General features: G+C 42.6%; 1 protein-coding gene across 3 annotated transcripts; it reads left to right on the top strand.

The window, feature by feature from the left end:
- The first annotated feature begins 6,776 nt into the window (after window positions 1–6,776).
- ufl1 (UFM1-specific ligase 1) lies at window positions 6,777–54,420 on the top strand. 3 transcript variants are annotated; one of them, XM_078542280.1, is made up of 19 exons: window positions 6,778–6,996; window positions 12,036–12,181; window positions 13,065–13,093; window positions 13,850–13,947; window positions 16,372–16,486; window positions 19,816–19,946; window positions 21,002–21,060; window positions 24,382–24,528; window positions 26,225–26,400; window positions 27,382–27,561; window positions 34,584–34,707; window positions 36,932–37,048; window positions 39,117–39,237; window positions 43,279–43,445; window positions 48,037–48,167; window positions 48,689–48,769; window positions 51,326–51,411; window positions 52,883–53,063; window positions 53,997–54,420. In XM_078542280.1, the coding sequence occupies exons 1-19, from the start codon at window positions 6,920–6,922 to the stop codon at window positions 54,219–54,221; spliced, it is 2,391 nt and encodes a 796-aa protein (XP_078398406.1). In that variant the 5' UTR covers window positions 6,778–6,919; the 3' UTR covers window positions 54,222–54,420. The 3 variants fall into 3 exon arrangements, 2 of the variants coding, with proteins under 2 accessions (XP_078398407.1, XP_078398406.1); XR_013576632.1 differs by lacking the exon at window positions 51,326–51,411 and having other exon boundaries at window positions 6,777–6,996; XM_078542281.1 differs by lacking the exons at window positions 51,326–51,411; window positions 52,883–53,063 and having other exon boundaries at window positions 6,777–6,996.
- Window positions 54,421–72,089: the final 17,669 nt, after the last annotated feature.

Below are 72,089 nucleotides of genomic sequence, written 5' to 3' on the forward strand. Positions count from 1 at the left end.
CCCCTCACCTTGAACTTATGCCCCCTTGTGAGTGACCTTTCAACTAAGGGGAACAGCTGCTCCCTATACACCCTGTCCATGCCCCTCATAATCTTGTACACCTCGATCAGGTCGCCCCTCAGTCTTCTCTGCTCCAACGAAAACAACCCAAGTCTATCCAACCTCTCTTCATAACTTAAATGTTGCATCCCAGGCAACATCCTGGGGAATCTCCTCTGCACCCCCTCCAGTGCAATCACATCCTTCCTATAATGTAGCAACCAGAAATGCACACAGTACTCCAGCTGTGGCCTCACTAAGGTTCTATGCAACTCCAACATGACCTCCCTACTTTTGTAATCTATGCCTCGATTGAGAAAGGCAAGTGTCCCATATGCCTTTTTCATCACCCCACTAACATGCCCCTCTGCCTTCAGAGATCTATGAACAGACACGCCAAGGTCCCTTTGTTCCTCATAACTTCCTAGTGTCATGCTGTTCATTGAATACTTCCTTGTCAAATTACTCCTTCCAAAGTGTATCCCCTCACACTTTTCAGGGTTAAATTCCATCTGCCACTTATCTGCCCATTTGATCATCCCATCTATATCTTCCTGTAGCCCAAGACACTCAACCTCACTGTTCACAACCCAGCCAATCTTTGTGTCATCCGCAAACTTACTAAACCTACCCTCCACATAGTCATCTATGTCGTTTATATAGATGATAAATAATAGGGAACTGAGCACAGATCCCTGTAGTACGCCACTGGACACTGGCTTCCAGTCACTAAAGCATCCTTCTGTCATCACCCTATGCCTCCTACAACTAAGCCAATTTTGAATCCACCTTATCAAATTACCCTTTATCCCATGCGCATTTGCCTTTATAAGTCTCCCATGTGGGACCTTGTCAAAGGCTTTGCTGAAATCCATATAAACTACATCAACTGCACTACCCTCATCTACACACCTGGTCACCACCTCAAAAAATTCAATCAAATTTGTTAGGCATAACCTCCCTCTGACAAAGCCATGCTGACTATCCCTGATCAAACCTTGCCTCTCCAAGTGGAGATAGATACTCTCCTGCAGAACTTTCTCCAATAGTTTACCTACCACTGACGTGAGACTCACTGGCCTGTAGTTCCCTGGCTTATCTCTAACCCTTCTTAAATAGCGGAACCACATTAGCTGTTCTCCAGTCCTCTGGCACGTCCCAGTGTGGTGCGAATGTTACTTGCCAATGTCAGCCCAAGCCTCGATATTGTCCAAGTCTTGCTGCATTTGGACATGGACTGCTTCAGTATCTGAGGAGTTGCGAATGGTGCTGAACATTGTGCAATTGTCAGCGAACATCTCCACTTCTGACCTTATGATGGAAGGAAGGTCATTGAATAAGCAGCTGAAGATAGTTGGGCTGAGGATACTACCTTAGGGAACTCCTGCAGTGATGTCCTGGAGCTGACGTGACTGACCTCCAGCAATCACAACCATCTTCCTTTGTGCTAGGTGTGACTCCAACCAGTGGAGAGTTTTCCCCCTGATTTCCATTGACTCCAGTTTTGTTAGGGTTCCTTGATGCCACACTCATTAAAATGCTGCCTTGATGTCAAGGGCAGTCACTCTCACCTTACCTCAGGTACTCAGCTGTTTTGTCTATGTTTGAACCAAGGCTGTAATGAGATCAGGAGCTGAATACCCTGGCGGAACCCAAACTAGGCACCAGTGAGCAGGTTATTGCTAAGCAAGTGCCTCTTGATAGCACTGTTGATGATCCCTTCCATTACTTTACTGATGATCGAGAATAGACTGATGGGGCGGTAATTGGCTGGGTTGGATTTGTCCTGCTTTTTGTGTTCCGGACATACCTGGACAATTTTTCACATAGCCAGGTAGATGCCAGTGTTGTAGCTGTACTGGAACAGCTTGGCTAGGGGTGCGGCAAGTTCTGGAGCACAAATATTCAGTACTATTGCCGGAATATTGTCAGGGTTAATAGACTTTGCAGTATCCAGTGCCTTCAGCCGCTTCTTGATATCACATGGAGTGATTCGAATTGGCTGAAAACTAGCATATTTGATGCTGCGGACCTGTGTAGGAGGCTGAGATGGATCATCCACTCGGCACTTCTGGCTGAAGATGATAGCAAATGCTTCAGCCTTATCTTTTGCATTGATGTGCTGGGCTCCTCTATCATTGAGGATATGGATATTTGTGGAGCCTCCTTCTCCAGTGAGTTGTTTAATTGCCCACCACCGTTCACGACTGGATGTGGCAGGACTGCAGAGCTTAGACCTGTCCCGTTGGTTGTGGGGTCGCTTAGCTCTGCCTATCACTTGTTGCTTATGCTGTTTGGCACGCAAGTAGTGCTGTGTTATTGCTTCACCAGGTTGACGCCTTTTTAGGTATGCCTGGTGCTGCTCCTGGCATGCCCTCCTGCACTCTTCATTGAACCAGGGTTGATCCCCTGGTTTGATGATAATGATAGAGTGGGGGATATGCCAGGCCATGAGGTTACAGATGGTGTTCGAGTACAATTCTGCTGCTGCTGATGGCCCATAGCGCCTCATGGATGCCCAGTCTTGAGTTGTTAGATCTGTCCTGAACAGTGTGAACACAAAAGGAACAAAACTGCTATTAAAACATTTAAATGCAGCTGATGCAGAACAGTGAATTTACCATGTAGTTGTCCAGCCTACTGAAAACATTGTAAGAGCTGTGATAAACTAAATCACTCGCTAAGATGTGTAAATCGAAGAAAGTGCACACTATTGCAGATGATGACACCAACACTGAAACTGAACTTTCTGTTGGTGCAGAAGCAGCAAATTCCAAAGAAGTCGAATGGAAGGTTCATTTAAAAATTGCCAACATGATGGTGAATTTCAAGCTTGACACAGATGCACAAGCGATTGTCATTCCCATAAGCCTGTATCATAAGATAAGTAAAGAAAAACAGCTAACGAAAACAAAAGTGAAGCTGTCTACTTATACAGGTGAAAAATTCGCTGTAGAGGGCAAATGCATGATTAAAGTGAACAACAGAAAACAGTCTCAAGCACTTCCATTCATAGTGGTGAAAACTGATGCAAAACCCATTCTTGGAATTAAAGCTTGTGAAAATCTGCAGCTAATCAAGAGAATAATGACTGTCACCACTGATGACATCCTGAGCAAGTATAAAGATGTGCTTCAGGGGATAGGCTGCCTAAAAGGAGAACACACCATCAAGATTGACAAAACTGTGACACCCAAAATACACCCACCCAGGAAAATGCCAGTAATGCTGAGAGACCGACTGAAAACAGAGTTGGACAGAATGGAGAAACTTCACATCATCAAGAAAATTGAAGAACTGACAAAGTGGGTTAATCCAATTGTAATTGTAGAAGAATCAGATGGGAATCTGTGAGTTTGTCTGTATTCCAGAGACCTGAACCAGGCAGTGCAAAGAGAGCATTACCTGCTGCCCACAGTAGAAGAGATCACATGTAAGCTAGCTGATGCTAAATACTATTCAGTCTTGGATGTGAGTTTAGGTTTCTGGAAGGTCAAGCTGGATGAACACAGCTCCTATCTCTGTACCTTCAACACACCTTACGGGCGATACAGGTTTTTACGTTTTTACAGGCTTACCTTTTGGTATTAATTCAGCTCTGGAGGTGTTCCACAGAACAGTGAAGCAGCTGTTTGAAGGGTTAGAGGGTGTGAAAACCTATATTGACAATGTGCTGGTCTGGGGAGCCTCATAAGAGGAAAAAAACTACAGACTGAGGCAGGCACTGGCCAGAGCTAGAGAAAGGAACCTCAAGTTGAAGAAGCAAAAGTGCAAAATAGGTCTTCATGAAATCAAATACTTGGGACATGTGCTATCAAGTGAGGGACTGAAACCGGATCCGAGTAAAATTGAAGCAGTCGTGAACATGCCACCCCCAGAATGTAAGAAAGACTTGGAGAGGTTTTTGGGAATGGTGACCTATCTTGGGAAATTCATTCCGAACATGTCAGACCTGACAGCACCTCTCAGAGAACTTCTACAAAATGATGTGGAATGGCTTTGGGAACAAAGTCACCAGGAAGCATTGACCAGTCTGAAGAGAACACTGAGCCAGGCACCAGTGTTAAAGTATTACGATGTCAGTCAGCCAGTCAAGATCTCAGTGGACGCTTCAGAGACTGACCTGGGAGCTGTCCTCTTGCAAAATGAGGCACCAGCAGCAAATGCTTCAAAGGCAATGACTGAAACACAGCAGCAGTATGCCCAAATTGAGAAAGAAATGCTAGCAGTTGTGTTTGGCCTAGAATGCTTCCACAAGTTTGTCTATGGCAAAAACGTGGAGGTAGAGTCTGATCATAAGCCTTTGGAAGCTATACTTGAAAACCCCCTGAACTGTGCACCACCAAGAATCCAAAGATTACTAATGCGTCTGCGGAAGTACCAGGTCGGAGTTAAATACAAACTGGGCAAAGAAATATACATCACATTTGTCTGTCACGTGCATACCTACCCATCATGAAGGAAGAGGATAAAGAAATGGAAGCATAGGTTCACATGCTGATAAAGAACTTACCTGTGGCAATAGCCGAACTGGGTGAGATTAGGGAAGTGACCAAGAATGACGCCACCCGGAGAAAACTGCAGCAGATTGTGAAAACTGGCTGGCTCACACATCGGAGCGGAACCCCTTCTGCTGTACAAGAGCACTGGAACTTTCGTGAGGAACTTCATGTAGCAGAAGGAATACTTTTCAAAGGAGAAAAGGTCATAATTCCTGCAACACTGAGGAAAGAAATGCTGCAGTGCATACATGAAAGTCACCTCAGCATAGAAATATGCAGGAGAAGAGCTTGGGATGTAATGTATTGGCCTGGAATGGGGGCACAAATTGGTGAAATAGTGAATGCTTGCGCAGTGTGCTAAAAGTACAGTAAGTCGCAACAAAAATAACTACTTCAACCACACAGTGTTCCAGAGAGGTGCTGGCAGAAAATTGGAGTGGACTTGTTCACATCTGACAACAGTGAGTTACTCACCATGGCATACCTGAAGTGCTTATCTCAGATAACAGTCCACAATTCTGAGGCACTGAGTTTTGCAAATTTGCACAGTTTTGCCACACTACGTCACGTCCCAAATATCCACAGTCCAACAGAATGGTGGAACTTGCCGTGCAGACCTTAAAACACCTGTTGAAGAAGACAAAGTCGGACCCCTACCGGCTCTGCTGGATTTCAGAAAATAAATTAAACGCAACCATGTTCTGAACTAGAAAGTGTAGCTGAAGATCAAAAACCAGAATGCACCAGTGAAGTAACAAATAACCAGACAAAGCCTGAGAGTCCTGAAAACTATCCAAGGGCTGATAGTGACTCAGAGCTGGAGAAGGTCCCTTGTCATTCAAAATCACCTATGTCACCATTCAGAACATCCAGTGGAAAATTGTGAAAAAACCACAGAGATACAGTGATAAGTAAAAGACAAAGCAGACTGATCAAAACAGAGTGAGAAAGAATAGATAAGAGACTTTGTGTACTTGAGTTGTATAATAGTTTTTTTTAAAAAGGGAAATGTCATGATAATAGTTAATTGTGGTAGTGGACTCCAGCATTAGACACTATACGGTGCTCTGTACTATAAGGGGTCACCTGACCTGAGGGTTGAAGGTCAGATAGCGCATGTTGGAACCTGTCTTGATAGAATTCAGTTACTGCAGAAATGTGTGTTTATGTCAGAAAAATGTGTTATCAATAAAGTTATCTCAGCTACAATGTCGATGGCCTGTGTACATAATTGAAACAAAAAAACAAGACAGTAATAATAGAGGGACAAGTCGGTCCAGAGGTAAGTCAGCATGTTAGTCAAGCTGTCAGACCTGCTGAGTTTTTCCAGGTATTTTTGTTTTTGTTCTAGATTTTCAGCATCCACAGTATTTTGCTTTTATCTTAGTGTTTAATGACACCTCTCTTCAAGGAATGTCTACCTTGAAGAAGTATTGCTCTTCTCTCCGACAGGATTTCCGCCTATCTCTTTTGCCTTGTTCCACCTATCACTGGCCCTCTATCCAGCTCTACCTGTCCCACCCCCGCCCCCGCCCTTAAATCAGCTTATATTTCACCTCTTTTCTATTTTTCCTTAGTTCTGATGAAGAGTCATTCGGACTCGAAACGTTAACTGTGTTCCTCTCCGCAGATGCTGTCAGACCTGCTGAGTTTTTCCAGGTATTTTTGTTTTTGTTCACTGTATCAGTAGATTGGGTTCCAACATTGTAGTGTTGGAAAGTTGGAAATATCCTTGGAGGAAGGGGCCAAAAGTTGAGAAGCTAATAGGGTATGATCATATGGGGCTACATAGGGCTCCAAATAACGATAAAGATTCAGCAGCAAAGCACCTCCTATAAATTACCCCAGTTTCTCCTATATATTATCTCCATAACTTTGCACCAGTACTTCCAAATATTACCTCAATACTTTGACCTCCTTTAAATCACTGATTTTTTTCCCCAAACGCTTCGTGTTGCAAAATCTGAGCATGTTCATTGAATGCCTTGACTAAATCAATCCGAGAACTGAACGGAACGGCCAATCAGAGCACTGAACAGAACAGCCGATCCGAGCACTGAACGGAACGGCCAATCAGAGCACTGAACGGAACGGCCAATCAGAGCACTGAACAGAACAGCCAATCAGAGTACTGAACGGAACGGCCAATCAGAGCACTGGACAGAACGGCCAATCAGAGCACTGAACGGAACGCCAATCAGAGCAGAGCAAAGCTGTCCCCTGACGAGGCTGTGAATTTGTTGACGTGTGGCTTTGTCGGAGCGCGAGTGAGCGGCTGATAGAATGTGACGTGTGAACGTCACAAAGCGCTGATTCCGGAGGCGGCTCTGTGATCGAATACAGCCCGTAGCGCGAGATAACTTAGACACCCCTGAGCCATGGCTGCAGACTGGGACGAAATCAGGCGGCTGGCAGCCGACTTCCAGAGAGCGCAGTTCGCAAGCACCGTGCAGAGGTACCACTACATACCCCCTACAACTGGTAGTACCTGCTTTCCAGGTCAGGCCTACGCCTGGGCAAACTTTTTTCTACCCTTTCGCAGTAACCGTAGACTCCCTGCAGGCTCGGACTGGCGAGAGCTCCCTTTCCAGTCCTTAAACTCTTGTCCGAAGGCCTCTCTCGCGGAAGAGTTTGCGAGAGTTTAGGGGTGAGAGACAGATTGGCTGAACTCCTTATCTTTGTCAAATTTATTTTCTTAGTTATAACGCACGGCCTAGCCGTTTAGGTTTATTGACCAACATGAAAAGTTGAACATTGAAAATTCGCATCAACAATTGCGTTGCTGGAAGACATGGAGCATTCAACTTGTAATTTTGTTTTAGTAAACATTCCAAACCGAGAAAAAATATGAATTTGAAGAAACGTAGTTTCAATTAGCTTGGAGATTGGGGCTGCCACCATATGTTTGGCGAAGTTACAGTAATTTAAAGTTCTTGGGTGCATAACAGCAGTTGGTCTTTACGAAGGAGCTTTAATAATATGTCACAAGGTACTCCAGGAGCATGAGAAAAGGACATATGACACTGAGCCACATTTTAAATTCTTTCACAGCAAGTAGGCATTGCTGACTAGGCCAGCGTTTGTTGTCTATTCCTAATTGCTCTTGAAAAGGTGATGGCGAGCTGCTGCAGTCCATGTGGTGTAGGAAGTGGTGGACGGAGTGAATGTTTGTGGATGTGGTGCCAGTCAAGTGGGCTGCTTTGTCTTGGACATTGTCAAACTTCTTGGGTGTTGTTGGAGCTCCAACCATCCAGGCAAGTGGGGAGTATTCCATCACACTCCTGACTTGTGCCTTGTGGATGATGGACAGGCTTTGGGGAGTCTGAAGGTGGGTTACTCATCACAGAATTCCCTGCCCCTGATTTGCTCTTGTAGCCACAGTGTTTATATGGCTAGTACAGTTCAGTCTCTGGTCAATAGTAACTCCTCAGGATGTTGATAGTTGGGGATTCAGTGATGGCAATGCCATTGAATGTCAGGGGGTGATAGTTAAATTCTCTCTTGTTGGAGATGGTCACTGCCTAGCACTTGTGTGTTACTTGCCACTTAGATATTATCCAGGTCTTGCTGCATTTGGATATACACTGCTTCAGTATCTGAGGAGTCGAGAATGGTACTAAACATGGTGCAATCGTCAGCGAACATCCCCACTTCTAACCTTATGATGGAAGGAAGGTCATTGATGAAACAGCTGAAGATGGTTGGGCCTAGGACACTACCCTGAGGAACTCCTGCAGTGATGTCCTGGAGCTGAGATGACTGACGTCCAACAACCACAACCATTTTCCTTGTGCTAGGTATGTCTCCGACCAGTAGAGAGTTTTTCCCCTGATTCCCATTGATTCCAGTTTTGCCAGGGCTCCTTGATGCTACACTCGGTTAAATTCTGCCTTGATGTCAAGCCCAGGTACTCTCGCCTCTGGAGTTCAGCTCTTTTGTCTGTGTTTTCACTAAAGTTGTAACAAGGTCAGGAGCTAAGTGGCCCTGGCGGAACCCAAACTGAGCGTCAGTGAGCAGGTTCTAGCTGAGTAAGTGCCGCTTGATTATTCTGAGTTCTGAAGAAGAGTCATACTGACTCGAAAAATTAACTCTATTTCTCTCTCAATAGGTGAATGGGATTTGGTGTGGTTAAGGTTACGGACAGCAGAGTTATGAATGTCCTCCAGTTTACAGAGGGTAGACTGTTGAGGCGAGAGTGCCTGGGCTTGACATCAAGGCAGAATTTAACCGAGTGTAGCATCAAGGAGCCCTGGCAAAACTGGAATCAATGGGAATCAGGGGAAAAACTCTCTACTGGTCGGAGACATACCTAGCACAAGGAAAATGACAAGCCGAGAGAGCGTTAGAATAGTCAAGTCTAGGAGTAACAAAGACGTGGATGAGGGTTTCAGCAGCACATGAGTTGTGGCCGGAGCTGAAATGGGTAATGCTACAGAGGTGAAAATAGGCAATCTTACTAATGGTGCAGATATGTGGTTGGAAGCTCATCTTAGGGTCAGATGTGATGCCGAGGTTGCGTACAGACTGGTTCAGCCTCAGAGGGGGTTGAATTTGGTGGCTAGGAACAGAGTTTGTCATGGGGGCGGAAGACAGTGGCTTCAGTCTTTCCAATATTTAATTGGAGGAAATTTCTGTTTGTACAGTACTGGATGGCGAGCAAGCAGTCTGTAGATATAAAAACAGTAGAGGAGTTGAGAAAGTATATATTGAGGTAGAACTGGGTGTCATCACTCTACATGTGGAAAATGTGTTTATAATACATTGATGTCAAGCCTCACTTAAGCTTGCAATTTACAACCTTTGCCTCTGGAATATGTTCAACTGCCTAAGCGGAGCTATAAAGTAAATTAAATTCAGCATGTAAGATTGTAGCCTGGAGTTTCCTCCATGGACACAATTGGGAAGATAGATCCAAAAATTCCCCCATTGTTGGCACTCATTCTCCAATGTCAAATTACTCAAGTATTTTACCATAAGACATAGGAGTAGAAGTAGGGCATTTGGCCCATCAAGTCTGCTCCACCATTCAGTGAGATCATGGTTGATTTGATAATCCTCAACTCCACCTTCCTGCTTTTGCCCCATAATCCTTGATTCCCTTACTGATTAAAAATCTGTCTATCTCAGCCTTGAATATACTTAACGACCCAGCCTCTACAGCCCTCTGCAGTAAAGAATTCCACAGGTTGACTACTCTCTGAGAGAAGAAATTCCTCCTCCATCTCCATTTTAAGTGGGTGCCCCCTTACTCTGAGATTATGCCCTCTGGTCCTAGACTCTCCCACAAGGGGAAACAGCCTGCCTCATTACACATTACCAGATCCAAAATAGCCTGATCCCTGGTTGGATTCACAACATCATGTTCTAAGAAACTGTCCCGAATACACTCTGTGAATTCTTGCTCGTGTCTACCTCTGCCAATTTGATTTTCCCAATCTACATGAAGATTAAAGTCACCCATGATTAATGTACTGCCTTTTTTACAAGCCCTCATTATCTCCTGATTTATTCTCAGTCCTACATTATAGCTACTATCAGGGGGCCTATAGATTACTCCCACTAGTGTCTTTTTCCCCTTGTTATTTCTTACCTCCACCCTTATGGATTCTACATCTTCCGATCCAAGATCATTTCTTGCTATCGTACTTATTCCATCTCGCACTAACAAAGCTACCTCACCACCCTTTCCTTCCTGCCTGCCCTTTCGAAAAGCCACGTGCCCCTGAATACTTAGTTCCCAGCTTTGATCTCCTTGTAACCAGGTCTCCATAATGGCTATAAGATCATACCCATTAACCGCTATTTGTGCCGTTAATTCATTTATTTTGTTCCGAATACTACGTGCATTTAAGTATAGGACCATTAATTTTGGTTTTTTTTACAATTTTTTCCCCTTTTGACCCTATTTGCTGCTTTTTTTAATGTTTGTACACCCTGTCCTTTCCTGTCACACTCAGGGTACCATTACCTAACTAGCTAATCTCATTAGACAAGACCGAATTTTAAAATAAACATAATTCAAGTTAAATAATTGGATCCTAAGGAAAGCATTAAACCCACATCATATAATTCCTCTTTAATTATCAACATTTAAGTTTCAACTCCTTTAACCATCATTCATACACAAGATGGATAGACCGAAATAACAGTAGGCCATTTAGCCTCTTTCTTGATTCAGCGCGATCATGCTCAATCATTTGACTTTGATTCCATGATTTTTTTTAACATTTATTCATGTGTCGCTAGATGGGCCAGCATTTATTGCCCATCCCTAAATGCCCTGCCTGAGTGGTTTGCTAGGCCATTTCAGAGGGCATTTAAAAGTCAACCACATTGCTGTGGATCTGGAGTCACATGTAGGCCAGACCAGGTTAGGACAACAGATTTCCTTCCCTAAAGGGCATTAGTGAACTAGATAGGTTTTTATGACAATCGACACTGCTTTAAAGGTCATCATTAGACTTTTAATTCCAGATTTTTTTATTGAATTCAATTTTTAACATCTGCCGTGGTGGGATTTGAACCCAGAACATTACCCTGTGTATTTGGAGTACTAGTCCGGTGACAATACCACTGCCTTCTCGAGGTTTAACTTTAACTAACAATCTCTTATGGGGGATTTTATCAAATGCCTTCTCTAAGTCCATATAAAATACTTTAGTCACCTCTTTAAAAAAAAATCAGGTTCATCGGTCGTAACCTGCCCTTTACTACTGAAGCTTTCTAATCAGCTGAAAATTTTCAAGTTGTTCAGTCAACCCATCCGGAATCAAAGACTTCAGTAATTTCCTGACAGCAGATGTCAAGCTAACTGGCCTACAGTTCTCTGGTTTCCATCTCTCACCTTTCTTAAATAGCCAAGTGACATGCTCAATTTCCAGTCTGAAGGAACAGTTCTTATATCAAGAAACTTTAGAAGATTGCAGTTAGTGGAGCTGCCAAGCCCTAACCACTTCCTTTGAAACCTTTTGGATGGAAACCACCTGGTCCTGTACTGGCCCATACAAGCACAGTTGGAGCATGCTCATATTTGAGAGTTGAGGGCGTGGCCTGCTTGGTGGGCAGAGACCCATCAAGTGAAGAGTTTGAGGAATAGATGAGAAGGAGCAAGACAAGATGCCAAAACTGTAGTTAAGTTCCACAATCTTTTAAGCCACACAATTGATTTGTGGCCAGGTTACACATCTGAATGACATGTGAATACGGAGGAAGATTCAGGCTGCCTCTTGAAATGGAAACAATAGTAGTTTCGTTTTTTAAAAAAAACATAATTCTAGTCACAAACGATGTCTGTTTTTAAGAATACCTATGCAAAATTATGGAAGTAGTGAGGAATCCTTAACACTCATTTAGGCGTTTACTGATACTCAACATAACCCCATTTATTTTATGGTTGTAATAGCTGACTTTACGTTACATAAACGTATTCTTGAGAACTGAAATACATGGCTTATACTTCATTCTTGTATTTCAAATTTTATTTAATTTGTGCAGGTTGTCTGAACGAAATTGTATTGAAATTGTTGCTAAATTGATAGCGGAGAAACAGCTGGATGTGGTGCACACACTGGATGGTAAGGAGTATATCACTCCTGCTCAAATTGCCAGAGAGATACGGGATGAGCTATATGTTAATGGAGGTGAGTTTTGCGCATTGCATATAAACTAGATTTTAGCTGATACTTAGAGGTTGTGCAAGGCCTAAATAAAGGTAAACATGAAAACCATGGCTGGGTGGTATAACAAGTGCATAATTGCAGTGACAATTTGTTACATTTTCCTTTTTTTGGCCATAAACTCCTGATTATTTTACAACCAGTCTTATGCATGCTGGGCATTGTTAAACAGCATAGGATTTTGACCAAATTTTCTGATTATTAAATGGGCTCTGTTCCATTGAGAACATCTTTGTCAACTTGTACTTAACGGGAAATCCCCCTGAAAAAGCATCCATATTTTTCTGCAATACTCTGTGATAGGAAATTCAATGTTAAAGACCTTGCCTCGTCATAACTCCTCTGTCACATATCATTTACTGTCTTAGTGAATAATCTCCAGTGTAAATAATTCCCAAATCACTGCTTTCTGTAAATTTTTTGTCATTTTTCTTCTCAGTAATTGAAACCTCTCTGATCCAAAGTCAGAATTCAAAAAATGGCATTTTTAATAACACTATTGTATATACCCATCGAATTGTCATTTATGTATTTTAATGCCTTTATTGAAACTTTTATTCAAAGATCTCAGTCCTTTGCTTGAACTTGATGTTTTTGCCCCAAGCTCTGAGTTAAATTTAGGAGATACCAGTACTGCATATGGATTGTTTTCTGTTAGGTTCTAGCAATTTATGCATGGTATTTTCCAAAATTATATGGTTCTAATAAAAGCTATAGAGGACAGATTTAAAAAGCTTTATTCACGTAAAATTTTATTTTTTGAAAATGGGAAGCGAGAGTATTTTAATAGTTATTTTTTATGGCACAGTTGTAAATTCCCCATGTAAATATTTCCTTTACTTTTCAGGCAGGATAAATATTGTGGATCTGCAGAGTGTGAGTATGTTTATTAAGCACATTTTTATGTAGTTTTAGTTAGATAGTGAAAATCTAATTTTAACTCCATGAAGGTTACAAACATTACTATGATAACATCCAAAATACAAGCCTTAGAATATGGCTGTTTAGCAATAATTGAAACATTGCTGCACTAGTAAATGTGTCTGCCTTGCAGTTCAGATGGAACCTGAATGTGATATGAAATCATGAAAAGGTATTAATTACCTTGCGCTGTCTCTAGTAACGTAAAACTGGGAAATTCTTTCCAACCAGGACCTTTATATTAAAACTTCTAGGATTGATTTGAAGAAAAATTTTTTTAACAGTGCTTAAGGAAACTAAAGGTGAGCTCATTGAGCCCCATATAAGAGCACTAGTTTCTAATAGGTTTGTAAATAGTCCCCACACCTCTTGAAATTCAAAATTGGTTCAGTCTCTGCAGTTTTTTTAAAAGGGATTATGTACATAAAGGTTATCAGTGCAAATTTCTATAGCAAATGAATTTTATTTAAAGGGCAAAACTGTACTTTAAATGATTGCATGTTACCTACAGTACTTACTGAGAATTACTTTGGATCGCTTAGCTGAAAATAAATGGAGCTTTTCCGTAGAATAATATTGTATGTGTAAACAACCTACAAACCTTTTGCATTCAAATGATTTTTCCCCATATATTTGTGTTTTGTTCTTCATTGATTTGTACAGTCTAAAACTAAAAATCCTAAAAAGGAACCTTTTTTAACATTTTCTTAGATTCTCAATGTAGATCTAACTCACATTGAGGGCAAAGCAAGTGACATTGCCAAATCAGACAGAAGCATCCAGCTTGTCTTGGGCCAGCTGATTGATGAGTAAGTATTGACAATCTCTTGATTCTAGTAGGAATTTTCTTTATCTTCTTCTCAAAACAACCAGAGGATTTTCATGAAATAAAAGTAAGTGGCAGGATTTCAAAATTATAGTGACCTCTGCTTCTTTCACCTGTCACCTAAACTCTCAAACTCTTCAGCCTTCCATCTACCCATTTCCCATCGAGTTCATATTGCACATTTTACGTTCCCCTCCAGTCTTCTTTACCTTGATTTTCGTCATTAAGCCCGTCATCCTTACCACCATTTCTGGGCTCCTGACTTGCCTCTACTGTGCCATCTCCAGCCTTCTCTTTCTGAAGTCCTAGAACACACTATTCCCAACTATGCTCCCACCTGTTCTTCCTCCTGAAGACGGTCTAGTTGGATACTAACTTCTTCAATATACTGAGAATGTATGAATAACATTCCGTGCACCTGTAACCATTGTTTATTGTTCCTTCTTGCCCTCCCTGTCACACTCAGCACAGTATAACATTCCCTCCTCTATCCTATCTTTCCTTTGCTGTCTATATTCATGACACTGCTCTTATTGTTCCATTTGTTTCAACGAAGGTGCCTCATCGCTTCCAATGATAATCCCTTCAAATCACGCATGGTCAATTACTGCGAACAATTTGTATTTATGTAGGAAGATAGGAAAGATGCTTCCAATAGCTTAAGGGAGAAAAGATGCATGCATGCTGGGCTAATAATGGAAAGATTAGTAGGCATGACTAAATGTTTGGCCAACAATGTGAATTTTAAAGACCCTTAAAGGAGGAAAGTGAAATAAAGTAGGTGAGGGGCTTAAGAAGGGAATTCCAGAAGGTGGGCCCCAGGCACCTAAAACATAACTGCCAGTGAGAGAGGCAAAGATGGGCAGATGCGCAAGAGACAAGAATCAGAGAAAAGAGTCTAAAGAAACAGGATGCATGTTGGGTTGGAGGAGGTTACAGACATGCCAAGGCCATCAAGGGATTTAAACAGAAGGAAGTAAATTTTAAAATTTTTGGCATTTGCAATGGGAGCCAACATCCATCAGTAAAAACAAAGTAATGGACAAGTGGGATTTAATGTGGAGTTGGGGAACAGCAGTAGAATATTGGATTAACTAAAAATGGACAAATGGGAGGTTGTCCCAGAGAACATTGCTGTAATTGAATCTGGAGGGGACAAAGACATGTTTGAGGCTTGGATTAACAGATGGGCAATGAAAAAATGGTGGAGATGGGTGACGTTAAGGAGATAGAAGTTAAAAGTATTTATGATGAAGAGGGTGTGTGGTTGGAAGCTCAGAGTCAAGCAAGAAGTAGAGTTTACAAACATTCTAATTTAACCTGAGATTGTGGCTGGTTATGAGGATTGAGTCCGTGTTGAAGTTATGGAATTTATCCAAGCTGAAGACAATGGCTTCAGCCTTTCCAATGTTTACTTCAGTGGGAGAGAAAATTAGGCAAGGTGTAAAATAGGTAGCGCGTTCACTACAGGTCGAATATCCTTTATCTGTAAATCCGAAAACCAAACTCATCCAAAAGCTCATCAGCCTTTAGCACGGAAAGCCTAGTTATTTGTCTGCACTGTTGACCATGCGATTTTTGTGGTGAACATGTCAAAAAGAAACTTATTATTCAGTGATACTTTTCTAGCCATTTTATTTACTTTACCCTCAGCCTAGGCTATTGTAATGTAAGTTTATATGCGGTATCTGAAAAAAATTATCTGAAATACGAAGCGCAATCCGGTTTCGGAGAAAGGATTCTCTTTTTATTTGTTTGTGGGACGGGGGCATCGCTGGCTAGGCCAGCATTTATTGCCCATCCCTAATTGTCCTTGAGAACTGAGTGGAGTCACATGTGGAGTCAGTCACATGTAGGCCAGACCAGGTAAGGACGGCAGATTTCCTCCACTGAAGGACATTAGCGAACCAGATGGGCTTTTACGGCAAACAGTCACCATTAGACTTTTAATTCCAGATTTTTTAGTGAATTCAAATTTCACCATCTGCCGTGGTGGGATTCGAGTCCAGGTTCCCAGAGTGTTACCCTGGGTGTCTCGATTACTAGTCTGGTGACAATACCATTACACCACTATGCCACCACCTCCCCTGCATCGACCTGTATCACCTATATATAAACGATAAAGCTAAAATACCCCAATAAATGTTTTTTCTCTAACCTTTTACCCCAATAAATTAAACATTATGAACAAACAGAGCCAAGGAAAACTGGCAAGGATTTATTAACAACAATGCAGTTATCACAGTATTTTGAAAATTTTAGTTTCGCGGTATGGCACTGGTGTATATCCTTAGTATTTCTACAAATCTGTGCATGTTTTAAGAACATGTTTATCTGCAGTTAAATGAGTATTTTAAATAAGCTCCAAAAATAAAGACCAGATGTAATATTGCTTTTCCTTAATCAGAACCTACCTGGATCAAATGGCTGAAGAGGTAAATGACCGACTGCAGGAAGCTGGGCAGGTGACTGTAGCAGAGCTTTGTAAGTTGTATGACCTTCCAGCTGACTTTCTAACAGAGGTGAGTAAATACCACCCCATTGCAATTAAAATATTTGAGCTAGCTGATGTACAGGATTAAGGAGCTGAATCAACCAGTAAAAGCTTTACTGATAATTTCTGGTGATTTTTTTAAATACCTCCGATTTCCCAAGTAATAAAACGGGCATTGTGTGTTACTAAGATCACTAGCTTTGAGCAGCCAGTTATAAAAGGAATATTGCAACGAGATCAGCAGCCTTAATAAGTTGGAATTCTTATATGTAGTTGAAAATTAAGAGATGAAGGGCTTTTTAACGAACGATGTTAAGAACTGCTGGTGCTGGATAGCCTGCCTTCTGGCCCTTTCTGGATTCCTTTAAGGTCATATGCTGTGTACCAAGAGTGCTGTACACATAAGAGATGCTCAGTGTATACAAGAGATGCTAAATGACAAAAGATCAAGGTCCAACAAGCTTTTTCTTCTATCATTCGAATAGTAACATGAAATATGCTTAAATGAGCTGACTGTAAATTTTAGTGAAGTGAATTCAACTCAGTCCATTGAAGTATGCACAGCACCTGATAACTAGTGATCCTACAGCTACTGCACGGAGACTGCAATCTTCCCCCAAAACCTCCCCACCCCTGACCTCAGGATCCTGTAAAAGGAAACCCATAAGTTTTGAAAATCTGAAATATAACTCGACAAAAAAATTGGTAGCAAGTTTGTCAGCTTTTGAAAGATAGCTAAGCCATTGTTTCAGGACTAATTTTATTAGTTCTGAGGAAAGGCTGCATCTAAAACGTGAAATACTCTCCACTTTCCTGAGTGAATGCAGCTCCAACAACTTGTGAAACTCAACACCATTCAGGACAAAGCAGTTTGCTTGATTGGCACCCGATCCAACTACTTAAATATTCACTCCCTGCACCCCCGACACAGTAGCAGCAGTGTGTACTACCTGCAAGATGCACAGCAGGAACTCACCGAGGCTCCTTTGACAACAACTTCTAAACACACAATCTGTACCATACAGAACAAGGGCTGCAGACGCAGGTAAACGCCATCACTTGTTAAGTTTTCACCCCCCAAGTTTTTTTCTATTTGTTCATGGGATGTGAGCATCGCTGGCTAGGCCTGTCCCTAATTGCCCTTGGGAAGGTGATGGTGAGCTGCCTTCTTGAACCACTGCAGTCCATGTGGTGTAGGTACACACCCACAGTGCTGTTAGGGAGGGAGTTCCAAGGTTTTGACCCAGTGACAGTGAAGGGACGGTGTTATATTTCCAAGTCAGGATGGTGAGTGGCTTGGACAGGAACTTCCAAGTGGTGGTGTTCCCATGTGTCTGCAGCCCTTGTCTTTCTAGATGGTAGTGGTTCTGTGTTTGGAAAGTACTGTCTAAGGAGCCTTGATGAGTTCCTGCACTGCATCTTGTAGATGGTACACACTGCTGCTACTGTGCATCCGTGGTGGAGGGAGTGAATGTTTGTGGATGGGATGCCAATCAAGCAGGCTGCTTTGTCCTGGATGGTGTCAAGCTTCTGAGTGTTTTTGGAGTTGCACACATCCAAGCAAGTGGAGAGTATTCCATCACACTCCTGACTTGTGCTTTGTAGATGGTGGACAGGCTTTGGAGAGTCAGGAGGTGAGTTACTTGTTGCAGGCTCTTGTAGCCACAATATTTATATGGCTAGTTTAGTTCAGTTTCTGGTCAATGGTAACCCCCAGAATGGGAATTCAGCATTGATAATGCCATTGAATGTCAAGGGACTATGGTTAGATTCTCTCTTGTTGGAGATGGTCAATGCCTGGCACTTGTGTGGCATGAATGTTACTTGCCACTTGTTAGCCCAAGCCTGGATATTTTCCAAGTCTCATTGCATTTGGACATGGACTGCTTCAGTATCTGAGGAGTCGAGAATGGTGCTGAACATTGTGCAATCATCAGCGAACGTCCCCACTTCTGACTTTATGATGGAAGGATGGTTATTAATGAAACAGCTGAAAATGGCTGGGCCTTGGACACTATCCTGAGGAACTCCTGCAGTGATGTCCTGGAACTGAGATGATTGACCTCCACCAACCACAACCATCTTCCTTTGTGCTCAGTATGACTCCAACCAGTGGAGAGTTTTCCCCCTGATTTCCATTGATTCCAGTTTTACTAGGGCTCCTTGATGCCACACTCTGTCAAATGTCAAATGCTGCCTTGATGTCAAGCACAGTCACTCTCTCAGTTACGCAACATCCTGACGTGAAACTATATCACCGTTCCTTCACTGTTGCTGGATCAAAATCTTGAACCCCCCCCCTCCCGGCCTACCCTCGGCCACCTCCTGACCAGCATCTTTGGTGTAACTACGCCATGTGGACTGCAATGGTTCGGAACGATGGGCCCCCACCACCTTTTTCAACAGCAATTATGGACGTTGGCCTAGCCAGTGACACTAGTGGCCCAAAAAGAATTTTTTTTTTTAAAGAAAGAGCTATTGCCTGTCAAACGTCAGCTCATTATGGACTGCCGGTCCTGCCCCTAAGAATATATGCTTGCAGCCTTTTGCCAGCTGCTGTTGGCTATGCTGCTGAAGCTTGATGTCTCAGCAGGCTATTGTGGACCATAATTTATCTTCAACAACTGTATCATTCTGGACAATACGCACCTCTACTCCTGATAACAAATGTTCCTGCCCTAAAGGCGGAGTTTCCTGCCACTTAAAAGCCTCAAAAGAACTTGATAAACCGCTCCCTCTGAGAAGTGCCTGATGGACTATGGGGCAGTGCACCACATCCTTAGGCCTGGTGGAAAGGGCAAATGGGCAGGAGAAACCAGAGAGAGAAAGGAAGGCAACAAGCGAGTTGTGTGTGACAGAGAAATAGAAATTGGGAAAAAAAATAGGGAGATAAATTATTTGAGGAAGATGATGGCAGAGATACAGATGGCAGACGAAAGTGAAATGAGGCCTGAGAGTACTGAGACTAGTGAGAGATGGGAGCTAAGATAGAGATGCATGGAGTGGAGAGGAGAGACAAATCCAGGCAGAGAGATCAGTGACTAGCAGCACTTGGGTATCAAAGAGATTGGAGAAAGTCATGTTGGCTTAAGAGCAATAGAATTTTATAACCTTAACAGGGCATTCAGACACACTTTAGGGAGTTTGCATTATAATATTTCTGTCCTTATGAAATGACACATCCTTTAGCAATAGCAATGAACCAATAGCAGAGCCATGCCAGATAAATGGCTAAATCATAGCTAAATTGGTCGCTTTTCAAAATACATTCAACAAATATTTTGAAAAATCCTGCCTTTTTGCAAAATCTGAATTGTTTCTGTGCATCCTTAGCATTTTTCTATTTAAATTTAAAAGGTATTGTCACAGCGCTTGGGCAGAATTATAAACGGACAGATGGACACCTATGACCGAGGAGTCATCTTTACTGATGCTTTTGTTGCCCAGCATAAGGCACGGATTCGTGGGCTTTTCAGTGCAATAACCAGGTATGGTTCAAGCCATTATACTTTCTTATCCATCCAATTAAGGAGAAAAGTGAATGAACTCGTGTTCAAGTTAATACTTGCAGTTAAGACTGTATAATGAACTAATATAGCTGCAATGTGCCCATTCTAATTACTATTACTAAAACATTTTATATGAATGTGATAAACCCTGCTCTTAATTTGAATACCAGTAATGCCTACTTTATTGTCGTGCTCAAAGTCTCTTTTTAGTAGATGGCTATTCACTTTAGATCTGTCATTTTGTATTATCAGCTGCATTTGTTAACTTGCGTTGCTTATGTACACTTCATTCTGTTTTTTTTCTCCAACACTATTCAGGATGAGTTCTAAGTTATCAGTATAATCAGAGAAATGCACAGTGCTGAGTTTATTTTGTAGCGATTGTGTTAGAGTGAATTCCTGTTGCTACTTTTGTTGGTCTAGTGAACCAGTGGTAAAAGGAATCTACTGTGTGCTAGAAATGAACAGCTCAGTCTTTCAGCCTTTTCAGATTATCAATCAGATTACTCCTAAGGGGAGGTCTCTAACATTTCTACACCAAATACATTGCATCGTTAGTTCTAACAATAATTCAAGTAAGCTTTTAAAGTTGTTTTTGTCCCTATAATTTTTTTAAATATTCATTCATGAGATGTCGCGTCACTGGCTGGGCCAGCATTTATTGCCCATCCCTAATTGCCCTTGAGAATGAATGTTCTGCATTAGTCATTTGGAGGAGACCTATTTTTGCTGATAACGTAATTTCCTTCTTTGAAATTCAAAAGGACATTTATTGGGAGTGTCGCTTCAAGGCCATTTTGGTCTATTTTTCTTCATCCTTTTATAATTATTTATCTAATCAGTTAATTGATATTTCTGTAACTTTGGTATTAACAAGTGTTTTGATTTGGAAAGCCATAGTAGTTTATTAATCAGACAATTTTTCAGGGATGAATATGTTGAGCTTGAAATTAGAGGGAAGTGTGTTTCCATGTGTGTTGCACTTGAAATGTAGTACATTTTAAAATGGGATTTTTAATGTTCTTTTTCAACAGGCCAACACCAATAAGCTCTTTGATAACTCAGTATAAATTTCAGGAACATCTTCTTTACTGTAAGTTGGCAATGGAATTACACTGTTACAAAGAGAGAGAATTAGTATTGACACACAGTTAAGTAGGCAAAACTTATTTATATGCAGAAGTGACATTGTAGCATAAGGCTTGAAGTAACACAATTCAATTAAGAACGTTGCATCTCAAGTTTAATAGCCTTTCTAAAAATGTTCTCAGTGAAATCGTTTTATTTAGTTGCCTGTATACAGGGAAATAAACACAATATGGGAGACACTATAAATAGTATTTTGATAAAATACAGTCACTGCATTGTTTTGGTATTGAGCTTAGGTTCCATGTTTTGACTCTAATAAACTGTAGGCCATTTGAGTTTGAACAATTTTGAACTACCTCCCAGGACAAGTATGTCACACAAACCCGATTTTGGATTTGGCATTGAACACCGTAACAAAAAGAAATTTCACAGTGGTATAATGAAGAGATACTGCTGAAACTAAAGCCTTGAAGCATATTGCTTTGCTAAATAAATGTTTCCCTGTCCTCAAGTATTGTCTCCCTCTCTTTCAAAACTGTCATTACCACCTTCCTGCCTATTTTTCAAAAAATCCCTCAACCTTCTGACCTTTCTGCAGCCTTTAACATGGTCAGCTACACTATCCTCCTCCTCCGATGTCTCTCCTCCAATGTCCGGCTCACTGGAACGAACGAATATGATTCCATTCTTACCTATCTGATCATAGCCAGAGGATCTCTACCAATGACTTCTCTTCCACATTGACACCAATGCCTCATGAATTCCCCAAGGATCCATCTTTGGCTGCCTCCTTTTATTTATTAACATGCTGCCTCCTTCACTACGTGATCCCCCTTTTCATCTCCTGTCTGGACCCTCCCACTACCTCTGTGTTGTCACCATTTGCACAACGTCCTGTTTTGGATGAGCTGCAGTTTCCTCCATTTAGATGTTGGGAAGATCAAGTCATCATAAACCTCTTACCCTTGCCCCTGATTCCTCCTCCTCTTCTCAACAATTATTTCAGGCTGGAACAGACTTTTCACAGCCTCAGCATTCAGTGTGGTCTTGAAGCTGAGCTTCTGACCCCATATCCTCTGCATCATAAAGACTGCCTATTTTCACCTCCATAACATTGCTTGCCACCGCTCCTGCCTCAGCCGATCTATTCCTGAAACCTTCACCCATTCCTTTGTCACTCCTAGGCTCAACTATTGCAATACAGAAGCAAAATATTGCGGATGCTGGAAATCTGAAGTAACAAAAAAAAGAAAATGCTGTTCTAAGGAAGGGTCATTGACCTGAAATGATAATTCTGCTTCTCTCCACAGGTCCACCCTATTACCTCATGCCCGTTCTAGTCTCCATTGGCTGCTGTTTCCCCCAACTTCTCATTCGCATGTTTAAATTCCTCCTTAACAACTTCTCCCTATCTCCTCCAACCCTAAACTCTGCCCTCAGGCGGTCTGCTTCTCCTGTGCATGCACCCTCCCCCTGCCACCTAGGCCCCAGTCTCAGAATTTTCCTGCTTAAGCCCCTTCACCCTCTCTTTAAATCCCTTCATGGTTTTGTCGCTCCCCTATCTCCGAAACCTCCTCACCCCCTGTCCCCAAGGAGTTCATCATTCCCCTGTATCTTGTCTTTGGATGTTTACTTTACCCTTCACCCTGCCCTTAGCTGCCTGAGCCCCACACTTTGGAATTCCCTTCCATATCCCCTCCACTTGCTTTTTCTCCTTTAAAGCCCTTTTTAAATTCCACCTCTTTGGCCAAACTGGATCTCTCCCTCTTAATATTGCCTCCTTTGGTTCAGCATTCATGTATCCTGAATTGCAGCTCTTTGAAGCACCTTGTTATATTTCCCTGTGTTAAGAGGCATGATAACCTCACACAAGAGCTTAACTTTATAAGTGTAAGTTCTTAATTTTGATGAATTAAAGAGAACCAAAACATTATTGTTGCGGTCAGATCAATTGCTACAGTACCTGGCTTTGTCATTAGAGGGAGCTCTGATCTGCTAGAAACCCAGATGTACATTAGTTGCCTCCTAGGATATTGTAATTTCACAGGTCCTTGTGAGCTCCATTTGGATGTAAATACACAGAGTCAAGTTGAGTAGCATCGCCATAGTGCATTTAATCTGAATAATGTTAGGGTTATGTTATGCTTTGCAGGTTAGTGCTGAAAATGATCATTTTGTGCCAATGGAGCAATGTGCTGTTTCTTAGCGTTTGAAATCTCACTCTTGCTAAACCCGTACAATCAAAAGTTGTTCTTATCACTGACCTTTTATTTACTCATTGGCAATAGCAATAATTGTTAAAGTGCAGTTACTTCAAGGAATTTTGTGCTTCCTTTGCTAACCAGTGAAAAAAATTTCAGCTCCAACACTGATTCTGGCAGATATGACTGAAGTATGTTTGAACAATTTTAAAATGAATTTTGAAACCTTTACTAATGGTCACCCTGTCTTGTCTCCTACTTTCTCCTTAGCGATCCTCTCCTATACTTTTCACATTTTTGTTTTGTATTGCATATTTATCTAGGACAAGTAATGCAATGCTGAGGGCCCATAGCTCTGATGTTTAACAAGTACCAACCTTGAATTATGGGACACTGACATGTGCACAATGGTATGCTTGTCTGATACTTTAGCCCAAAGTGTCTATGCCACTGACCCAGTGGGCCCACCACCTGCTACGGTTACAGTTCCTTATGACTTATACGTAAGTTAGGGATCTACCTCGGCATCCAGCTGGAGTGCCAAGGCAGTATTTTTCAACGCTCAGTGCTCAGGAACAATATAAAATAAATGGTATTCTGTTTGCTGGGTGACTCAGTAGGGGTATCCATCCCTACTGGACCTTGCCTCTTTGACCTGCCGATGCCACTCTTTCAAAGGAACCATGCATCATGTTTTCAAGAGGGGAAAAAAACTGGTGGCAGTGTAGGGGCAGCCAGTCTCTTATCATTCTAGCTCCTGAAAGAAAGGTGCTCAGGGCAAAAAATTCCCCCATAACCTCTGGGATAGTGGTGCCAGGACCGAAGGCAGGTACACCTGGTGCTGGCCTTGTGCTGGAATTTCTGCTTGACCTTCCTTGTTGAATGGAGTCTCTGTCCCCCCTCTTGCTGTACGTCTGGCATTGACTAGGTGCCAGATTCAAGGGGATATCAAGAAAGGGGAAGTCCATGTCACCGACCTTGATGGGAAGTTTTCTTCGGAGGTCAGCTGACCGCGAAATCCAGGCCATAACTTTTGGTAGAGCTTTTCATTCCTAAGGCTGAAATCATAAAATATTTGAGCATTTCTTACAATCACTGTCTGCATGGGTTATTATTTTTTGCAGCTTTTCTTGAAGAGTTTATAACCAGTGGCCGTTTGAATGGAGCAGTGATTGGCGGCAGACAGGATAAGGCTGTTTATATTCCTGACATCTATTCGAGAACACAAAATAACTGGGTGGATTCTTTTTTCAAACAAAACGGCTATTTGGGTAACTATTTTTAACATTTGCTGTCACAATTATTTAAAAAAAACTTATTGAATTTAAGATCTTGACGTTATTGATGATCATTTCATGATATATCATTGAAGGGCACGTTCAGATCAACTTAGAGGGTCGTCCGTGTGTGGAATTCTCTTCCCCAGAGAGCAGTGGAGGCTGGGTCATTGAATATATTCAATAGTGAGTTTGATAGATTTTTGATCGACAAGGCGGGGTCAAGAGTTATGGGATGCAGGCAGGAAAATGGAGTTGAGGCCGCAGCCAAGTCAGCCATGATCTTGTCAAATGGCGGAGCAGGCTGAAGGGGGACGAATGGTCTACACCTGCTCCAAATTCTTGTGTTCTTGTTATTGCAATATCAGTTTGCACTGTCATCTTTTCATGACCTGTTTATCTGCCTAGAAATACCTCTCAGCTACTTAATCTCATTTTGAAAGTTGAATTTCCTTTCTTTATTCCTACCTCCTGAAGTATAATACTTCATTTTTTTCAATAGTGAACGGCATGGGCCACCTATTTTCCCACCCTCTTACCCTACCTGTGTCTTATTCATTCTTTCAGTTGTCACCGCAGTTTGTTTCAGGCTGTCAACCTAGAGGTTGACCTCTAAGCAATTGTTTTCCAGGGATTTATAATGCTTCAGAGGCAACCTGAATAAGAATGGGCTTTTTATTGTGAATTGTTTAGTTTTCATGAGTTTCTTGTGTTCCAAATGTTATTTTTAATTGACAAATTTTCAGGTAGAAGAAAAATTCAAGCTAACAGCTTAAACCAACAGCAGATTAGCTTGGTGATTTGACTGACTGCTTCCTATTATTTGCCAGTTTGTGCTTGGTTCTGATTGAACAACTTTTTGCATTTTCATCCACCTTTGGCAGTTATCAACTGAACTGCTTTCGATTTATACACGTATAAAAATACATGTATACATATATCCGATATGTATACATATATCAGATATTTGATCAGTAATTTAACAGTTAAGCCTGCCTTTCCATCGATTATTACATTTTATCATTGTGGCATGAGACGATGGATAGGATCTCGACAGAAGGCTTGATTTTATAGATAGACATAGCCAGTTTATATCTCGTTTCTGGGACTGACTTTTGATTTTGATATTGCTGGCTGCTATATCAGCGATGTGCTGAAATGAATATAGCTTTTGAACGGACATTGAGAATGAAATTACTGTGCTTGTAAAATTTCATATTGGGATCATGTAGTTTCAATTTGCTCAATTTGGAATGAAAAGCAAAAGAGAACTATTCCAGGTTGTGAGACAAAAGTGACCAGTGGAAATCCTGTTGTTAAGTTTGTCTTTGTTCTATAACATGGAATATGGGGAGCCAGTAACTTGACTAATAAATTCATTCATTCATTCATCAGTGTCTTTAAACCCAAACTATAATCAATGTTGGCACACACTTAACTACAGCCAAGTGAGTTTTATTGATCTACGTCTTTCAGGAATTATATTGCTGAACTGGATACACTTTTTGGATGAGATCACTTGTGCACATTTATGAAGCAAATCATTGTCACTGTGTGAAGATGATATAGTAGCCTTTCTGCATTCATGTAATAAAATCAGGAGTTATCAATAATTTTTAGAGGGTAGATAGCATTTGTATAGAATACTGTTCTTTTAAGGAAATTGTCTTTTTTTCCCCCTTTGTTCTAGAATTTGACACTTTGTACAGACTGGGAATCCCAGACCCTGTGAATTACATAAAGAAGCGATACAAATCCGCATCGATGACCACCTTGAAGGCTGTTTGTGTTGGACGTACAATTGTAGATCAAGTGGAAGCTTCAGTAGAGGAGGCTATCCGATCGGGCACCTGGGTGGATATACAGGTACTGCTTTTTCTGGCACACTCCCATTAAGCAAGGTCTCAAATTTATGGTCAGACAATGAAGGAGCAAAATTCATTTTACAAAAGAATAAGTGTTATACACTGACAACATATTGAGCTATAAGACTCTATTCATCAACAGATTCATGCTGGGAAAATAACTATCAGTGGATGCCAAATATTTGTTATGTTTTGATAAGGTATTTACTGGCTCTTTGGTCATAAAATGAAATTAGAACACTATTAGTAATTTTATGAACTTGTGCTCCCAGTATGAAGTGTGCATCAACACTTGAGCTGCTGCTCCCTTACCACCCCACCCTCGAGCATTTTCTGTAATCATCTCTACTGTGTTGTGTGTGGCAAGAAAGAATGATAATGTGTGTATTGTTCTTGGGCCAAACCAGAATAGCCCTTGTTCAATAAAGCTACTGTACATAATTGCATTTGTAACATATATGCTGTGGTTTTGTTGAAAAATGTCAAAATGAATGTTAAAAATTTTAATTTAAAAAGGTATTAGCATAATTTAATTGCAGAGCCTGACCCATGTGGATAATGAGAAGAACTGAAATGGTTTACAATAATGAGCAGTTTCTAATTTTAAACGTTCACTTAAGGAGGATTTACCGTCTGTGGATGGTCATATATTTATTGTTACTAACTACTTTCCACAAGGTAACACCAGTCTTCCTTGCCCCTGCCCAGTAAAACATTGTTTCGTGATATAGCCAGGATGTTTTTTCAGTCAGCTTATTTAAGGCCAATAGCATTTTTCAGTTCTAGTGTAACTGCCGTAAGAAAACATGGGCCAAATCCAATGTTAGGAATTTGCAACTCAGATAAATGTGAATGCAGCAAAAGCAGGAAATCGCCCGATTAAGCTTAAAGTTTACTGACTACTTCTGCAGTAGGAATTGTACAATTTTTGATATCTGATGAGGCCAACCAACATGACTTGAATATTTTGCTTTGTGCACAGCCCCTGTTGCCCAGTTCATTCTCTGTGGAAGATGCCTCCATTTTGCTCCAGCAAATGATGAGGACAATGCAAAAACATTCTGCTTCCAGGATTTTTGGGGACACTATCGTAGTCAGTGAGCAGTTCATCGGCAGCTGTGCATCTCTCTTTGAGCAGATGATGCAACACAAGGCTGAAAAGGTAAAGAAGCCTTTATTCAGATCCTATTCACCTTTGCAGCAGTAGGAGGAAAGCCAATGATGAAAGGTATTTTATAACTAAAAATTAGCACAGTGAACTTAAAGATTGATATAATTGTGGTTCCATTTTCTAACAGCGACTTGTTGAACATAACTTCAAGCCATATTTGTTGTTTTCAGCACTCTTTCCATTTCACATTTGGTGGCAGAGTCTTTTAAGCTGTCTTGTTTGAGTCTGATGTTTCCTCCCTGAACCCATCTTTCTCAGTTCCCCTCTCCCTGCCTTTAACAGCCTCCTTAAGACCATAGTTTTTCACATTTTTGTTCAGGTATCCGAATCCTTTCCTGTTTGCCATCCGTTTTCCTCTAAAGCACCTCAGGAGGTTTGCCACAGTAAAGGCTCTAAGTAAATACAGGTAAATGTTGCTTACTGCCAGAGATTAAAGCACCGATGTTCATGCAGAATTATCCTGTCACTGTGGCAAGTCATCTATACTGGGCTGACAATTGTGGGAGCTTCCACTGGTGTGTGCAATCAAAGAATCATTACAGCCCAGGAGATGACCTTTTGGTCCATTGTGTCTGCGCTGGCTCTCTGTCAGAGCAACTTACGAAATGCCACTCCCTTTCCTTCTCCCCGTAGCCTTCCTCCTTTACAGATAACAATCCAATTCCCTTTTAAATGCCTTGATCGAAGCTGCCTCCACCACCCTCTCAGGCAAGACATTCCAGATCTTAATCACTCACTGCTTGATAGATGTTTTTCCTTGGGTCGCCGTTGCTTCTTTTGCCGATTTACCTTAAATCTCTGCCCTCTGGTTCTCCATCCTTCCACCAATGCGATGATTTTTTTCCCCTTTTATACCCAGACTCCTCATGATTTGAATGCCTCTCTCTTCTCAACCTTTTCTTCTCCACAGAAAACAGTTCCAACTTCTCCAGTCTATCTACATAACTGAAACTCCTCATCCCAGAACCACATTTGTGAATCTTTTCTGCAATCTCTCTAATGCCTTCACATCTTTTCGAAAGTGTGGCACCAAGAACTGAGCTGAATGCAATACTCCAGTTGAGGCTGAACCATTATTCTGTAAAAGTTTAACATAACCACCTTGCTGTTGTACACCATGCCCCTATTAATAAAGGCTAGGATACAGTATGCTTTATTAACTGTGCTCTCAACCTGTCCTACCACCTTCAATGATTTATGCATATTAACACCCAGATCCCTCTGCTCCTGCATTCCCTTTAGAGTTGTACCCTTTACTTTATATTGTCTCTCTGCTCTCTCCCTAACAAAATGAATCACTTCACACTTCTCCTCATTCAATTTCATCTGCCACTTGTCTGCCTATTCCACCGTCCTGTCCATGCCCTTTTGAAGTTCTACGTTATCTTCCCTACAGTTGCTTCCAAGTTTCGTATCATCTGCAAATTTTGAAATTGTGCCCTGTACACCAAGGTCTAGGTCACTAATATATATCAAGGAGAGCAAGTGTCCCACCACCAATTTGTGGGGCGCTCCACTACAAACTTTCCTTCAGTCTGATAAACATCCTTTAACCACTACTGTTTCCTGTCACTCAGCCAATTTTGTATCCATGTTGCTACTGCCCTTGAGGAAATGGCCTAGGAATTTGTTGCCGCCATTTTACAGGGGTGAAATAGGCCTGAAACATCCAAAATTGTGGGCTGCGCACACGCACGTTTTAGAAGTACACTGTCTGCAATGTGCGTAAAATTGAAGTATAATTGTTCAGGGATTGTGTCTGAAACAGCTTTTTTTATTCATTCTTTCATGGGATGCGGGTGTCGCTGACAAGGCTGGCAATTGTTGTTTATCTCTAATTGACCTTGAACTAAGTGACTTGCTAGGCCATTTCAGAGGGCAGCTAAGAGTCAACCACATTGCTAAGAGTCTGGAGCCACATGTAGGCCAGACCAGGTAAGGATGGCAGATTTCCTTCCCTAAAGGACATTAGTGAACAGGATGGGTTTTTACGGCAATCGACAACAATGGTTTCATGGTCATCATTACTGAAACTTGCTTTTAAATCTAGATTATTTTCTTCTTTATTAATTGAATTAACTTCCCTCAGCTGCCAAGGTGAGATTTGAACCCTTGTCCCAGAACAACAGTAGCCTGGGCCTTTGGATTACTAGCCCAGTAATATTACCATTGCCTCTCCCTGTTAAACCCTTTGCACATGCAAGTTGGGATGGGGGGCTGCTGATCCCTGTTTCGGGCGCTCTTTCTGGAATTGAGCTGTGATGAATTTAGCCAGTGCTGAACCTGCTGTGTTTAGTATAACCAGGTTTACATGCAGCCTAACCAGAATCCCTTAAAGGAGCGTTTGTGGGCTGCCATTAGAAGGTAATTTTAAAGAAGTACTTTCCTGAATAAGGTGCTGGGAGAAGTAGGAATGATCCTCCTGTCCCGAAGACTGTTACTGGTCCTTGCTTGGCCCCCCTCCCCACTGTACCCCAGGACCTAATTGCTAAATCAGGAGACTAGATATTTGTGATTTTTCTCTAACAAAGGAAGTGTCTTGTAACCAACCTTGTTTGCACAGGTCACTTCAATCTATAGAACATAATTCAAGAAATACTCCTGGATCAGTCCAATATTCCTGAGTGTTTGAAATAAAACCCTGTGCCCTTTCTTCACCGTGAAATAATTGGCCTTGCATTCTGAACTGACTCACTTAGACATTTTCAGTGCTAAGGGATGGGGTTTAATGTTCTTCTTTCTAATTCATTTGTGGGATGCTGGTGTCGTTGGCTAGGCCAGCATTAATTGCCCATCCCCAATTGCCCTTAAGGTGTTGGTGGTGAGCTGCTGCCTTGAATCACTGCAGTCCCTGTGGTGTAGGTACACCCACAGCACTGTTAGGGAGGGAGCTCCAGGATGTTGACCCAGCAACAGTGAAGGAACGGTGATATATTTCCAAGTCAGGATAGTGAGTGACTTGGAGGAGAACTTCCAGGTTGTGCCACTGAGTCTCTGGTTCCCATTTGCGTTTTGAAGATTTGGGCTGCTGGAAGCAGTGAGAAAACATTGTATTTCCTCAAATACTGCAGTGATGGTCGACCTGCTCAGGATTCCAACTAACATAAATTTATAAACGGGAATTGAGTTTGAAACCATTTCAGCTCAATCTGGTTTAGACCATTAGACATAGGAGCAGAAATTAGGCCAATCGGCCCATCGAGTCTGCTCCGCCATTCAATCATGGCTGATAAGTTTCTCAACCCCATTCTCCCGCCTCCTCCCCATAACCTTTGATCCCCTTACCAATCAAGAACCTATCTATCTCACTCTTAAATACACTCAATGACTTGGCCTTCCCAGCCTTCTGTGGCAATGAATTCCATAGATTCACCACTCTCTGGCTAAAGAAGTTTCTCCTCATCTCTGTTCTAAAAGGCATTCCCTTTACTCTGAGGCTGTGCCCTCGGGTCCTAGTCTCTCCTACTAATGGAAACATCTTCCCCACGTCCACTCTATCCAGGCCTTTCAGTATTCTGTAAGTTTCAATCAAATCCCCCCTCATCCTTCTAAACTCCATGGTGTATAGACCCAGAGTCCTCAAACGTTCCTCATATGTTAAGCCTTTCATTCCTGGGATCATTCTCGTGAACCTCCTCTGGACCCTCTCCAGGGCCAGCACATCCTTCCTGAGATACGGGGCCCAAAATTGCTCACGATATTCTAAATGTGGTCTGACTAGAGCCTTATAAAGCCTCGGCAGCACATCCCTGCTTTTATATTCTAGTCCTCTCGAAATAAATGACAACATTGCATTTGCCTTCCTAACTACCGACTCAACCTGCAAGTTAACCTTAAGAGAATCCTGGACTAGGACTCCCAAGTCCCTTTGCACTCCAGATTTCTGAATTCTCTCCCCATTTAGAAAATAGTCTATGCCTCTTTTCTTCCTACCAAAGTGCATGACCTCACACTTGCCCACGTTGTATTCCATCTGCCACTTCTTTGCCCATTCTCCTAACCTGTCCAAATCCTTCTGCAGCCTCCCCACCTTCTCAATACTACCTGTCCCTCCACCTATCTTTGTATCATCTGCAAACTTAGCCAGGATGCCCTCAGTTCCTTCATCTAAATCATTAATATATAAAGTGAAAAGTTGTGGTCCCAACACTGACCCCTGTGGAACTCCACTAGTCACCGGCCGCCATCCTGAGAAGGACCCCCTTATCCCCACTCTCTACCTCCTGCCAGACAGCCAATCTTCTATCCATGCTAGTACTTTGCCTCTAACACCATGGGCTCTTATCTTACTGAGCAGCCTCCTGTGCGGCTCCTTGTCAAAGGCCTTCTGGAAATCCAAGTAGATAACATCCATTGGCTCTCCTTTGTCTAACCTACTCGTTACCTTCTCAAAGAATTCTAACAGATTTGTCAGGCATGACCTCCCCTTGATGAAACCATGCTGACTTTGCCCGATTTTACCATGCACTTCCAAGTATTCTGAAATCTCATCCTTAATAATGGACTCTAAAATCTTACCAACGACCGAGGTCAGGCTAATCGGCCTGTAATTTCCCGTCTTTTGCCTCACTCCCTTCTTAAACAGGTGGGTTACATTAGCGATTTTCCAGTCCTCTGGGACCCTCCCTGACTCCAGTGATTCCTGAAAGATCACCACTAACGCCTCCACTATCTCTTCAGCTATCTCCTTCAGAACTCTGGGGTGTAATCCATCTGGTCCAGGTGATTTATCCACCTTCAGACCTTTCAGTTTTCCTAGCACCTTCTCCTCGGTAATGGCCACCATACTCACCTCCGCTCCCCGACTCTCTTGAACTTTGGGGATGTCACTCGTGTCTTCTACTGTGAAGACTGACGCAAAGTACCTATTCAGTTCTTCCGCCATTTCTTTGTTCCCCACTGCTACTTCTCCAGCGTCATTTTCCAGCGGCCCAATGTCCACTTTTGCCTCTCTCTTACCCTTTATATATCTAAAAAAACTCTTGCGATCTTATTTTATATTACTGGCTAGTTTACCCTCATATTTAATCTTCTCCTTCCTTATTTCTTTTTTAGTTGTCCTCTGTTGGTCCTTGTAGGCTTCCCAATCCCCTGGTTTCTCACTGCTCTTCGCCACATTGTATGCTTTCTCTTTAGCTTTTATGCTGTCCCTGACTTCCCTTGTCAGCCATGGTTGCCTCGTCCTCCCTTTAGTATGCTGCTTCTTCCTAGAGATGAATTTTTGCTGTGTCTACCAAATTACTCCCAGAAACTCCTGCCATTGCTGTTCACTGTCTTTCCTGCTAGGCTCATCTCCCAGTCAATTCTGGCCAGCTCCTCCCTCATGCCTCTGTAGTTGCCTTTATTCAACTGTAATACCGTTACATCTGATTCCAGCTTTTTCCTCTCAAATTGCAGGGTAAATTCTATCATATTATGGTCACTTCCTCCTAAGGGTTCCTTCACCTTAAGCTCCCTTATCAAATCTGCCTCATTACACATCACTAAATCTAGAACTGACTGTTCCCTAGTGGGCTCCACCACAAGCTGCTCCAAAAAGCCATCTCGTAGACATTCTACAAATTCCTTTTCTTGGGATCCACTACCAACCTGATTTTTCCAGTCTACCTGCATATTGAAATCCCCCCATGATCACTGTAACCTTGCCTTTCTTACACACCTTTTCTATCTCCTGGTGTATCTTGTGCCCCACATCCAGACTACTGTTCGGAGGCCTGTATATAACTCCCATTATGGTTTTTTTACCTTTGCGGTTCCTCAACTCTACCCACACAGATTCTACATCATCTGACCCTACATCATTTCTTGCTATCGATTTAATTTCATTTCTTACTAACGAAGCAACCCCACCCCCTCTACCAACCTACCTATCTTTTCGATAGGATGTATACCCTTGGATATTTAGCTCCCAGTCCTGATCCCCTTGCAGCCATGTCTCTGTGATGCCCACCACATCATACCTGCCAATTTCAACCTGCGCCACAAGCTCATTTACCTTATTTTGTATACTGCGTACATTCAGATACAACACCTTCAGTCCTGTATTTCCCTCCCCTTTTCTTTTTGTCGTCCCTTTATCTGATGTGCTTGAAGTTAGATTCCTAGCTCTTTCCAAACACTCTGTCCTACTTTGTGTTCTGGAGACTTTAATAGCCTCTCCTGGGCTCTCCTTTCTTTTCAGTTTTTTCATAATTTTCCATGAAGTTGAATCCACCCCCCCCCCCCCACACGCTAACCTGCTGCTTTGTTTCCCATTAGTCATATTCTTGGAGTTTTACCCTTCCCTCCATGTTTTATTAATATGTTGATATATACAGAGACTAACCCCGTTTTGTAAAGGTAGGATTTAAAACTTTTGAATATGTAATTAATTTGTTGAAAGACTTACGTTGGCACAGTTGATCCACCTTTCTTCCTACTCTGATATATTCCGTACCAAATCGTTCTAAATTGTTCAGCACATGCACCTCCAACTCCCAGCCCCCCGGCCCATTTTTTAGACTCACGTTTACTAAAAATTGGATTGATGAATTAAAACGTTTTTGTAAGCAGATCATAGAAAAATTTTAACAGTGTAATAAAAATCCAGACTGCCAAAGTGTAAAGACTGTTTGTTCCCTACCCTCCCTCCACCCCAAAAAGCATACCTAAGTGAGCAGATTCGTTCGATTAAAATATGCCACTTGTCTCTGTTGTCAACAGAATCTAAGTCACACCTCCCTTGTGGAGCTTTTGTCTTTGTTTACATTTAATAAAATTCTAGTCACCTGCATACTGAAGAAATTAAAGATTAGATCTTTCAGGTGACTGGTTTTAACTCCATTGTGTGCCATTTGACATTGTTCTGTTTTCTTTTATTTTTGCTTCATGGAATTTGCTTGTCATCCATGTTCTTGACTATTGGGTTTGTACATTCTTTGCATAGAATCACTAAACAGCCAACTTTTTGTGTTTTTAATTTGAGCTGTGTTCACATATTGCATTTACCCATTGCCAGTTTGCCTTTTTCTTAGGAGGTACAGAACAACCATGCCCATGTATTGACAGAGGAGGACCTGAAGCAGGCTGCAGTTATTGCTGAAAGTATGAATTCAGTTAAAAAGGACAAGCGAGAGGACAGGAAGAAGAAAGCATCCGGTGGGTTTATAAATAACTGCTTGCAAATATGCTCTTGTATGTCCTTTTACTGACTTTTGTTAGCAGCTTTTAAAGTCCAGATAGATTCCAAAATATTGAAAACCTTTAACATTTTCCCCAGAGATATTTAAGTACTGGTGTTACCTTGTTTTATTAATCAGTACCTAGTTATTGCTTTGATCTGACTTTTAAAATGGCTTTTAAAAATGCGATTTTCCAGCAGCAGTGAATCAGACCACCTCTCCCTTCGGACTTCCGTTGTCAGCATCAAATGTTCTTAGTTGAGTCTTAGTATAAGCCCCTCGACACTGCTGCAACCAGATTCTGCAGTCAGAGTAATAATGAGGCTAACCTTGTTCACTGTTATTTATACACAAATGATACAGCAACTTCAAGTGAGGGGCAGGTAAACGCCTGAACTCAAAAATCCTAAAATTGCTATCAGAGTTGAGCTAGCTTCACAAGATAAGCATCTTGCTGTCTGCCCCATCATTGAAACGCAGTGAATATTGCTAAGCTGCGGTTCGTTCTTATCCACCACGCAACTACGCCACAGAAGGTTAAGTCGAGACGTTTCAAGTTTAAGCAGGCTTTTACCAGTGTAAATGTTCATTACTCAATCAACCTCTCTAACACTAAAAATTAAGTTGCCAGTGTGAAATCTATTTCCTTCAGGCTTTGATTTCTGTTAGAGCTTTTGCAAATGTAAAATTTGAAATTAATTAAGAAAAATTGTTTTTTCTTTTGTCTTTTTTCTTTCCTTCTCTTTCTCTCTCTGTACTTGATTTTAACATTGAAATCACCCACACTAAATTACATTTCCCTCATGGTGGAAGATGCTCCTTTCTTTTTCCTATTGCGCCATTATTAGCTCCCACTTCAATGTGCTACACAAAAATTAAAAATCTAAACGTGCAAGGGCAAATGTAACTAATGATAGACATAGTTAGATCAAATCAAATCATGTGCCTTAAACCAATCCTCAGAAGAGGACTTCTTCGTAAGTGAACCAGTGTGGCATCTCTGTTACACATCATTGGCCATCCATCCCCCAAATGAGATTTCCACTTTGTGTCAAATTGAGGGCAGTGTTGCAACATGGAGTGATGGAGTGTTGCATGAGAATTGAGACACTCAAACTTATTCAGTACATTATCCATTAATTAACGGAGCAAGGACTTGCCTGGTGAAAGGATGGTTTGCTAACCTACTACAATATCTGACTGATTTTATTAATTTGTGAATTTTACTGCTACATAAGTAGTTACAACAAAATTACTGCTACTTCCTTGCATTTAGCATTGCATGGTTTAAAAAGAAAGTCCTAAGCTTTATCTCAGTAAAAACATAATAAGCAGTGGCTGCTAGCACTTTGGTCCTTACAAAAATCTCTCTGCCTGGATATTCGTTCACCGCTTGCCCCACCCAAGCTGCTGCAATGGTGCTGTGACCCATATCACCAATTCACGCCTTGGCCTCTTGCCCCTACTCCTTTGGCACCTCCTCCCCTGAAAAGTATCTTGCTTCACTGTCTACTTCCTGCCCAAGATCCACCCTCCATTGCTTCACAGCCTCTGCCCTGAGTAACTCCTCATCCTTGGTGATTTCAACTTCTACCTCATCTCCCCTTGTCCCCGTCCTCCTTTGGATTCAATGCCCTGCTCTCCTTGCATAGAAACTTTCCTACCTATAATCACGGCCACCCCTCAACCATCCTATTTCCTCCTCCTCCTCTACTCCGACAGTCTCGGTCACTGACAAGGCCACCTCCATCCACTTGTATCCTTCACCATCCATATCCTCCTACCCCTTCCACCCCCATTTCTTTATTTGTCAAGCCAGGTTACTTACAAAGGCACTTTCAAGCTTCTAACCTTTCGCCCTCTGTTTGACATCGCGGTCCCTTTGCCCCACCATCAGTGACTGTTAACTTCAAATGTCTAGGTGGCATGCTGTAGAACTTACCTCCTTAAACTTCTCTGCTACTCCCCCTCTCTCTTTCACACTCTCTTTAAAACCCATCCCTTCTACAGGGTTTTTGTTCACTTCCCATAATTCTTTTCCCTTTGGCTCAGCATCCCTTTAAAAAAAATTATAGCTCTGAGCGCCTTGAGACACTTTTCTATGATAAAGATGCTTTTTAAATGCAAGCCTTTTTAACGGCGAGAGTTGAGTTCATCTTAGGTGCAGATTCAGTGCCTGTGTTTTGACCTTTCTCCATTAGATGGCACTGGAAGTATCCGAGCAGGAGGTGGTGGTAATGCTCGAGAAATCAAGACCAAAAAAACGAAGAAGAAGGGAAGGAGAGATGAGGATAGCGATGAAGAGACATCAGCTACAAGTATGTCGTGAGAAAACAGAGATTAATTATTGATCATTTTTCTTTGACATTTGATCCAGCAAAGGAATACATTCACTGATTTGGTTGCTCACTTAACCTTGTTTACTAAGATTAAACAGGTACAATTTATTAAATCTGTTGAAACTTTAAAGAAGTCAATATTGAAGATTATTGATATATAATTGTCAGTTTTCTGTTCGGTAACAATAGAAACGTAAATTAAAATTGTTCAGGAATATGGTGGAATACTCCCCGCTTGGCTATGGATGAGTGCAGCTCCCACAACACTCAAGAAGCTTGACATTGTTCAGGACAAAGCAACCCGCTTGATTGGCACCACATCCACAAACATTCACTCCCTCCACCACCAACATACATTAGCAGCAGTGTGCACCATCTACAAGATGCACTGCAAGAATTCACCAAGGCTCCTTAGACAGCACCTTCCAAACCCACGACCACTACTACCTAGAAGGACAAGGGCAGCAGATAGTTGGGAACACCACCACCTGGAAATTCCCCCCAAGTCGCTCACCACCCTAACTTGGAAATATATAACCATTCCTTTACTGTCGCTGGGTCAAAATCCAGGAACTCCCTTCCAAATAGCACTGTGGGTGTACCTACACCACATGGACTGCAGCGGTTCAAAAAGGCAGCTCACCACAACCTTCTCAAGGGCAGCCAGAGATGTGCAATAAATGCTGGCCCAGCCAGCGAAGCCCACATCCCTTGAATGAACTTTTTTTAAAAGTTATATTCCTAGGTCATGAATTTCCATCTAGGTGGATGATAGTGATTTTATTGCTGTATCTTACCACTTATATACAAACAAACATATAAATTAGGAGCAGGAGTAAGCCATTCGGCCCCTCGAATCTGCTCTGCTATTTGATAAGATGATGGCTGATCTGATTGTGGCCTCAACTCCACGTTGATCAGCTATCATTGTTCCAAAACCTGTTTTCCACAAGTTGCCTTTCTGTTACATGGCCGCTAGTGAATCAATTCACTGCCACAGAAAACATTTGAGAGCTTTGAAAAGCTCATATTGCATGATTCCTGATTAAGATTATTCCCTATTGAAGATTTTTTTTGTCAAAATTGGAAAACACCGTTGTTATTTTAGTGAATCTTCACAGTACTTGTACCTTACTTTAATATATCTCAAATAATTTGAAGGTTATAACTGCATAATACTTCACTCTTTGGCCAAGCCAGTATCTTACAGAAAATCAATATAACTTTTTTTTTCAAATGCGGTTGTGAATGAAAACCAGAATCCCATTTACTTTTTTTTTTAAACAACCTTTATTGGTTGCATTCCCACTTTTAAACATCTTTGTATTGGCATCACTTGATCAATCTGTACTTCCACTGTTAAGAATCTTAGTATTAAGCTGTAGTTTCACAGTCACTTTCCTAGAATGCACCATTTCCCGTTTTTCTGCATTGAACTGTATTTGTCACCTGTATGCCCATTCTACTAATGCACCTTTGCCCTCCTGAATCAGATATGTTCTTTTTTAACCATTTGCCATCCCCCCCCTAATTTGTAATCATCAGCAAACTTCAGTATCATTTCTCTTGTGTCTTTGTTCAAATTCAGTATATGAAGGAAAAATATTAATTCCCAACACTCCATATCTGGGGCCTTCAGTTATCTATCCTGTTAATCTGAAAACACCCATTTATCCCTGAGAACCATTTGAAAGTCAAGCCGGTAGTGTTTTAGTTATTAGTGGAAGTGAAGCCTACTTCTAAATTACCTATTTACTGGCAGAAGTTGGCATTATCGTGTAGTGGGCCAGTGTTTCTTCATATTCAAAAATAAGATTCTGTTACTTTGATACTGGGGAAATATGGATCATTTGTACGTGCCTGGGGAGTGTGCTATAATTTCAATGCTGTTATTGTGTTATAGCCCACAGAAGAACAGTGTACCTGTAAACCTAAATTACTGAGAGAAGGGAGCTGAAAGTACAACTGTCTTTAAGGAGATCAGAATCAAAGATGTTGCTGAGGCTTTGGGGTGATGCTTTAAAGGCTTGCTCTCTTCCTTTGTTAGGCAAACACAAACGAAAGGAGATACTTTTCATGGCACAAGAAGAAATTGAAGGCATTTTGAGGAATCATCTTCAAGACTGTCCAGAGGAACTGATAAGTGAACTTGCAGAACATTTGACCAGGTAAAGTTATTCTTGTAGCATCTTTCACAATCTCAGGACATCTCAAAGCATGCAAATAACTAAAGTAATTGTTGTAATATGGGGAAATGTGGCAGTTGATTTGCACACAGCATTTTCCCACAAACAGCAATGAGATAAATGGCCAAATAATCTTTTTTTTAAGTGGTATTGCTTGAAGAATAAATATTGACCAAGACACCGAAAGAACTCCTCTGCTGCTCTTCAAATAGCACTTTTAACATTTATAACTCATCATTACTTGTAACATAAATGATCCACTGTGGTTATAAGCATTTACAATAGAGATGCAGATTTAAACTGTTGCAAGCTGAGGAAAAGTAGGTTATGCGAATAGAATTGCCAACTGAAGGAGTTTAATTTTTAACATAATGAAATGCAAAATTTGTTTCCAGTTTATAGCAATGTATTTGGTGGACAGTGCCAGATTGTTGTTTTTACTTAACTGGTTGATTCGCCCAAACACATGTTTAGTGATGGCAAATAATTGTGAAGTGATATTTGAAGGTACGTGACCCTAAGGACTCATGAAGACAGATGATTTTGCAATGAGGCACAAGGAGTTGACACTTCGACCCAATTCATCAGTTATTGTGTTCTCCTTCCCTGACCGTATCTAGTGTACAAAATGCATAATTGCATTATGTTGGCTAGATATTTATTGAATTTTTCCTCCTTTGTTGAAATGATACAACGCAGTCTTGGTTGTACATGGAAATGCAGCACAGAAATTGCTCCAAGGGTATCACGGGCCTTTACCTGTAGTTTACCTGGGCGTGATGCTCCATACCAAATACTAGAGTTCAAGTGAATCTCTCAATTCCAATGCCCTTTTTTTCCTCCCTTTCACTTTTCCCCGTTAACTCCATCTGTATATCAGTGGATCTTCATTGATGGTGGTGGTCCTGCGGTTGCATTTTCAGATAGTTGCTGCTGTCATCCTGCAACCTGCGTTTGATGGTGGTTTGCTCAGTGGCTTAAACCAATTGTGTGAAGGTAAAAATGCTGCACAGTTTATTGTAGCTGAGCACTACTGTTTCTGACAGATGGATTATTTGTAAATGTTCTTTACCGACCAGTTTTATTTCTTAAAATTAAGGTAACCAGACCTTCCCTCCCCAAAATCCTTTTATTCTCAGCTATTCTGAGAGAAATAATTAAAGAATGTGTGATGGCAATGGGAAGCAACCCAAGGAAAAAATGGGGAGTGGAGACCAATTGGAAAACACCGAAAGCCTTCAGACCAGGCCGGAAATTAGAGAGATAATGTCAGTAAAACAGGGTGAGCCCACCAACCTCAAGAAGTGATTCAAAAGGTGAACATTAAAGAAACAGATTTGATTCCCAGTATTGGAGCCTGAAGAAGGGTTTCAACTCCAAATATCAACCCAGCTCCCTTCTCAAGGCAGATCCTGCATTTGCAGTATCCCATACTAGAGGATCCAGCTAAAATCTGAAGTAACTGTAATGTTTGGGCTGGAGGGCTGTAGAAACTTTAAATAAAAATTCCGGTAATAATGGCTGATTCAGGTTTCACACTACAACTTCCAATTTGCAGCTGAATCACGCTTTGTTCTGCGTTTAAGGTATACCATTTGGTATGGGGTAGGCACACAATACCGCAGAGGTCTTTTTTTAATTGTTCATTGCAAGTATGCTAGCATGTGTTATTTGTAGCTCCTGCCCTCTTCTCTGGCTCAGCTATATCACTGATTTAACACAGGCCTCCCATCCAACTCGACCTTCCATCCAGTTCCCATTTCACCAGCTTGCTATCTTGAGCTCCCCAGTCCTGGGCAATATATTAATTTATATCTATAAAAAACACTGAAAAAGAAATCAAAGATGGAGATGGGAAATTTTACATCCTCATTCTACTCGAGTGTTGTTAGGAAATAACCAGCCTTTCCGGGAGGGGTAGCAAGAGGCTCAACTGATTTTAATGGCTGAACCTGAATAAGGCACTGACTGACTCCAGCCTAAAACAGAAAGGAAACAGAAGAAAACCAGGCGGCCCAAAGGCCGTCTGCTGGGCCCGAGGGCCGTCTGCTGGGCCCGAAGGCAAGTGCAGGAATGGAGATTCTGGAGCAAATCAGCAGTTCGTGAAATGGGATGGGAGTTCAAGACACGGGAGATCTGGCTTTACCTGTGGGCCTCAGAGCTTGTGCTCCTCCTTCCCTGCCCCCCCCCCCCCGCCCCCCAACAGCTTTAGCTTGAATTTACACCGTTTTGTTAGCGTAGTAAAACACAAGAGCATTAACAAACAAAATTTGACACCGAGCCATATTAGGAGATACGGCAACAGTCAAAAAAAAAAGTAGGTTTTAAGGAGCACCTGAAAGTGGGGGAGAGAGGCAGAGAGGTTTATGAAAGAAATTCCAATGCTTAAGTCGGTGGGGGGCAGGGGGCGAGGCCACAGAGCGATTTTTAAAAATGAGAATTTTCAAATGGAACTGTTGTCAACCTTGAGCCAATGTAGGTCAGAAAACACTGGTTATAAATGAAGGGCTCATTGTCAGACCGGGTTGTGGCTGCCAGTGCAGCAGCAATGGCTCTCCACACACTCTGGAGTTGATGTACGTTGGGGCCCGACTACTGCAGTAGGATCTCAATTTGGCTGTAGGTATGTATGAGGCTTCCATCTGACTCCAGTAGTCACCTCATTATCCTGAAAAATCAGGGATTTTAAAATCATAACAGAGCAGGAAAAGGCTGGATATTTCATTCTGTTTAACACCGCCCTCCCTACCTGGTTTGGTAGAAATCGGGGAGAATTTTATGCCCGTCTCGGGGGTGGGGGCGGTTGGACGGGCACGGGCGGGTGCGCAGTCACATGAGCTGGGACATGTCAATGAACTTTAGTTAAAACTTTAATTCAATTTATAAACACTTCATGAAACCTCATCCCGCTTGTGGATGAGGTTTCATGATAAATGCGAAGGCCGCCTGGGCTCTTCGCCTGCCCGCCAACCTTAAATATTTCAATTATTATTTAAATGGCTTTGATAGGCCTTTAACAGTCCGGCGGGTGCGCAGCCGACTCCGGTGCGCGACCGCTAACTGAAAATCTGAATGACGTGCGGTGATGTTGGGACGCACGCCCGACATCACCGTGTCATTTTACATGTCGGCGAGTGGGCCCCGCTCCCGCTTGCCAACCTGAAGATTCTGGCCCAGGTGCAGGTGGCTGGTGCAGAGGAAGTTAGAATTCCCCCCTCAAAACGTGATTTGGAAATTTGGTGAGTGCTAGTAAGAGAACATTTTATGTTATACACCAGAATATTGGATTTAGATCATACATTATTTCAGAATGGACTAATCGCCTGTGACCTTTGAACTTGTGACCCGAAGCTCCTGCTCCTGCCTCACCGCTTATCTCCAGAGCCCTCGCTCACAACAAAGGGTGCAGGAGAGGGAAGCGGCGAGCGGGAGCATTTGGGTGAAAAAAAACATGGATTATAACAGCCCCAGCCCTGCACCTCTGCACCATCAGCACCGGACTTTCACAACCCTGGTTTTCCAGCATGGAATCGGATCTAGATCTTGAATGGGAATGCAGGTTCAGGAGAGGGAAGTGGTGAGAGGGGTGTCAGGGAGCAGGAAGTTCAGCACGAGGATGGGTTGGGCACGGGAAGAGGCTTCAAGTTAGAGGTCAGGAAGAGGGAGAGGCCGCAAATGAAGGGATCAGGTAGGGGGAGGATCTGCAGCGACCAGGAGGATCAGAGAGTGGGAGATGCGGGAGGCAAGATCAGGGGTGAGCAGGAGGTACTGCAAATAGAAAATAACGTTTAAAATAAAATTTAAAAATATAAAAAAGTTATTTCATTTACTAATATAGGAATTTAGCAATGTAATGCTTTTCAACTTACGGGGTATAATGCTTTAATTTTCTTCTGAAAAGGAAGGTCCTACAGAACCTAACTCCAGTTTTAACATTGATTCTCTGGGAACCTATGTTTCACTTAAATGGTGTATTACTCTTTGTAGAATGAGATTTATAAGGTTTTTTTTTTCTTTTAACAGACCTTTGAATAAAAGCTATCAAGAGGTGTTGCATTCAGTGTTCGTGTCCACCGCCACCTCTGCCTCAGGAGCCAGTAGGAAAAAGACCGTAAAAGAGCTGCAGGAGGAGGTCTCGAGCTTTCATAACAACACAAGATTGTTTGAGAAAGGAGCCAAACTCTTTCCAGGTAAAGACCACACTCTGTTAATCTGTGAAATGTGTTTCCAGCTGAGTTCCCTGGCAACACTGGGGCTTGCCTGATGGCGATGTACTTCCATTGACGACTCATGTAATAAGCTAATGCAGTGAATCATTTTAAACAGCTGTCCTGGTATTGTGCTGCATCAATACAGCATGAGTCTGTGAACATTGGATTACCTTCTTCCCACTGATCATTGTGATGGTAAATTTGAGAATTGTGATGAATTCTGATGCAACCATGTCCAGTTTCCTGACTATCTGGAAAACCAGAATGTGGACTGAGTTTTGGGGGGGAAACGATGTGGGTTACATCTTTGGGAATGTAGGTCAATAGAAGCCCATGGAACGACTTATTCATGTTTTAAATGGATTAAAAGTAAAATAAAAGAAGGAAAGATGGAGGGGAAGCACAAGGCCCTTCTGCTCTTGAGTCAGTTGCCCCACTCAATTAGATCATGTCTGATTTGTATCTCAACTCCATTTATCCACCATTGCTCCCCATCCCTGAAACCAATTGCCTAACAAAAGTCGATCATTCTTAAAAATTTCAGTTGACCCAGTATACGTGGCGTGGCCTGTTGGGGCAAGATTTCCACTATTCCTCGTGAAAAATTGCTTCATGATTTTTACTCCTATGTGGCTTTGCTCAAATTCTAAGGTTATGCATCCTTGTTATGGATTTCCCCACCAGAGAAAATATTTTTGTTTTGTAACAGAGAGGGCAGGCTTTAAGAGGGTCTTAAAGGGAGAGAGAGGTTTAGGGAGAGAATTTAGGGGTTTATGGCTTACGCAGCTGAAGAAACTGCTGCCAATAGTGGGGCAGATAAAATATGGGAATACACTGAAGGCCAGAATTGGAAAAATGCACAGTTACAGAACCATAGAATAGTACAGCATAAAAAGATATTATTCAGCCCATCACGTCTATATTGGCTCTGTCAAAGAGCAATCCAAGTCTTATATCAGGTTTAGCATTACTTCCTGGCTTTCGTACCTTATGTTTCCATTTATAAATCCCAGCATACCAAACACTTAATTTACTGCTTTATTAATTTGTCCTGTCACCTTCAAAGATTTATGCACAAACACTTCCCCTCACCCCCACCCCCAGTTCCTCTGATCTAATATTCCCTTGTTCCAAAGTTTGTTTGGTAATGCTCCTCTGAAGGTCACTAGAATGTTCTCCTGCGTTAAAGGTGCTATATAAATGCAAGTTGTTATTGTTTGCTCTTCCACAGATCTTAGTTTCTCTTCACGGAGAGAATGGGGAGCATTAGCAAAGAATAACTCATATTAATTTGAGAGGAAACATGGATGAAAGGCAAAGCAAATTTTACGACTTTTTATTGCAGTTTATGGCATTTGTAATATAACATATAATATTAGAATACACCCTTGACAGCATAATATTTCAGTAATTTATGGGGACTTCTCATTGTCACAATGCATGTTGGAATCTCAATGGTCAATCCAGCAAGTACCAAATATTCCTGGATCTGCTAAGACTTTAAGGATTAAATCTTGGGGAAAATGAAAATCTCATTGATTTTGTATATTTATTCGTAGATTTTATCAGAATACTTCCTTTTTTCTAGTTGCTAGTTTTGTATTCTGTCAAAAACAATGTTGTCACACCTTCCTTTCCCACGGCAGGAGAGATTCAGCAAAGTGTATTGGAAGCATTGCCTCTTTAACCTGTCTAGAGAGAGCATTGACTGTGGTACCATTTCCTGAATGTGTAACTTATACTTGGAGCTGGGAAGGTACAAAGATACATTACAAAAACGTCCCGGTCAGACAAGAGGGAAACTGCAAGACATCAGAGTGGGAATAAGTGCTTGAACACGAATGGGCTATGAACTGGGGGAGGAGGCGACACCCAAAAAAATGGCATTGGCGGATAAGCCTGATCACGGGCAGATCTGGAGTGGGAACAGTGTGATTGGCCTCAGCAGCTCCAGATAAGGGAAAGTGAAAGTAAAATTGCCTGGGAATTTGTTCCTGATGCTATCCAACAAACCGTGTTGACAATGTGACATGAATTAATGGAGACAGTTGATGAGAGTAGTGCAGTTAATATTGTTATGTGGACTTCCAAAAGAAATTTCACTAAATGCCACATAATAGACTTAGGTTCATAGTCATTGTGACACAGTACAAGGCCATTCAGCCCACCAAACCCATGCCAACACTCTGTAGAGCAATCCAAACAGTTCCATTCCCTGCTCTATCCCCATAGCCCTGTAAGTTTATTTCCCTGAATTGCCTATCCAATTTCCTTTTGAAATCATTTGTCATCTCTGCTTCCATCACCCTTGTAGCCAGAGAATTCCAGGTCGCTACCACTTGCTGTGTGAAAAGGTCCTTCCTCACATGTCCCTGTATCTCTCGCCCAAAACCTTAAATCTGTGTCCTCTCGTCCTTGTACCATTAGCTAATGAGAACAGTTTTTTTTGTCTACCTTATCTAAATATTTCATAATCTTACACATCTCTATCAGATCTCCCCACAATCTCCTTTCCTCCAAGGGGGGAAAAAAATCATTCTCCAACCTAACCTTGTAGCTAAAATCCCCCATAGAACCATAGAAAAGTTACAGCACAGAAGGAAGCCATTCAGCCCATCTTGTCCATGCCAGCCCAAGGACACCCAGGTGCCCTTTCTAATCTCACCTTCCTGCACCCGGCCCATAGCCCTGCAGCTTACAGCATTTAAGGTGCTCATCCCTGGAACTATTCTGGTAAATCTTCCCTGCATCCTCTCAAGGACCCTCACACCTTTCCTAAAGTGTGGCCAGAACTGGATGCAGTACTCTAGTTGTTGCCCAACTAGAGCTTTATAAAGGTTCAGCACAATTCCCCTACTTTTGTACACAATACCTGTGTTTATGAAGTCTAAGGTTCCATACTCTTTGCTTAACTACTCTCGCCCCTCCAAAAACCAATGCACCTGCACCCCCAGGTTGGTCTGTCCCTGCAAACTCATTAGAACTATGCCATTTAGTCTATATTGCCTCTCCATATCTTTCGACCAAAATGCATAATCTCACGCTTCTCTGAGCAGGCAATTGTATCGTCAAATTTTGAAATTTTACCCTGTATTCTAATATCCACATCATTTATATATTTTTAAAAAGCTGTAGTCCTAGCAGTGAACCTTGAGGAACCACTGCCTACTGTCTTCTAGTCTGAAAAACGTTTTACTGTGACTTGATGCTTTCTGTCCTTCAGCTAATTTTTTAACCAAGTTGATGCTGACCCTGCTATTCCATGATCCTTTTTTTAACGTGATATTTTGTCAAAGGTTCTTGTAAAATCCTTATACACAACATCCATTGCTTTCTTTTCATCAACTTTCTCTGTTATTTCATCAAAAATTCAGTTAGATTAGTGAAGCCTGCCTGCCTTTTATGAATCCATGCTGGCTATCCTTAATTAACTCAATCCTGTCCAAGTGCCCTTCTGATTTTCTTTTCCACCCCCCCTCCCCAATTTGTTTTTTTTTTAAACCCACCACTGATGTGAAACTCAGTGGCCTGTGGCAACTTGGAATGTCCTTTCTTGGACAAGCTTGTCATATTTGCCACTCTCCAATCCTCTGACAACTCCCCCTTATCTAGGGAAGTTTGGAAGATTATGGCAAACTGACATGTTGGCCAGGATTTTCGATTGCCAGTGGGGTCGGGAAGGGATGTGTGTGCGATGTGAAAATCGCGTCCCCAAAGCGTGACCGGATCCTGCTGCCTTCGGAATACGATGCAGTTTTCAAAGGGAGGGATCGGGGAACTCACTTGCCTCCAATTAATAGCTCATTAAGCTCTTTGAAGAGATTGTTATCAGGGAGCATGAGAATGCAATTTTGAAAGCTGAGATTGTCAAACCCGAGCATTCTGATGCACATTAGTGCATAGCTGTCTGGTTTAAAGCAGACAAAGTTAAACTTTTTTGATGCTGAAAGATTTCTGGAACTCGACGATCGTGTGCTTTACCTTGCGTTTGGCTCCATCATGGCTGCTGTCTGCCATTTGCACTCTCCAGACAGCTCCAGGTGATGCTTGGTGCCACTAACCAGGTGCCAAGCTTGCCTCCGGTCCAGGTAGGACATTTATTTTTGAAGATAGCATCGTAGGGTTGGGACCTAAAAATCATCCGCGCACGGGGTTCCTGATCCTGATTTGGGAATTCAGCGCATTAACTCTTTTTCTCTCTGCAAATGCTGCCAGGTGTTCTGAGTATTTCCAATATTTTCTGTTTTTCTTTCAGATCTCCAGCTTTTATATACAGTGGAAATGATGTGTGATCTTTATGGAAATTATTGTATTTACAGATCAAGCTTATCTGTGCACTTGGTATTTCATGAATTGTAAACCTCATCAACAGCCTTTTTATTGCAAACTTTTACTATGTATTAGTGCAGTGACCATTACACTGTGCATCCAGGAAGTGCAGTTGTTTGCCTACTGTGATGTGCTGGGAATTTGTCAATGAGTCAACATGTGCTTGATAATCACATTTGCCTAATGGTGTTTCCTTTATTAGTTATGCCACGCAAGCAAATAACGTTCTTGAATATTTTAGATGACACACACACTCAACTAGGAAAACATTTATTGAAGACAATGTGCACCGATATTTCCAACCTCCTTTTCAACTTTTTGGCTGGAGATTTAATGATGGCAGTGGAAACCTACACTACAATAACCCCTGAGGTACGGAGAGCTGAGCTACTGTATGTGGAAAAGTTTAAATTACCCCTTGTGACAGATGTTGTTTTGTCGTCATCAGTTATGGAGATTAGTCTATAATTATGGTATTTGCAGATGTAGCTTTCAAGCAGTTTTCGATCTGCAACATTAAAATGGCCCTGCATTTTTGACATAACCTTGAGTCAAAGGTGTGAAGATTGTGTGATTGTTTATTTTAGGCTAAAGCACAAAGATTAAATAATTGAGCGACACATGCTTTTCAAACCGAGCACCATCACTAATGTAGGGAGGGAAAGCAGCTTCCATTCTCCAGCATTATTGATCTTTAATCAGTTGTTTCGATTGCTGTGTGTTTTGCCTCACAATGGTAGAACCTGTTACTTCCGGGATGGTTATTTGAAAGTGGTGTTTGCAGGTGAAGCGTCTTTTGATATATCGGTTTATAGTGTTCTCCGTGTAAATGCAGGTTTCTGGTTTAAAAAAAAAAATTGTGGGAATTCTGAATATTCTTTTTAAATGTTCAGCTTAGATTGAAAATCTTGGCAAAACTACCTGAGGAAACCAGAGGTCCTCTCACGAAGCTCCATAACGTGCTGAATGGCAAAGTAAGTTTTGACCCTTCAGTTATTGTTCAGTAAAATACAATTAAGCTTGACTAACGGAGGCTGAATTGTAATATTACTTCTATATGTAGTGTGCCATTGTGTGACCGACAAGCTAACCAGTGCAGTTAGAAGTTCCTAGTGGCTAGGGATCAGCCCTTTATGTAGGCTGTGCCATTGGGTTCGTCCACTTATAGCTCTCTTTCCAGTAAGCTGTTTCTGGGACTACCCAATCCCCTGTTCATGCTCCTGTGCACTAGTTCTCATTGAGTCTCCCAATGCAGAACCATCCAGTTTATCCTGTAAAGAATGTGTGCTGCCAGTCTCTGAGCTGGTACTAGATTACAGAAGGTGTCTTTCCTCTGAATGCTTTGCCTTCTGGGTGCTCAACGTTTGTTTCACTGGAAAGTAAAGAGGGGGCTGAGGATTAGCACTTGGTGTCAAGGATATGCAGAAACACATGAGTGTCTATTGAAAGCAGCTATACTTTGTCATGCATATTGTGTGTGTGTGTGCGAGATCTCAGTGAGAAGTGTGTATGAACCCTGTAGGATGCAACCCCCAGCCTCGCCACATCCTGATGCAACCTATCTCCATGATCTGTACGACATCCTCAACTGGGAAGAGCATGTTGAGGTATGCTCTCTCCTCCTGTCCTCACCTGCTCCTTGTTACTGCTTACGAGCTTGTCCTGCAAAAAAGAAGAGAGACTGTTGGTGGCAAAGTGAGATGCTTTGAGGATGTGCGCTTTAAGCTTGTATAGTGGTGCTAGTGTGTGAAGGTTGGCAGAGGTTTGAAGAGGTGAAGGCAGAACTAGTGAGGAGAGTGGCAGGTGAAAAATTTGGCATTAGGAGCAGTAGGAGGTAAAGTGAGGTGTGCGCTAGTGATTGGAGGAGAGTGAAGGTTATAGGGAGAGGGAAGGTTTGTGAGTGCTAGAGCAGAAAGTAATGAGAGATTGGAGATGGGAATCTTGCCTTCGCAACCCTGGTCAAGTCATGAAAGTTCTTCTGGAATTGCAGCAGATCTGTGTTGCTGTTACCAGATGCCAAGCAGCTTGCCAAAAGACCTATCTGCCACCTGGTGGGAAGAGACATTCCTTCTGAATTCCTCTACCAATACCTCCAGAACAGTGTCCTAGAACTGGGGGAGCTTTGCATCATTTTTTTCCTGTTATGGTTAGAAACCTTCAGTGACAATCATATACAGCCAAAGTGCAATTCCCTTTAAGAAATGTCGGCTGTCTTTAAGTAGTGTCGAGAACATCTGATATTCTCACCTCCCTTTAGAATAGTTTCCAGTCAATAACACTAGTAATGGTAGCAGCCTGCCTGTATAATGAAAGTAGTGTTTCTGACCAATTTCAATTCTTTGTTGTGCCCACTTGATTTGGCACTGCCTTCTGCACAGCACTGATTCCTGGTCCAAAATCTAGATGAGTTTCTACTCTAATAAGTCACTGAGTATCATTTATTAACTTGTTAAACCATGTTGGAAATTAATTTAGCTGTCATCAAAGTTTTTCCTACTTTTGAGGGGGGTGGCTTTTGACTATACCTAAAGAGTTAGGCCTCATCTGGAATACTGCATCCAGTTCTGGGTGCCATACTTGAAGAAGGATGTGAAGGCATTGGAGAGAGTACAGAGGAGATTCACAAGAATGATTCCTGGAATGAAGAACTAGTAGCTATGAGGACAGATTGGAGAGGTTGTTTTCCTTGGAAAGAAGGCTGAGAGGAGACTTGATAGAGGTATTCAAGATCCTGAGGACTATGGACAGGGTAAATAGTGAGCAACTACTCCAACCTGAGAGCATCAAGAACTAGAGGGCACAGATTCAAAATAACTGGCAAAAGGAGTAAATGTGATGTGAGGAAAAAAATTTTATCACCCAAGAGGGCGGTTGGAGTCTGGAACAAACTTCCTGAAAGGATGGTGAGGCAGGTTCAATCGAGGTATTCCAAAGGGAATTGAATTGCTACCTGAAAGGAGAGAGAGTGCAAGGTTACGGGAATAAGGCAGGGAAGTGGGACTAGGCAGAATGTTCTTTCAGAGAGCCAGTGCAGGCTCAATGGGCCGAATGGCAGCCTCCTGCACTGTAAAGTTACTGTGATACTTAGATAAATTTCAAAGACGACAGTGGTTTGGGGTTGATCCTGACTTAGGCAAACTCCAGCACCCAATATGCAAGTGTTTTTATGGGGGTGGGGAAAGAAAAACAAAATGTTCACACAGGATGCCCCCTCACTGAAGCTTTATGGATGTACTCAGAGCAGACTATAAAGTTAATCGGGTGTGGCAAAGCTGTTCCATCTCCTTTGTCAACAGATCAAGAAAACAGAAAATGCTGTTCTCTTAAGATTGCGCAGATTGAGAAAGCAGTTCGATCCAGCCCAGCAATTTTAGCCTTCTCTTGCACATGGTGAAGCATCAAAATCCAGAAGCAGTAGGTAGTAACTAGGGCAATGTATTTAAAACAGGATTAACTTTTTTTTTACAGGAAATTTTCTCATAAACGGAGGCTTTTGGGTAACTGGCTGCTTTTCTTTGTTTTCCATCAAGAGTATAGAAGAGTTCCTTACCATATTGGATGGTGTGGCAGAAATCTGTGGAATTATGCTCAAAAAGGGAGATAAAAAGAAAGAAAGGTAAAACTCAATAAGAACTAGAAAATATAGGTCAGGAAGTGAATCTTCAGCTATCGGGGTTAATATTACTTGTGGTTCTGGACAGTTTAATTTGGGTGGTTGATTATTCTGATGAAAGGACATTGCCCTGAAATATTAACTCTCTTCCTGTCTCCACAGATGCTGCCAGATCTGCTGAGCATTTTCTGTTTTTTATCTCCAAATCTTGTTTTGTTTCAAGGACTCTATGATATAATGAATAGCATCACTATTTTTTTGTTAAATGCCTTTAACAGACATTTGAATGGCCATGAGATAGTTTACTTCAGAGTATCATTAATTGTTTTACAATTTCTCAACTTTTCCAAATATTAGTTCTTAATACAAGAGCAAAATACTGCAGACGCTGGAAATCTGAATCACAGAATTGTTACAGTGTAGAAGGAGGCCATTTGGCCCATCATGTCTGCACTGGCTCTCTGAGCATTTTAACTTAGTGCCAATCTCCTGCCTTTTCCCCGTAACCCTGCACACTGTTTCTATTTAGATAATCATCCAATGCCCTCTTGAATGCCTCGATTGAACCTACCTCCACTGCACTTCCAGGCAGTGCATTCCAAACCCTAACTACTTGCTGTGTAAAAAAAAGTCTTTTTCTCACCTCATATTTGCTTCTTTTGCAAAACAGTTTAAAACTGTGCCCTCTGGTTCTCGATCCATTTACAAGAAATGAAAACAGAAAATGCTGGAAATTCTCAGCAGGTCTGGCAGCATCTGTATAGGGAGGGAGAGAGACAATTAACATTTCAGGTCCTTGACACTTTGTTGTTAATCTTGATTTGGTCATTTTATCACATTCACAATAGAATACTAAAGATTGTATTTCTGCAGTATTACCATTGAACCGTGTTGCTTGTAAAACAAGCTTTTCACAGCACAACAAAATAGCTGTGAATCTGATTTATTTTTATTTGTTTTGGGTTGGGAGCTTATCTGAGCAACATTTATTGCTGCTCCCTAATTACCTGTAAGAAGGTGATGGTGAGCCATCTTCTTGAACCTATGTGGTGAAGATACACCTACAATACAGTGCTGTTAGGGAGTTGCAGGGTTTTGACCCAGCGACAATGAAGTAACGGCAATATATTTCCAAGTAAGGTTGGTATGTGACTTGGAGGGGAGCCTGCAAGTGTTGCTGTCCATTGCCTTTGTTCTTCTAGCTGGTAGAGGTCACTGGTTTGGAAGGTGCTCTTCATGGAGCCTTAGTGAGTTGCAGCAGTGCATCTTGTAAATGGTACACACTGCTGCCACTGTGCATCGGTGGTGGAGCGAGTGAATATTTAAGGCAGTGGGTGGGGTGCCAATCAAGTGGGCTGCAGTGTCCTGGATATTGTTGAGCTTCATGTATGTTGTTGAAGCTGTGCTCATCCATGTGTTAAAATGACTTTGTACACAATGGCTGACTTTTATTCAAAATGCTCTCTTGTTCTAGGCAAGTCATTTTCCAGCACAGACAGGCATTACTTGAACAAGTTAGGGGCACTGAGGACCCGGCACTAGTTTTGCATCTGACATCAGTTCTGCTGTTCCAGCTGTCGACACACAACATGCTTCACGCACCTGGCAGATGTGTACCACAGATTATTACTTTCCTCGCCACCAAGATTCCTGAGGTAACTTGTCACCTTAAACACAACTGTTCAGTACCTGTTTTTCAATAAAAATATAAATCCAAGTGTCATTTACCAAATCAGTGCTAATTTTATGAATGGTTCTTAACAGCAAACACGGGATAAATGTTTTTATAATGCTTGATAATCTTTAGGGATCAACGAGTATTTGTGCAAAATGTCCTTTGCTCAACTTAAATAGGTGGGGTAAATTGAACGGCACTTGTCCAGTCAGCATGCTTGATAAGCCCAATGTGTTAAAAAGACTTTGCGCACATTTCCCATTCTATACCTCCGTAAAATTGAGGAATCAATGTTGAAGCGGCATAAACGAGAATCATTGGATATTTAAGTTACATCATCTAACCTTCATTAATATGTTCAAATGACCTTGCCCCCTCCTTGGTGGGAGCTACCTGCACCTGTAAATGGCCACCATAAATTCATGTCTGACACACAAAATGGATGAAATGTTGGCATCATTGCTGATCTTTTGGATCCATTGTGTCTCTTTTGTGCCCATTTATGAGACACACTAGATTTAGAAACTGATGATACCGTACTGAGTTTCAGCCTAACTGCTTGCATTATTGATTCAAAGTCTGCAGCAGTCTTGGACCATATCCCGTTGGGACTTGGGAGGAAGAAATAAATATTTTAATTAATTCAACCCCAAAGATGTGCAAATGTGGATTTTTCTGATCATGTTGCTTTTCCCATGGCATGACTTTTAGTGTAAAACCTTGTACCTCTTCATTCGAAAAGTTACCAATTTCCCGTAACGTTGTGTCATACAGTCTTTAGATGAGAAAGTGTTCCTGTATCAAAATCCGTGACAGCATTAACCATAGCTTCGATGTGTAGTTGAGAAAGTAGCTATAGCTGGTAACAGAATAAGTTATTTAAAAATAAGTTGGGTCTTGCTCTTTTCCTCAGGATCAGTATAAACTCCTGTTGAAGTACCAAGGTCTAGTAGTGAAACAACTGGTGGGTCAGCACAGAAAAGCAGGCCACGGTGATGATGACCCTGGCGAATGCAACAGCATTGAGAAGGAGGGTGAATATGACATAGAGACAGTTCGAAAGGAGCTGCAAGAACTCACACCATTCGTCAAAGACCTTGTACTGAAACCCAGAAAAACCTCCCTGACAGAAGAGTGAAATGCCAGTTGAAATGGGACCTATTGGGATGGCCCACGCTTACAAAGCAATTAATGCATTAAACGTTGTAATTACATACTTTAAAAATTCCAACTGTATCTGAAACACCATGAACTGCTGAGCTGTATTAAATCTTATTCGTTAAACTACATAACAAGAGTGACAGTGATTAATTTTAATAAAATTATTGGAACTACCAGCCATTTGTTTCAAATTGTAACAAAGGACATTTAAATGGATAGAGATAGCGATGTTTTTTTCCTTTATTAGCCAGTACATTTGAGATATGGCTATATGTGTAAAGCTTCAACGAGAGACGCTTGAATGCTGACATACTAACCTATTTGGACTGCCGTTTGTGCTTCATTTTCCCCAAGGGGGAATTTTTTTTCAGCTGTTAAGTAGGGAGAATTGTTGCTGGCAGAATCCCCTTTGCATTGTGCTCAAATGTTCCAAATCGTAGATGAAAAAGAGAAGCCCTGATGGGGGCTTTGCTAGCATCTTCCAAACCTTCTGCTGCATGGAAGGACAAGGGCAGCAGATGCATGGGAACACCATCACCTGCCTCACACCATCCTGACTTGGAACTATATCACAGTCGCTTTACTGTTACTGAATCAAAATCCTGGAACTTTTTTTCCCAAAACTTTATTCATAAAATATTTTGAAGAACATTACAAAACATTTCTAAATCGCCATCACAAAAAGTGCAATCATATTTAACTTTTACACATGGATCAATAATATCAATGAATATTACAATCATTTCAATATGGTCATTACAGACAGTGCAATGGTATTGGAGTTATCAACACACATCATGTTGCACTCTGAGGTGCTTCAATACAATTATGATACATTTAGTATTTACTCGGTGCAGTATGGCAGAACGGTCTTAGCGACCTTTCCCCATTGAGCCTTTGCGGTGGCTGCCCCTCAGCACATAGTCCTGGACCTTGGAATGTGCCAGTCTGCAACACTTGGTCAGGGCCAACTCTTTGCACTGGAAGACCCAACAAGTTTCGGGCAGACCAAAGAGCGTCTTTTACCGAGTTGATGATCCTCCAGCTGTAGTTGATGTTTGTCTGTGTGTGTCCCTGGGAACAGCCCGTAGAAGCACAGAGTCTTGTGTTGCAGCACTGCTCGGGATGAACCTCGACAGAAACCACCATCTCTCTCCAGACCTTCTTTGCAAAGGCGCATTCCACAAGGAGGTGAACAACGGTCTCTTCCTCACCACAGCCACCTTGAGGGCAATGTGCAGAGGGGGTGAGACTCCTGGTATGTAGGAAGGATATGACAGGGAGGGTCTTTCTCACCACCAGCCAAGCTACATCTTGGTGCTTATTGGAAAGTTCTGGCGATGAGGCATTCTGCCAAATGACTGACAGTCTGCTCGGGGAACCATCCAACAGGATCCACCATCTCCTTTTCCCTCAGGGCCTCTAGGACGTTACGTGCAAAATCCTGGAACTGCCTCCCTAACAACACCATGAGTGTGTGCCTGCACCGTATGGACTACAGCGGTTCGAGAAGGGGGCTCACTATCACCTCAAAGGAAATTAGAGATGGGCACTAAATGACTTCCCATGAAAGAATAAAGAAAACTAATGCAGCCAAAGCACCAGTGCACCTATGATGCATGCAAGCAGTGGACTGATCTCTGTTTGCATTATCAGCCCACATTCTGGGTGCGACTCTTGTGCATTCCATTTTTCACCACATCATTGTCCTATCAGCTCCACCTACCCTAGCAAACACTGAGCAGATGCAAATTATGTTGGAATGAAGGGTGGGAGACGAATGTGGTTAAGAAAAAGTGGAGAAATGTTTAAAAAGCTTTGTATCAACTTGTATACAACAATGTGTTTGATTATAGCTGTTTCTAGTGAGACTCATGCAAGAACATAAGAAAAAGGAGCAGGAATAGCCAAATGGCCTGTCAAACCTGCTCTGCCATTCTATATGATCATGGCTGATCTTGGGCTTCAACTTAACTTCCCTGCCAGTTCCCCATATCCCTTGATTCCCTCAGAGACCAGAGATCTGTCTATCCCAGCCTTAAATGTATTCAATGATGGATTAGCCATAACTCTCTGGGTCAGTGAATTCCCAAGGTTCACAACCCTTTGAGTGAACTAATTTCCCCTCATCTTAGTCTTAAATGATCAGGCCATTATTCCAAGACTGTGCCCCCGTATTTTAGATTCTCCGACCAGTGGAAACAACCTCTCAATGTCTACCTTATCAAACCCCTTCAGAATTTGTTTATTTCAATGAGGTCACTTCTCATTCTTCCAAACTCCAGAGAAAATAGATCCAATTTGCTCAGCTTCTCATCATAGGAAAACCCCCTCATCCCACGGACCAATTTAGTGAACCTTTGCTGTGCCACCTCCAATGCGAGTATATCTTAAATGTGGAGACAAAAACTGCACACAGTACTCTAGATGATGTCTTCCCAAAAGCTTGTAAAACTCTAGCTAGACTTTTCAGAGTTCTGAAGAAGAGTCATAAGGACTTGAAATGTTAATTTTTTTTTCTCTCCACAGATGCTGTTAGACCTGCTGAGGTTTTTCCAGCATTTTCTGTTTTTGTTTCAGATTTCCAGCATCTGCAGTGTTTTGCTTTTATTTAGCTAGACTTCTTTATTTCTATACTTCAATCTCCTTGCAATAAAGGCCAAATAAATGCACCATGCACTATTGCTACTCTGCATTTAGTATTGTGAACATGCATTTTGTGTAAATGTGGACAATCTGTTTGCCCAGTTACTACAGTGATTGACTCTTGAGCAGGAGCACCCAGTTTGCATCACTGGCTTCGCTGACCACTTCCTCACCAGGATTTCCTTGAGAGTGAGTTTGAGGGCTTGTGTTTAAGGCAGGAGGAAACATTAAGAGGAAGGGGAACTTTTTCTATAATTGTACATGATTGATTAAAGGAACACAATGACTGATGTCATCAAATCTGTGTACACAGCATAGCCCATTGTACTTTGCTAACCAAGAAATGCAACTTAAATGTATGGAGAGGTGATTGTTTCAAATTAATTAAATTCAAAATTGTATCTTTGGCCAAACCTTAGATTTATTTTAATTTAAATATGCAATGGTGCTTTGTTTATTGGATGTTTTACATATATATTTTCTAAGGCTCTATACCATTGAGGGGCCTTGCAAAATTTACCCTAAAATTTAACAAATGGGCATGTCTGTATATGTGACATATTGTCAAAAAAATGTAATAGGTTATTGAAAATAATCTATACAATTGAATGAACTTAAATAAAAATAGAAAGCTATAGCAGGTTCACCAGTACCTGGAAAATAACAGTAATATTTTAGCTATAAACCCTCGTTCAGAATTGGGACGTGAAAAATAAATCTCTAAAGAATGGAACAAAACAAAGGAAGGGAGGAGATCAGGTGGAAATCAAATTAGGAATGCTGACTAAGGTGATTAACATGTTTGCAAACAAATTCTGAAGATCACAGAGAAGAGTTAAAAATTGGTAATATGCAATGATTGTGTAGGTTGTATCTGCCAAGCTGGGGAGGTGTGTGGGAATTTGGGTGCAAGTGGGGGTTTAAATCCCTGATAAGTGGTTGAGGTTGGAAACCCAGAATGATTCTGCCTGCTTCCAAGTTTAACTGGGACAGGTTTGAAAGTGAACGGAAAACCCTGGTGAAGCTGTTGGGTAAGTCATTTCAATATTTAAATAGACAATTAATTGTGAATTTACTCAGCATTCTGGCTTTAACAACGAGCACCCGGGTTTCCCAAGCTGTGTGGCACTCGCAAGAGTCAAGAAAGCAAGAACACAGTAAGGAGTCATTGTTCAATGAAACTTGACAGGCTGGAAAGCTTTTAAATGACGAAACTGAATAGCTGCCCATGTGAAAGGTTTGTGTTCACAGCACTTGTCTGGGGAGCCAGATTTTGCTGATACAGTATCAGGATAAAGAGCCAATTATTTAGGACCGAGATGAGAAACTTTTTCACTCGGTTGTGAAACTTTGGAATTCTCTACCACAGAGGGTTGTGGATGCTCCATTGTTAAATACATTTAAGGCTGGGATTGACAGATTTTTGGGGTCTCAGGAAATTAAGGGATATAGGGAGCGAGTGTGAAAATGGACTTGGAACCTAAGATCAATCATGACTGTATTGAACGGTGGAGCAAGCTTGCTGGGGCATATGGTCTACTCCTGCTCCTATTTCTTATCTTCTTAATCCTGTGGTTGCTGCAGCTGCTGGAATCAATGGCCAGAGTTTTCTCTTGACGTGCAGGGGTGGGCCCAGCACACCAACATGTAAAATGACACGCGGTGAAGTCGGGTGAGTCTCCTGACGTCATCGTGCGCCAACGCAATATTTTGGTGGGTGGATGCGCGATGATCTCCCAAGCGCACTCGCCATTAATTAACAGGCCACTTACGGCCCTTGAGGGAGCAGTTGATGCTGATTTTTCGGGGCCCAGGTGATCTTCAGGTCGTTGCATGGGCGCAACAGGCAGATGGATAGGCCACATTTGTATAAACCTCATCCATGGGCGAGATAAGAGGGGTGAGTGGGGTCACGAGTGTTATTTGTCAGTCATTTAATGCTTAAAGTTACTGATGCTTGCCTGGCAGGAATACTTCAAAACTTCACAGCTGCTTGGACAGGAGTAACAGCCTTCAGATCAGGACTGTGAGTAAACATTATTTCTGGAGCCTGCATGTTTCAGGAAGCCTTCTCTTAGCCTGGGAATGGGAGCTGAACTCTCCACTAGAGGCACTTCCTCTGAGGAGGAAGGGAGGGCTAGAAAGGGGAGGAGCCATTCAGCCTCCAGGGGAGCCATCTTTGGGAGGCCAGGCACAGGCACAAGGGGCACAGGGCCAACAGGAAATTCAAGGCGGAAGGGGCCGCAGAAGACGCCACTATCCTGCTGCCAGGGTTTACAGGCAGTGAAGCAGCTACCTCAATATGCCTGAGGCGTAGTGCAGAAGGAGGCTCTGTCTCTCAAGGGAGACAGTCAGCTCCATCTGTCAGATGATTAGCCCTGAGATCTGCGCCAACTGTGTGGGTGGGCACACATGCTAGTGGCGTTGAAGGACACGGCTACCCTCAACTTCTATGCCTCCAGCCCTTTCCGGGGTCGGTGGGTGATCTTTGCGGTGTCTCCCAATCAGCTGTCCACACTTGTGTCAAGCAGGTTACAGACACTCTGTTCAGGCATGCATTGACCTTCATCCACTACCGCTGGGACGAGGCCAGCCAGACACAGCAAGCCAGAGGCTTTGCAGCGATTGCTGGCCTCCCCCGCATCCAGGGTGCAATAGACTGCACACATGTGGTCATCAAGGCGCCAGCAGGTGAGCCCGGTCGCTTCATCAACAGGAAGGGCGTCCACTCCATGAACGTGCAGATAGTGTGTGATCACAGGATGCAGATTTTACAAGTCTGTACAAGGTACTCAGGCAGCTCCCATGACGCTTACATCCTCAGATGCTCCCAAGTGCTGAAGCTCTTTAGTGCTCAAGCCCGGCTGGATAAATGGCTGCTGGGTGACAAAAGCTATCCCCTCAGAAGGTGGCTCATGACGCCTCTCCGCCATCCAAGAACAGAGGCTGAGCAGCGGTACAATAGGAGCCACGCTTCCACAAGTGCTGTGGTAGAGAGAACGATCGGCCTTCTCAAGATGCGCTTCCGATGCCTGGACCACTCAGGGGATGCATTCCAATACCTAGACCACTCAGGGGATGCATTCCAATACCCCCCAGATCACGTGTCGCTGATAGTGGTTGCATGCTGCACTCTCCACAATCTGGCACTGGAAAGAGGGGATACTGTGGACGAAGAAAAGGTCGACGCAGTGGCTGCGGCTGCACAAGATGAGTCCAGCAGTGAGTCCAAGGATGAGCACACACGGGAGAACGCTGAGTGGGTAGACGCTGACCTGGGCATACTCCAGGGTATGCCGTGAGGCTTTAATCCAACGAACCTTCAGCTAGCCCACCACAGATGGACCTTCAACACAAGCCAGTGCTATAGGCTTCATACTCAATACCTGAGAGCAAAATCTGCCTGGGTAGGAACATTAACTATGTGCCTTGTCAATAAAGCTCAATGTCAAACAAGTCACTCATAACATCATAGGTTCCCGCCCACCTGCATAAGTAAGGAATCACTCTGAGCTATGTTCACGTGTCAAAATTTAATGATTTAACAAAATGAAGCACAAAAAAAATACTTGCAAAGGTGTTACGCATCACACCGAGTGGTCATCAACTAATAGCGGGGCAACATAAAACCACCAGTGAGAAACCCATGGTGTGCCTAAGGTGCCTTAAGTTTACGATTCTGGGAGCTACATTTTGGTGCTGTCCCCTCGCTGGCACTTGCATCTGAGACAGCCTGCTCACTCTGCTCTCCTCTGGCCCGTGGAGCCTGTGCTGGCCCCGCTTGGGAGGGAGTGGCCAGTCCCATGACTGGCATCTCCCCAGTCACCGCAGCCTCATCGGATCCCACGGCCTCTGGCAGAGGGGCGGAGGAGCTGCTGCCCTCATCCAGAGCGCCCTGAGAGAGCCCACAGAGTCGACAAGCAGCTCCTGCACTGAAGTGAGGTTGCTTCAGAGCTCCCTGCTCGCCGTTGATGGATGGGCACCTAGCTGGGATACTTGGTGCCCAAACTATCTCCCACACTGGCACAGACCAGCTAAGGCCATTGCCGCTGCGAAGGCTTGCTGGTCCGAGCGCTACCCCAGGAGGCCCTGATTGGTCTCCTGAAGGAACCTCTCCACGAGAGTCGCCACTATCTCCATGGAGGAAGCATGGCACTCGGCCATGAGGCTCATTGCATCAGTGATGCTCTATGCGGACTCCTCCAGCACGGACACCATGCCACACATTGCCTCATGTATCTCCGCCAGATCATCCTGCATACCCTGCTGCACTTCCAGCGTCTGCTACCTCACGGACGACTCCAGAGGTACATCATCAGCCACCGACCGAGCATGTGCCTGGTCCCCAGCTGTCCTCCGACTGCCGGCGCCATGGGTATTCTTTGTCCCATTTTTGCACCTCAAGCGAGTGTGAAGTGCCCTCACCGTTGTGCCCCAGGACACTAGCCGGTGATCTAATTCCCACCGAGGTACTAGTATCTGCGCTGATGCCTGCCTGGCAGAGATGGTGTGACGCTGGTGAGTCCAATTGTTCAGGGCCCTCAGGTGTGAGAAGGGGCCCCTCTACCTCCTCCTCCCGGCCCTGCTCCGGTGATGCTGAAAGGAAGAACAAGGACATTTGATTACTTACAGTGCAGACAATGTCAATTTGCATGCCGGTCCCCCGGATCATTATGTGCTCATCCTTCCATAATCAATGGTCAACCCATGTTGCAAACTTCAATCGCTGAGCATTCAGCACTGACATGGCCGCTGGGACACACATGGTGACCTCAGTGCTTGGCAAACATACCTCCCCGTGGCACCCCAGCTTCACTGCCACCAGTGGACCTGGGCGCATGGCGCCTCTCCAGATCCATCACCTCCTGCTCGTATCTGGTGATGATGGCCAACTGTGCCTGGCCTCCGCCAGTCCGCATCCGCTCGGTAGAATTGTGTGCAGCCTTCTCCTGAAAAGGAGAGAAGAGCATTGATTAGTCCAGCCTGTACCTGGATTCCCATCGTATCCCTGCCACTGCAACTAGAGTGGGACATTGCAGGGCTCTAGTTTTTCATCACCCCGCAGCTGCCGCACACTCACACAAGGAAGCCAGGGCTGACCCCCCCCCTTGCCCAAATGCTGCCTCCATCACATTTGGCAGCACAAGATGTAACCTTCCAAAGCAAGGAGGCACAAGCACGTGGAACGCAAAGGGCAGCAGATGGATTGGTGTCCCACCGCCTGGAAGCTCCCCTCCCAGCATGTCAGCACCCTGACTTTGACATGTTTCGCAGTTCCAGCACTGCTTCTAGGTGCAGATCCTTGATGTTGCCCCCAAAACAGCATTCTGGGTATCAGTGTCACACATGCTGCGGGTGCAGAGCCCATCCCAGCACTACCCTCTCAGGGTGAACTAGGTATGGGCAATATCTGTTGACCCACCCAGCAAAAGATACATGCCGTGAGGGATTCAATGATGTAACTGCACTCAGAGTTGGGGGAGGGTGGGGGGGGGGGGCTTGAGGGGCTTGCTGTGTTAAGTGACCTCTGCCAACATGGTACTCACCCTTCCTGAGTGCAAGAGGTCGTTGAATCACTTGCGGCACTGGACCCACGTGCACCGTACCACATCGTGGGAGCTGACTATGTCTGCCACCTCCTCCCAGGCACGTTTGGTCAGGTAGGGGGCCTCCTCCTCTTGTCCCTCAGAACGAGGACCTCCCGCTACGCTGCCACCTCCTCCAGGAGGGCAGCCGGGCACTCATAAGAAAACCGAGGGGCACACTGCCCCGCTGCCCTACCCTCCTGCCTGGCCTGCTCTCCATCAGCACTCTGGGGAGCCCTTCTGCTGGCCATGATGAACAGCGCTCTACTTGAACAGGCTGCCAGGTCGCCATTGGACCCGACGGTCATTGCACTCCCGCTGCCGCCCGCCCACTCCCGCTGTCCTCAGGACCCGCGCTTCACGCTGGGCGGGCCTTAATTGGCCCGCCCACATAAAATGGCGGCGCAGAGCTGATCGTGGGTGGCAATCGGCTCTGCGCCCGCTCCTGAAAGGCTCACCCAACGGGGAGAAAATTCTCCCCAATGTACAGTTGAGCTGCTCTGATCCTGCCAGGTCGCTTTAAAGAGAATTCCTTTGGCAGGTGTAGAACGATATCACACCAGTCTCCTGTGGTTGGTCAGGGAAGCAGGCTGATAATACCACGACTGAGTTAAAGAGCCACAGCAAAAGCTGCTTCCATTGCAAATGGGTTCCTGAGCTGCTGCTGTAACTAACACCGCCACCTATGCTGCAAGCAGGTTTGTTACATTAAAACTATGTCCTAGTTATTAAAGTGCCATAGTTTTGGGCAGAAAATTCTGAAGTGGCAGTGGGCTGAGGGGAGCCAGTGAAAAAGGGGTCCTCATCCATTTTCCATCCTTGCTTGCTAGGGAACTGGCATAACCCCAGTGAAAAATCAGCCTCCAAATCACATCAGGACTTTCCATCTAAATCTCACATTCTCACGGCATCGGTGGTAGACTCCTTTCAGAAAATTTTCTCCTATGTTCTCTTTGAGATTTCAGGTAACTCTGAACTCCAACTCTTCAGATCACATTACAAAATAAGAAAGCATTGCAAAATTTCAAATAAAAAGTTCCTCTTATCACTTAAGGAAGCAAGGTTTGAGATTATTTTTCTGACCAGGAAAGTCTGATTCACAGGGCATCAGCAAATGAATCAACCTCAGACCAGTTGCTACCACGAGCATCAGATCACTCCAGAACTAGTTGTCTGAAAAGTCAAATACTTTTAGCGTTGGCTTCTAGTTGACTCTTGGGTCTTTGTTTTGCCTATTAATAGCAGATCTACAACATTGATTACACGCATTCCTAGAATTGTAGAGTGTTACAGGGCAGATAAAAAGGCCACTTGTTCCATCAAGTATATGTCAGTGCTTTTCTCCTTTTAGCCATTTAATCTAATCTCTACTGGCTCCCCATCCCTTTTCAATATTCCTCTGTATCTAGCAAATACATAAATCCATTTTAAAAGAGTTTATGGACTCTGCTTCAACACTGTCTGTGGCAGCAAATTCCACATTCTCTAAATAACTTTTTTTGTAATCTCCAGTTTGAATCTTCTTGTGATTTTTTTTTTAACTGTGTAACTTCTCACTGACCAGTGTAAACAATGTATTACAATTTACTTTAAAGCAATCCTTCATGATCTTGAAGACATTTGTCAAGTCACCCGGTAACCGCCACAGGTTTTAGGCAAAAACCTTAACTTCTCAAGGCTCTTTTCAGCTATGTAAGGCCTGATTTCTGGCGATATCCTGGTGATGTAAGCTGCTCCTATTGCCAATTCCTTTATGTCCTTTCTGTAAAGTACAGCCTAAACTATACACGATGTCAAACTGTGAGTTAACCAAGGTCTCGTACTAGTTCAAAATCACCTCCTTGTTTTTGTATTCCATGCCTCTAGATGGAAAAGCAAAATTTTATTTACCATTTCTACAGCCTTATCTACTTGCATTACCACATGTGACCAATGGATTACTACTCCTGTTCCTCTCCTCTATTTAAAACTATTCCCCGATTCTTACTCACAGAATATATTCACAGCTTTTCTACATTAAACAGCAACAGCCATCCATATGCCTATCCAGAATCTTCCTTCATTAGAACAAGACAAAGTACAGGGTGATATGAAGAAGCATTTAAAATTATGAAAACATGGGACAGGGTAGTGAGAAGCAGAATGTTTCCAGTAGCTGGGGGTGAAGAATGAGGATTTGTGGATACCAGTTAAATCTAAGAGGTTTGGAAAAGAGGGCAGAAGAACACGCAGTAGGTTCTGAAGAAGCCTACGTAGTCATACATGGACGACCTGTAAATCTTCATTGGCTCTTAGAAATCTTCACAAATAAACAGTAAAGGGTACAAGCTAGGAACTGTCTCAATGCTTGCTGGTCCACATGGTTCTGTCCAACACTAGATTGACCCTGGATGCGGTTCATATGCTTTCTTACATCACTTTGTGGGCAGTACTGTACTCAGTTAACCCTATATGTGCCAGACCCTTATATTACAAGAATAACTTCTCTACTTTTAATTTCACCCCTATGGAAATAAAAGTTTGTGCCTTGTCTGTTTTTTTTTCAATGGACCTATTAACCTGCTTCACTACTTTTAGTGATTTATGTGCTTGTTCTTTTTGATCCTTTTGTTCCTCATAATCACAGGCGTTCAGTACAAAACTGACTTCACATCTCACTCAAAAGGATTCACTTCAATCAAACCTGCACACTGGGAAACTAACAGGATCAGGTCAGCGGCTGTGTTACATTCCATTCGATTTGATTTTAGATTGAAGTTTTTCCATTGCCTCATTTTATGCTTGTAAAATTGCTAGAATGAGATGCAGTTTCTAATTCCAGAGAGTCAGTAGATATAGCTAAATGAGCTAAATCTTTTAAAACTCCAGGCTACACGAAGTCTTGAGAATTTTTAAAATAATTCCAAATCAGAAGTGCAGTCACTAAAATCCGATTCCCAAGTCAGCGTCCGAACACATGGCATCCGAGCTTGCTCCAAAACAGGAAAAATATTTAATCAAATAATCCGGGAGAATTGTGACTTCTAAACTCAGCTGAGAAGCAAATGCCGGTATTCAATAAATTTGCAACTTTAATGTAAAACATTGAGCAAGAGAACTCTGCAGGCAGTTGATCCAGTGTTATAGAGTTGATCTTCAGACCACTTTCTTAGTGAAAACATTTAACTTTATTTACAAGACAGCAACTACACATGTGCATCAAACTCCATAACTAAAGAAGAACTCCTTTGTAGCGATTCCCTGCGCTGCTAACACATTGGTTTACAAAGATCATATGGTCTTACAACAAAGGATTATTCTTAAAGCTACAGTCCTACATTTCCCAAAACTATAATTACTACCTTCCTCCCCCTTTAACTTTTCTGTGCATTTTGTATTTACAAGGATATTTATCTCATGACATTACAATATTCACACAGGTTACAAGTACAGTCTTTCAGATGTTTTCCTGATCCGTGTGGAACGTCGCAGCTCCACGACCTGTGGTTATTTTCAGGAAACACATTCTCAGAACTGCATTAACATCAAGTACCTCATTAGGCACATGCAGTTCAGTGTCTTCCACTCCAACAGAGACATTAGGCATGTCTGTTGTTGGTTGAGCAACTTCAATAGGAACCACAGGTTCAGTACTGGTTACAGGTGGAACATCATTTTTTTGTGGCATCTCTCTTTTTCTTAAATGATCTACATGCTTATGGGTGATCTGACCCTCCACTTCCACATGGTGTGACAATGGTCCGGTCACAGAACTCACTTTACCAGGCAACCACTTCGGTCCTCCACCGAAATCCTTTACATATACTGCTTCTCCACAGTAGTTTGTCATTCACGATTACTAAAACCATGAGTTGCTTTTTGGTTCCTTTGACTTTTCTTCCCCTCCAAATTGGGAAGTATTAGGCTTAGTCTTGTCTGAAGATGGTACTTTAGTAAAAAGATAGAGACATTTTCGGTACCCAAGTAGTGCAAACTGGTACTTCTCTTGCTGGATTGACTTGTGAATGACCAGTGTTCGTGTATGGTAATTCCGGTAGTTGCAAGTGAACAAATGGCACAGTCTGGGGTTGCCTCTGATCCAGAGTTCTAGAGTGATTCACAAAATCACGATGTTGAGCAATGCTGAATCCCACACAGTATGATTTCTTAAAAAGTTGCTGCCTTATCAGTAATTCTGCACCTTCTTTCTACGTGTCTTCTTCTTTTTACCACGGAATTTAGTCTCGGCCTTCTTTGTGACTTCACTGTCAGCCAGACTTCTCTCAGATGCAATGTCATCTTGTCTTAGCTCAGTAGTTGAGCTAGCCATGACCTCATTATCGACTCGCACCTTGGAAAGTTCTTTGACTTTTCCTTTTAAAGCCTCTTTAGCTTCATTTAGCTGATTCTTCAGCTCTTCTGCCTCCTTCTTATAACTGTTGGCTTCCTCCTGGAAACTTGAACATTGCTGCATCTTCTCTGCCAACTGGTTCTTCAGTTTGTTCAGAGAGATGTTAAATTCTTCCTGTTTCTCTTTGTAATTTTTCAGGGGCACAAACTTTTACCTGAAGGACCCTTGTAGTGCATGAAGGTCTTTTCAACAGTTTTTCCTTTTCTTTGCAAAGTTCGCTCGCTTCAGCTGAACTCTCATTCAGCAGAGTCTCTTTGGGTTTCTTCTGCTGTTCCTCCATGTCATTGTTTAAGACAGTCTTCACTTCTTCAGCTTGCTGAATGTTTACACACTCCTTTTTCATCTAGTTGCTGTCCTTGGGCTCTCCAGGCTCTTTCTGACATACTTTGCTTTGTTCCTTTTTCAAGACAGGAACTCTTCCAGCTTCCTTTTGCAATCTCACTGGCCAGTCAAGGTTAATTTCCCTCAACCAACTTCGACCTAGAAGGTTTGGTCCTCTGCCTTCTAATATCATCACTGGTATCTGTGCTGATTGGTGTCTATAATGAACAGATGATATATCTGGTGATAACTTTTGCTTGGATTTCTTCGCCTGTGTACGTTTTCAACTTGGCAGATGTTTATCCAAATTTAGTTGCTGATCACCTTTATTTAAATATATGAAAGTGTGTCCTCCTATTACAGTGATAGAAGCACCTGCATCTACTTCCATTTTTAATGGATTACAATTCACTTGCATTGTAACAAGTATTGGCTCTGTCTTCCCAACTTTCATGTTGAATAATGAATAAATGTCAGAATTGAGTGTTTCTGGCTCTTCTACGCTATAGACTTCATTGGACTTTGTTTGTTGTTTTGAGACCTGTTTAAATCTCGCTTTGCACTGTCTCATTCTGTGTCCACTTCCGTGACAAAAATTATATTCTACCTTTTTAAATTGCCAATCTCTAGAAGACTGATTGTTTCCACGTTGATGAAAGTTATGTATCTATTTAGTTGCTAAGCTGTTTCTTCTCATTTTTTAGTTAGTTGGGGCTGTTTCCTGCTTCACGGTGGAGTCCAAGGTTTTCGCACCACTTTCGGCTGACTGTTCCCGCCCAACTAGGAGAACAGCGCCATTTTGCGCCCCTTGAGTTGCTTGTGAATCTCTTACAGTGCTTTCCATTACCAGCACTATTTCTATTGCTTTCTTAAAATCAAGATGCAGTTCAGCTAACAATCGTCGGTGAATGGTGTCTTCCTGCACACCACATACTAAACGACATCTGAGCATGTCATTCAAGGTTTCACAGAAATCAAAATGTTCTGTTAGTTGTTTTAATTTCACCATGTAGGTAGCAATTGTTTCCCCCAGGGCTCTATTCCGTCAATTGAACCTGAACCTCTGCATTGTGGCTGAGGGCTTGGGTTGAAAATGTCCCTTAACGAGGTCTACTAATTCACTGAGAGTCTTTCCACCTGGGGCACTGGGGGCTGTCATGCTTCAAATTAAACTGTAGGTCTTGCTCCCAAAAATACTTAGGAGAATCGCTTTCCTCTTTTCCTCCCCTGTGATTTTGTTAGCTTAAAAGAAGAGCACAAGACATTCTATATATTGAGACCAATTGTCTATGGCTGGATCAATTCTGCCAAACTGTGCCATTTTGGATGAGTATATCTTCTTTTATTTTTAACGAACTTAGATACTCACAATCGCTGGGTGAGGTACATCTGATTTAGCCTCATCGCCAGTTTGTTATAGAGTTGATCTTCAGACAACTTTTCTTAGTGGAATTATTTAACTTTATTTACAAGACAGCAGCAGGAATTACACGTGTGCCTCAAACTCCATAACTAAAGAAGAACTCACTTGTAGAGGTTCCCCGTGCTGCTAAAGCATTGGTTTAAACAGATCATGTGATCTTACAACACAGGATTATTCTTATAGCTACAGTCCTATGTTTTCCAAAACTATAATTACTATATTCAGGCAGCCTTTTTTGAAATTTTTTTTCAAGCTGAACGCAATTGCCATTTTAGTGGAGCCCACCAAAATTGGCAAGCATGATAAATCCCTTTGTCTCCAAGTGAACGGTGACACAACCTTGAAATTCAAAAAGCTCTTAAAGCAGAACCTACACATAAAAATTTAACCATGGATCAGAATTCCACACTTCCAAATTAATTTGGACTAATCCAAGGCCCAGATTCAATCACATAATTGGGGACTTTGGAGGAAAAGATTCCTAAGATATTCCTAAAACTTCGCTTAAAGTTTAGACTTTACTCAGGAGGCCTGATTGCTGATGACATTATTGCAAGTCAGAGAATCAATGAATTATCTACTAAATTTGAAGAAGTACTAAAATCATTCAATGTTTATTTCAATCTAAGAAGCAATAAAATACTCAAAAGAGCTAAATTTAACAAGCGAGACCAGCAGCCAGGAGAACCTGTAAATTCATTCATCAATGATCTGTACAGGATGACAGAAAGTTGTGAATATGGAGCTTAAAATCTGAACTCATCAGAGCCAGAATAGTGGTAGGAGTAGTGGAGGACACATACCCTGGCCTCATGCAAGCAAAGGCAGATCTAACCCTGGAAAAAGGTAATCAAGATAGTTAGGCAGCCAGACCCTGTGAGCAGCACAGAACCAGTTTAAGGAGAGAAAATAAACTGTGGTGCAGAGGCCATCCACAGTTCAGCTAGTTAAGCAACAAAGACACGGGGACACTCCAGGCCAGGGAAAGTAATACCCAAACTAGCCAGCAGAATGACCATGCCAATACTGTGGACCAAAGCACCCCAACAGATGCGATCAATGTCCTGCAATTTTAGCCCAATGCTTTTAGTGTAAGAGGATTGGACACCACAGCAAACTGTGCAAGGCAAAAACTCGAAAATGCACAGAAGTTCCAAAGATTATTCACGAGGTCAAGACTGCAAGCCCAGAAGATGCACATTGATTCTTCTTGGGCAAGGTCAAAGATCTTGGTTTCTCATTTTGGAATGCAGACATTTCAGTCAATGGTCATTTAACGAATTTTAAATTAGACACAGGGGCCAGCGTAACAGTCCTGTTGGACGAAGAACCATGGCTAAAAGACCTCTGGCTTCAAAAAACAGATGCACCACTCTATAGTCCCGGAGGAATCTGACTTCCAGTTATAGCATGATTCTGAAGCCGCTGAGGTATGGCGGCAAACATATCTTTGAGCTGATGTACATAATCTGTAACCAGCCTTTCTCTCTCTTAAGCAGAGATGTCTGTGTGGCCCTGGATCTCCTCAAAATGGCAGAAGATGTCCAGACAACCATTGTTATTAATCATACAGAATTGCAAGTTCCTGAGAACTCAAACAAAAAAAGAGTATCCTGACTGGGACTTCAGCTCTGAACTGTCTTCTCTCTTTGCGGAGCAGGACTGTCTATTCTCGTTACAGATGCTAGAAAACCTTCAATGATCAGACCAGCCAACCACCCAGGAGGTAACCACAGCTCCTCCAGCGAAGGATGTAAAAGAGAGTGACCAGCAGCCCGATGATTCTCAACCTCTGGCCCCGACAACGGTACAGAGGTCAACACTGCAGCCACATGCTGCAACTCCCAGCCAGCATGCCAAAGCCCCAAAAGGTGCTGGAACCTGGTAGCAGCCCTCCATTGCCGAAAGCAAAACACAGAGGTGAGAGTATCCTAAACCTCATTTTGGTCACAGGAATGCTCATCCTCTACCACAGAGGACAGTGCGATGACCCACACGATGATGGAAGAAGTAAAAGAAACGGCAAGGAGACGAATACAATGCTCGTCCACCCGCAAGAAATGAGTTAGGGTAGCAACTACCGAACAGTGCAATGGCCAAACCAACAAGTGCAGTTCAACATAAAATAATGGAAGAAAAGGATGAAAACATATCCAGATGCCAGAACCTACTGGAAGAATCAGCATCGGCAGAGCTGATCACTCCTCCAACAGTGATGCAAACGAGACATGGAAGGGTTATAAGGCATCCAAACCACCTCAGCATTTGAATTCAAGGACCTGAAGGGGGAGATGGGGTAGTGATAATGTAGTAATGATAATGTAAGTGTATAATAGTGATAACTATGTAAAACAAAAGGTAAACAATAATCACTTAAAATACATTGGTTAAAGACTTGGGGGAGATATATAGGGCACATACAGGGTTAACATGGGACTGAGTACAGTACCGCCCACACAATGATGTAAGAGGACACATGACCCACACCCAGGGTCAGTCTAGTGTTGGACAGAGCCGTGTGTACCAGCAAGCAAGGAGACAGCTTCTAGCTTGTACGCTTTACTGTACATTTGTAAATGGTTCTAAGAATCAATAAAGGCTTACAGTTAACCTATGTATGACTACAAAGACTTCCACAGACCTACTGAGCTGCAACAACTTCCACAACAATGCTAAACTTATATGAACCTTGATTAGACCATATTTGGAGGACTGTGTACCATTCTGGCCACTGTATAATTAAAAGGATATGGAGGCATTGGAGAGACTGCAAAGAAGATTTACAAGGATGATATCAGAACTGCAAAGTTATAACTATCAAGAAAGGATGAAGAGGCTGGGTCCCTATCCTCTTGAAAATAGTAAGCTGATGGGTGACCTAATATGCATCTTTAGGGGGTGGGTAAGCTGGCAGGGGAATACGTAAAATGGCATAGATACCATGCCTGCTGCCCAACTGCTTCTGCCTGCACCACAATTTTACCAGTGACAAGAGAGGCATCGGAGGATCACCTACCCGTGGGCCAATTGAGACCCTTAATTGGCCTATTAAAGACCACCGAATGGCCCCATCCCATTGCCACTGGGATTTAACAAGTAGCGGAAGAGGCCTATGCCAAGTGCCCAGCCTGGCAGCTTTGACTGCATGGGCTGGTGGTGGGCAAAGGGTGGAGTGTCTCCTTAATGGGCCTGCTGGTGCCAGTGGAGGCCAGCCCCCTGCACCCCTCCCCACCAAGGTCTTCACCTCCCTGTGACCTCCTTTATCTCCAAACCTGTTCCCCCAGCACCCCCGCAAAGCTGCCCACTCCCTTGAGCCTGCCATCCTAGCCCTGGTAAGAACCCTCCCCTCACTTACCTTTAACACAGCTCTCTGGCTCCTCATGATCAGGGACCGGATGCAGTCCCAGCAATGGCCATCACTCCTGGTGGTGTTCATGGGACCAGAGAGCTGTGGCCATTTGATTGGCCAGCAGCTATCAG

This window comes from Cetorhinus maximus, chromosome 5 (genome assembly GCF_964194155.1).
Source record: "Cetorhinus maximus chromosome 5, sCetMax3.hap1.1, whole genome shotgun sequence".
NCBI lineage: Eukaryota > Metazoa > Chordata > Chondrichthyes > Lamniformes > Cetorhinidae > Cetorhinus > Cetorhinus maximus.

Coding starts and splice junctions, on each gene's coding strand:
- ufl1 (XM_078542280.1), top strand. CDS start 6,920: ATGGCTGCAGACTGGGACGAAATCAGGCGGCTGGCAGCCGACTTCCAG. Junction 13,094..13,849: donor ATATTGTGGATCTGCAGAGT/GTGAGTATGTTT, acceptor ACATTTTCTTAG/ATTCTCAATGTAGATCTAAC. Junction 51,412..52,882: donor GGAGATAAAAAGAAAGAAAG/GTAAAACTCAAT, acceptor CTCTTGTTCTAG/GCAAGTCATTTTCCAGCACA.